Raw genomic sequence first — 72,089 nt, 5'->3', positions numbered from 1 at the left:
ATATATATGTTTATATATATATATGTATATATTTTCCCCCCTCTGAACTATTGAAGAGTAAATTGCAGACATCATGGTACTTTTCCTCAAAATACTTCAGCGTGCATCTCCTTCGCAAGGACTTTCTCTTTTTAATCATGGTACAAAGATAGAATTTGGGAATCTTAAGATCAATTCAATATTATTATCTAGTGTACAATTTGTTTTCAAAATGTGTCAGTTTTCCCTATACTATTCTTTATATCTAATTGACTTTTAAACACTTTAAAATTTTTTGAAATAATCACAAACTTATCAAAAAGCTGAAAGTCCAACACTATTCTATTCCTGAATCATTTGAGAGTAAGTTGCCAATCTGGTGCTCTAGTGCCCCACTCCTCCAGTATTCCAGTGTGTATTTCAATGAAGACTTTCTTTGCATAACCACAGAACAATCACCAAATGGAGGAGACTGGTACTGATAAATTACTATACTATTCCCTAGTCCTCAGTTTTGCCAATTGTCTCAATAACATTCCCAATGGAAAAATATCCAGTTCAGAATCATGTGTTACATTTACTTGTCATATCTCCTTAGTCTCTCTCTGCCTGAAAAAGTTTCTTGGACTTTCCTCGACTTCCATGACCTTGGTATTTTTGAAGATTGAAAGCTATTCATTTTTCAGGATGCCCTTCCAGATGGGTTTGCTTGATGTAGCTTCATGTTTGTCAGGGTTGTTGCTGATGTTGTTCATATTATTCTCATCGTTTCTCATCAGGTGGGACACAGTTTTGATATGTTTTATTGCTGATAATCTTCACTTGGATTACTTGCTGAATGTGGTGCCTTCCAGGCTGTTCCACTGAAAAATTACTCTTTCCTCCTTCATAATTAATGAGTGTTTTGAGGGGAGCTACTTTGAAACTATGTACATGTCTCATTCATCATGAGACATTCAATTTATTCATTCATGGACTTATGGTTTCCTGTTTTATTCAATGGGTTGTCATCCATCACCATCATTATTTATTTTAATTCTCAGAGTTTTCTGATTTGTCCTTACAAGCTGCTTCAAGCTTTGACATATGTCCCTATCATTCTTTGAGTCCTTTCTTGTTCTCTGGTGTAAAAAGATGTTCTAGGATCATCTTGTACTTTTTCCCCTGGCCCTGGGTTCAGACAGCCCTTTAAGCAGCCCTGGTTCCTTTTAAAGGAGAATGATTTTTAGGAGCCCAGATGTAGGCATAGGTGTGATCGTTGCTATGGCATGTTGCTGCTGCCAGTCTTAGGAAATGTGTGTGTGTGTGTGTGTGTGTGTGTGTGTGTGTGTGTGTGTACACATGCATTTGTATTTGATGTATATTTGATATATATGTATACACATATATACACACACAAATACCAGTTCATTAACACCCCCACACATATTCAAATATTAAAATACCTATTTACATCTCTATCTGTCAACTTACCTACCTACCTACCATCTATTGAAAAACACGAGTTCACAGTGATACCTCCAATTCTCACGCAATACAGCACCACCATAGGGTCATTCCAGTTTTCTTTCCGTATTTGTAACCCACTTCTCCAGCAGTAAAAAGTGAGAACCTGCACCCATGATCCTCATCTGTTTATTCTCTGATCACCCCCCGTATTAGCCAATTTCCCACCTCCGCTGCCATTTCCTCTCCCACACTGAGACCCCTCACCCTGCTGGGGCTTCGCACCTCACACCATGTCCCTCCTTTCTCCCCACCCCGTGGAAGCCCTTATTGCCCTGTTCACGGACTGACGCCTGCACCAGGCTCTACCCCAGGTGGATCCCCTGCTCCTTGCTGGGACCCAGACACTCGCGTGGGATCATCTCCCGGGATGGACCCCATCTTCATACTTCTCAAGGTCTGACGCCCGCCCCCCCCATCTTGAAATGAGCCTCCCATGTGGCCAGGCTCACACTGCTTGAGCTCAGACACTCCATACAGGCTGCCCCCCGGGGATACTCCCCTATCCCTGCTCAGGCTCTGACACCCCTCTCTGGGCCTTGGGGGCTGCTCCTACCCTGACACGGCTGCCTACTTGTTCTGCCAAAAAGGAAAGTGAGCACTTTCTACTCCTTGTAATTTAAAATTAAAGAAGAAAAATTAGGTGGAAAAGACTTCATTCACCCAGAATCCAGGATTTGGTGGTGGGGAGAGGGTATTCAAGGGCTGTTAAAGAAATGAATCACAGACTATTAAGTAACCTGGGGAAATAATTACTTAAAATTATGTACAAGTTTGAGTCACTGACACTTGCCAGAAAATTTCTTTATATTCGAGCAATGTTTCTAAGTTTATTATAACTGAAAAGGCTTCATCTCATTTATGAGGATGGAGAAAACACTGCACAGAGGGGTTTTGGAAACTCTTATTTGGGGCAGGAGGTATTTCACATCAGATTTCTTTAAGAAGGAAGTGTCACGTACTTAAAATTGGACGTGTGACCTACTACTTAGGCTAACAAGAAGCAGCTTAAAAATTTACCTTCAGACAATGCCTGTAGTGATAAAAGAATGGATTTTGTTATAGAACAGGTAAAAGTTGTGATCTGAAGAAATGTGACATATTGAAATGGGTAACCACAGAATGTGAAGATCTTCTATGGAGATTTTTGGAAGGAGACACATAGGAGTCAGGGATCCACTGGAGGCCTAAGAAACCCTCCGGTATTTTGTACCACTTCAGCTGACACCAGATCAGTGTTTATAAACGAAAAAGCTGATTTCTTTTAAATGCTGGAAGCCTCATATATCTATTATCCATTAGATTCTTTGCTGTATAGATAATGGATTTTGATAAAGACAATAATTATAAAACCAGAGTTACAGGACTTCCAAATTATTTGTTTTTAAGTTATGAAATATTATTAGTTGTGACATTATCAAATAATCACAATGAATGTTTTGATTATAAAGCATTCATGAGACCTCACTTTGATTCCAGTTACTGGGACCAGGGCTGCTGTGTATTACGCAGGACCTGGTTGTGTAATTCCAAGAACACCTTTCCCACAGACAGTGATGTGGAAGGTGCTCCAATGTGAGGCAATGGGGCGTCTCTGAAAGGGGTTCATTTCAGTTCCGCCATCACTTGTCTGCTTTGTGCCTACTCGCACAGCAGTGGGCCAGGGCTGGGGCCTGGAAATGGGGAGTAATGATTGCCGTTGGCTGTAGACCGTGTATATTAACATGCACTTTCTCCATTCAGTCTACAGCCCAAGCCCAGAGACTTTGAATAAATGTGGGCACAGCACTGCTGAATCTGTGTGTGAATACCCTGGCATTTCAAGCAATTTAGATTGCAGGAACTTTGTATATCAGTGAGAGGAATTAAAAAGGAAGCAGCTTTCTGCAGTGTCATGATGTTTTACTGAATTAGCAAAGTAGCATGACCTTCCCGCGAGTCTTTGGGATGCCAGGAGAATTCCATCTTTGCCCGCTAGTCCTCCGCCCTGCTGAGGCAGCATCTGCAGAACTACAGGGAGTACATTTTGAGCACGTTAAGAAGGAACTCTGTGAGATTAAATCCCTTTTTATCCATGAACAAAGGAAGGGAACACTTTCTGTAAAGCCAGTCTTAACCAGCAGAGGGATTTGAAACATTTGGCAAGATCGTGGCTTCAAAAGAGGCCCTGTTGAGTCTTGCTCCGTGGACGCCAGAGCCAGCCACAGGCCATGGCCACCCTAGCAGTGCAAACGGGCAGCGCCTTTGGTGGGCGCTTTCTTCATTTAGATGATTGCACTTTCCACTCTGATTAGCAGAATTAAGTACCAACATGTTGATCTGTTTAGTGACGCCTAGATATTGATAGTAGGACAGAAATAATAGTTAGCGGTTGCTGCGTGTTCATTACGAGCCATGTACTGCTTGGCGTGTGCTTTTCCCATGCACACCTGCTCTCTGGGACAGCGCATCGCGTCTGAGATGTCTTCAGTTGTAAAATCACAAGACAGAAGGTCATCGTATAGATCTGGAACCTATCTGGGACCTCCACCCTCAGGATAAGGGTAAATGAAAATAAATTCATCACCCAGAAGTGTGGAGAAAGAAGAGGTGCATGGCTCAGTCTTGGCACTGGGTATAGGGAGGGTGCAAAATTATCCTGCCAGCGGCACATGAGAATCCTCTGTGGCCTGACTTCACTTCCTTTTAGCCTGATAACAATTGTAAGACACCTCCTGATTTTAGAAATGTTAACACGGTGAAAGCTCTTGTCTTTCAATTAATGAAATAGGGTAGTTTTATCAGTTCCATTTTACAGATGGGGAAAATGAGGTGGAGAAGTGAAGCTACCATATTTTGCTGTGAATAATATGCACTTTTTTGCCCAAATTTGTGAGGGAAAAATAAGGATGCACATTATTCGTGGGTAGTGCTAATTCTGTACCTATATAAATGTTTTTAATTCTTTTCTTTAATCTTATGAGTTAAAAGTGTAACTCTAGAAATCAATAACAATACCCATTGTTACAATAGATGAACTGGAATACAATAATTGGTTTTATTGAACTTATGACAAACTTGCAATGACAAGCAATTCCTGGCCTTCTGTGAAGCATAAATATTGTGACTTTGTTACCGGTGCATAACGTTTCTTGTACCTTGGATGTATTCTTGTGTTTTGTAATTGTTACATAAAATTTCTTGTACCATATCTTAAAAAATAAATGCTAAAATTCCTTTATAATACAACAAACAAGTACCTAAATGTAAACAAACAAAAATTTGAATTAAAAAATTAAAATGAAGGATTTTTCCCCCCCTGAAAGTTTGGGCCAAAAATGTGGATGTGCATTATACTCAGGAGCGCATTACACACCGCAAAATATGGTACTTGTCTAAAATGATTAAGTAGGAGGGCTGGGATACAGAACCTGTGCTTTCAGCCCCTGAACCTGACCCCGTATGGAACATTAAGATAGTCTGGTATATAAGGAATGTGTGTGAGGAAATGTTTATGTATATTAGCTGTGTCAGGAAGGAGATTTTGTATATAAGGATAGGGAATCTGAATGGGTTTCTTAGGTATAAAAAAAAACCAAGAGTGTTCAGAAACTCAGTGTCTTATGTTTGGCCCTTCTCATCATGCTTTTGTCAGCAACATTTCCAAATAGTCTGGAGTCATATGTTTCCCTGAAAGGGGGCTTTTTCTTTGACGCTCTTGTGGCTGTTCCATTAGAAGTTAAAGCACACAGGGAGTGACATTTCCCTCCACCTTTTTTTGTCCCTCTTTAGCAGAGGACACGCTACACATTTCTTAGAGTGAAAATGTCCCCTCATGTGCACTGTGATTATGTGGACAATATCCATAGTGCTCAAAGCCCATGGCTGTGTCATATAGTCCAGGCTCTTCTCATAGAAGATGCTCAAAATTAAAATAACAGAATGGTCATTTTGGGAGATAAATGTTTTCTCCCCACGTTGTTTTTTAGACCCTAATTTTATTTCATTTCTCCTTTTATTTTCTTGCTGTGTTGTTAAATTGAAGGATAGTAAAAGTATATCACTTTGGGCTTGCTTTGGGTTGCTCTCATATTAATATTTAACTAACATTTTTCAACAAAATAATATGGTTATGGGACCGTGTGATGAAATTGGCCTATGTAGAGATTGGGATGCTTTTCAGTCATTAAGATTAATAGGATTATTACTTCTAGTTTTGATAAACAGAATTAATTAACTCCTGCTGAATAGCAGCTATTTCTGTAGTTTTCTTTTATACTTCTCAAAGAACAGTGTCCCACTGGTTTCACACATTGGTGTTATTCATGATATATTTCGACATTTACTTTATCAATAGAATTTTTTCAAAATATGGAGACCTATTAGTGTCTCTTTAATGTTTCCTAACATGTCTCTAATTTGGGGCATAAACTATCAATGGCTTTTAGTTTTCTTGCTTGCAGAGAGGCAAGTACCACTTAGCTGGGCACTTGGATATATACTGCCGACTAAGGCCCATCTCTGCTCTAAGATGTCTTATGTTCTAGGATGGAGACAGAAGTAAACAACTACCATTAATGTGATATACGCTAAAGTAGGGTTTACATAAAGTTATAGGTTGCTTGCAGGATAGAAAATGACCTTTAGTTCAAGTAGGGTTGATGGAGAAATTTTCTGAACACGGACATCACAGATGAATAGACATTTACCAAGTAGAGTGGAACCCAAATGTGCAAAATTGGGGAGAGTCTTTGTACGAATGTGTAGCCAGCTGGGGACACGATACATAGCTTGGAGGTGGCTGGTGGGTGCTGTGGATGGTGAAGGGAGATGGTGAATCTGCAAAGCAGCTGGGATCAGATTAACAGGAGCTCCATATCTGATACCAAATATGATAACAATTGTAATTTTAGGATACCTTTCCAGCCTTTTTTGAACATTTTCATTTTTATGAAAGGTTCACGCCTTATCTCTGTTTTGTAAGCTTTTAGATTTCATTGGTGCTCCTGCTTTGTGGTAAGAAACCCACACAGAGAGGAATTTTCTAGTGGCAGCTGTGTCCTGGGGCCAGCTGGGGTGGGCAAAGCTCATTAGGCTCATGTTTGAACGCATACACATGATTTAGTAGCTAGGAAATGTGCCCAGGGACTTGAAGGGCTAAGAAACTGAGGGATGGTTGCTGAAGTTTTCTGGCCGGGCTCCTGGGACATTTGCTGTGCTAGGAGATGGTAAAGAAAGTGCTAATGAAGGATGCCAGCGGAACCTTCCATTTCAGGCTGTCATCCCAGAGAAGGTCTGGAGAGTGTAATGAGGCGAACAATCAAGTTGTTACAGTCAGAAAAGGTTAAAGCAGCTTCAGGGATCACTATTTGTGCTTCTTGGGTCCTGGAATGTCATGCCAGTAATAAGCAATCCTCAATCCAGAGAAAAGAAGCAATTAGGTCCGTGCATTGGTGAAAGGCTGCCCAGCTTCAGAACGGATGTGAAGATGGTGAATTCTTTTCTTTTGAGGTTGAACTGAGCCACAGAGACTCAAGTCAGTGGTGAGTGATGGTCAGTCTGTCAGCAGCATTCACTGAGTTCCCACCATTTGCATACATGTATTAGATTTAAACAAGCCCTCAAACGTTTAAAGCACATACTGTATGGTGTCAGTGAGTAGCTGTCAGTCACTAGCCTAACTAAACTCTTCGACACTTTGGTTGAGATTTAGGTTTGGCACAGACCGTAAATTCCACAGAACAATCGGTTTGACTTGGTCAGTAGCCATGCAGCTATGAGGGGGAGGTAATGCCATGTCCACCATACCAGGAATTTCGTTCAGGTTGTTGAAATGTTTCTATGCCTCACCAGTGCTTTTGGTGCTCTTTGGATTCCACTTGCAATTTATTAGTGAACACCTCTTTTACACTAGGCTTGACCTTCCACACTGGAGAGATAGGGTTGAGAGCAGCTAGGTGTTCCTCTAGCATATTCCCATCTATTTTGCCTGCCGTAGAGTAATTTTGCCTGCCGTAGAGTGCTAAATGATACCCTAATAATCTTCCCACTAGGGAGAAACGCAGGAGAAATGTCTCAGGCATGTCTTCCACCCAGTCTGTGCAGGGCAGTAGTACCGTAAGGCATGGCAGAATCAGAATCCTTGTTGGGGTTGGAGCGTGAGCTACATGAGCACGTAAAACACCCTCCCTGGTGATTCTGATTCCCTCCTGCTCCTTCCCATACTCATTGCTCGTGTAGACTTTAAAGTATATACCATTCACCCTTGAATTACACAGGTTTGAACTGAGCAGGTCCACTTATATGTGGATTCTTTTCAAGACATAGGTACAGTACTGTAAATGTCTTTTCTTTATGACTTCTTAAAACATTTTCTTTCCTCTAGCTTATCTTCTTATAAAAATACAGTATGTAATACATGTAACATACAAAATATGTGTTAATCGACTATGTGATCGGTAAGGCTTCTGGTCAATAATTACGCTATTACTACTGTGTTTCCCTGAAAATAAGACCTAGCTGGATAATCAGTTCTAATTCGTCTTTTGGAGCAAAATTTAATGTAAGACCCGGTATTAAAATATTAATATTTATTATATTATATTATATTATATTATATTATATTATATTATATTATTATTATATTATATTAATTATATTATATTATTATATTAAAGACCTGGTCTTATATTATAGTAAAATAAGACTGGGTCTTATATTAATTTTTGCTCCAAAAGATGTGTTAGAGCTGATTGTCCGGCTAGGTCTTATTTTCAGAGAAACATGGTAGTTAAGTTTTTGGGGATTCAGAAGTTTTACCTGGATTTTCAGCTGTGTGTGTGTGTGAGGGGGGGGGTCAGTGCTCTACCCCTCACATTGTTTAAGGGTCAACTGTACTGTTAAAAATGATGAAAGAAGACAATTCAGGTGATACAAAACAAACTTTATTTAGCACTTTCATGTAGTGGACAGTCTCCATCCAGAATATTGCAAAATGGGGCAGAAAGTAGGAGGCTTTTATAGGCTAAAGGATAAAGAAGAAGGAAAAGAAAACATAGAAAATATCTCATTGGCTGGAGCCACCTAGCCTACCCTGTTTGGGGTGAAAAGAAACAAGGAAGTAAGTACAGAGCCCAGAACAGGTTTGGCGTTTGGGGCCTGACTGCCTGGATAGACTGCATTTCTGGTCAAGCAGAGCATTTACAGGGACACAAAAGTTACCTAAGTTTTGGTTTGCTGCCGCTGTACCCTGGGTGGGTACGGCTCCATCTTGGGCCTAGGAAGTTATGTCAAGCGTGTAAGTCGCCTTAGATTCTGTAGGTCAGGGATGGGTCCTGAGATTCTGCATCGCCGCCTTTCCTCTGGGAGATGCTGTTGGTTCTGGACTGCAGACCACACTCCAAGGGCACCCACTGTGTAGAAATATCCTAAGACAAGCACTTGATTACGCTACACACTTCAACCCAGTTCTTTTCCAGGGCTGTCAACTTTTATTGATAAAACATAATGTGTTAAAATAACAAGGAAAAAATACCATGGCAAGTTAGAAAGACGTAGCCTCACATAGGTACTTATGGTGCAGAACTGACCTTTCTGAGGAAATAAATCTTGGGAAGGAAACCGCAATGAAAGAGGCAAGTGGTATTTTGAATCAGTGTTGATACGTGAGTGCAGATGTAGCATGTTGCTGGGAGTGAGAATGGGCGAGTAGCATTTTTTTTGACTCTGGGGATGTGAATTATCTTCCAGGCCAGCAAACTTCAGGGTTTTCCTGGCTTTCTTGGCTAATATGGTTGACTGAAAGGGAAGCATAGAATTTGTAAGCTTTTAAATGGTAGCAGAAATTGTGAGAGTTGTAAGCTATTTACTAATATTTGTGTTACTCAGCAAGTTTATTATTTGATTCACCCATCCCAAGTTGACACCCATTGGGGAGGGGAGAGTAAAGTTTTTGCAGAAGTTAGTTTCCTAAAGATTTTTAAAAATGGATTTACCTTTGGGAATGTGAGGCCTAATTGTAAATAAACTTGCTACATTCACATCAGCAGTCCTGGATTAGTGAAGAGTTTTACCTGTGTGCCAAAAAACATCTTTGAAAAATGGCTGAAACTATGTAATCAGCAACTTTGAGTTTGACAGAGAAGTACACAGGAATCAGGACCTGTTTCTCTTTGTTCTTACACCCTATACTCAACTAAATGTCTCTCCCTCCTAAGGAAGTCTTTATTGTGTCTTCTAAATGTTTACAGATTGTTACCATGCTTGCACTTGGCACATTACCCATATTTTGTTCCTTTTCCCCTGTATTCCTCTTATTATTATATTATTTTTTTAATCAGAGATCAATACTTCTAGTCACTGTGATTCCTTTTTTTCCCCTTAGAAGTTACAGTAGCTAGCTGTCATGAAAATGAAGTACAAAAAAGTTTTAATATTGTTTGAATGAAATCTGGCACTAGCTGAAAAATACGTCCTTGTACAATGATTTCAACTTGGCTGGCTTCAACACTAGTGTCTACTGAGGGCTGGTACTTTTAGAACAGAATATAAACTCAACTCCCCAAAGACGTCTGAGAAAGGTCTCAAACCGAGAGCTGCATTAAAATATAGATCAGTCTGTGTGTAGTTGTATTCCTGTACCTTTGACAAACATTTCCTTTAGGAGTAGACATCACTGAACACCAGGGAACGCAGCAACAAAGCAGCAAAAATATTCTTCAGACTTCCAGGGCAAACACATGTTGTTGAACAAATATCACAGGAAAGAGAACACTTATCCAAAAAATATACTATTATCTGATTCTCCCACCTTCTAGAAGGGTAAGAACCTATTGCCGTAAATCAGTGAAGTTTGTGTCATTGTTTCACTCTACAGTGGTGTTTCTCAAAGTGTGATCCCCTAAGTGGAGTACTTGTTAAAAGTACAGGTCCCTGGGCCTAACCTCAGATCTGCTCAGTGAGAATCAGTGGATTCTGCATTTTCAGTGAGCATCCCTATTTAAACATTGTGCAACTGAAGTTTGAACACTAGTAAATTAGGTTGAAGGGAAAAGTCTTCTTGACGCTTTCCCTTGGGATGAGATAGGAAGCTCTAAGAATAAAAGGTAAAAATTAGATGGAAGGGACATCTGTCTGTCCTTCCCACTCTTGGTGGTATAGGGATAATAAAATCATGTATGACTTTTATTGATTCTCTGAAATTGCATTGTAGAAGAAGAGAGGTGATCTCTAGCTGACAGTACATTTAGCTTAATCAAAATCTTTGTAGTGTAGGCTAAAGGAGACACTCTAGAATCTCTGTATAATACCTTTCACGAAACCCAGTCCAGCCTAAATTTAGGTCCTGCGTACTACTACTTGCTTTCTGACTGTCACAGGTTGTTGCTGTTCGTAACTACTTTTGATGGAGCTCAAGACAGCGCTGTCTCTTCCTTCCTGGGCCTTACCACCACAGTTTAACTCCTGGGTCTCATCCTGGACTCACAAGAAGGCCTGTTTTAGCAGAAAAACAGTTGGTTGTTATGCCCCCACCATCAGGAGAGAAAATGGACTTAGTTATTCCTTTAGTACATAGACTTTTAAAGCAGAGGCCCATGGAGAAGGGCAGAGGGGGGACATGTGGTAGACCAAGATTAAAGCAAAGCTACCAACTACTTATCCCCGGAACAGTCACCTGTAGGCCCAAGACAAGTTCACTGTCCAGGTGTTCTCTGGGCTGAGACTCGCTGGCTCCACGCACCGTATCAGTCATGCCTCTTGGACTGCAGCTTGTCTACTCCTGGGCTCCGATCCAAAAGCCAAGTCTGAATTGACTTTCAGAGCGTCCTCCACACAATCCGAGTGTGTGTTCCAGCCAAGGACCAGTTTCTGGTGCTCTTACAGTGATTTCCAAGGCCCCCTGGAATCAGGCAGGAGCTTCATCCTCACTCCTCCACATCTCTGAAGGTGGCCACATCAAGAAGGGCTCACTCCTAACTGGCTTACTCTTTCCATCTGAGAGTGGTCTAGAAGCAGAGGCACCCTTTGTTGGCAGCTTTGTCTTTCATAGCAAAGTAAAATGTAGTGACTCTCAAATTAAAACAAAAAAGAGCAATGATTTATTACTATTCATTTCCTTCTCTGGAGTAAATACATAACCTAAATATTTTCAAAAATTTCAAGGTACTTATTTTCTTAGGTGAGATAATCAAATAGCATTCTTAAAGAAATCCCCTGTCCCATAGTTGCTTATGGTCTGTTAAGGGAGATAGCACTGTGAAGATTTGTGCTTGATGAATGGTACTGTCAGGAAATGACAAGTGTCCCAAGTGGGCAACTCCTCTGACAGAAGGATTAGGAAGGCTTCTCTTCCTCAGAGAGGTGCTTTGGGGTCCCTCAGTGGCCACAAGGTAGGGCTAAAAGCATACCAAGCAGTTACTAATTCCCACATTTCATTAACATGGAATTTCAGTGGGAAATAAAGGGGAATTAAAAATAGAATTTTAGCAGATCTTCCTCAAAAAAAATTTATTTCGATCAGAAGCCTCCTAGGTCTCTTTCTACTTTTCCAACATACCTGCTCTCTTCACTGTGAAGTTTACTTGCCTCAGTCTCTGTGTTACTTGTGTAGCAGTTGATGAAAGAATTTGGTAACGAAAGAGCCTTTTTCTTTCTATAAAATTAACATACAGGATTGAAGTAAGCGCATCTTTTTCTTCTATCCCTTCACACCTTTCTCCATTCTTGATGGTAATTGCCTAATGGCACCCATTCTTTATAAATCCCTCTGTGCCTTCTTAGCGGTTTCCCAGGTGGTTAGAAATGTTATTTGAAAGACAGAGATATAGACGCATGTTATGCAATTAATAGGCCTTCACTAAGTGGAACCAGTAGACCATTAAAACGAATCCATGCTGCCCTAGCTAGCTCTCCTCTCCATCTTTCTCTCTCCACCAATGACCTGGTCCGATGGCTTCAGAGACATGAAAATCCGTCTCTTCAGTCCCACTCTGTTTTAAGTGCCAAAGAATAACAGGGCCAGATAGTGATTTCCTGCTCTCAGCAACAAATGTGCAAATGCTTCCATCCCAAGTACGTCTCCTGTCGAGGCTGCTGAATCAGGAGTTGCACCAATTACAATAGAAAATGGAATAATTTGCCTATTCCAACCCAGAGAGAGGGGTTGCAATAAATAGCTTGGCTGTATAAATAATAAAGTAAAAACGGGCCTCAAAGCTGCTGGAATTTTTGTTTGCAGGAAATAGGATAACTCGAAGCAGTTTATGGTGCTGTTTCCCAGCCAGAGTCCAAGGGCTGTTTAGTTAGTAATGGCAATAACAGGACCGAGTTCATGTCAAGATGGAGTCACAAGTGCTAGCAGAAAGAGAGCAACAAATATTAAAAGATGTCAACTGCCAGCACGAGTTGATTGCAACTGGTGGCACAGGGAAAACGAGCATGCCAGGAGCATTAGCAGTGAGAGACCCAGCCATCGGAAAACCTCTGAGGCCAATAACAGCTCACATTCCCTGGATGTCTGAGATCCCTGCTGAGGAAGGAGAGAAAGAATAATTTATGAGCACTGGAGGCCTGATCTGTTGACACGTTATTATCTTTGTCAGTTGGAGTAATTACTGACCTGACAATATTATGGATATGCGTGCAGAGTAACACACATTCCTGGGATGATTGCAGGAAGTACAGTTTTCAGGTTGCCAAAGTGACCAGTCTACTCTTGCACATGTGCTGGAGCGGAAAGGGAAAAATGCTGAACTTTCTGGCCGAGGCGTTAAAATTCAAGGGAGATACGCTGCCCTGGAGGTTTCTCCAAAAAGGAATGCACTAGAAACTCTTCAACCTTCCCCAAGGTCTGATTGTGTTCTCAGAATAATATTATTGGTAACTTCCACTGATTGAGCACTTAGTGTGTTCAGGTGTGGAAGAAGATTCACATGCTTTATCTCATTCAGTGCTCACGGTGACCTTCTAAAGTCGACACTATTATTATCTGCATTTTATAGGAGGGTGAGGTAGGGCACAGGAAACTAAGTAACTAGCAAACAGTTGTAAAAGCGGAGTCAGGAATCAGACTCAATTTTACCTGATTTCAGAGCTTGAGCTTGAACTACTACGCTATAATGTCTCATGTAATAACAATAATAATAATAATTATAAAAATAATAAACAAATAACAGTTGTAGCATCCTCAGCTAATGTTTATTGAATACTTACTATGTGCTAAACATTGGGCTAAATATTTGAATAAATCAGGATAGGGGAACTATTGTAAAAAACAACCCCAAGTCTTTAGTATCTTAACACAGTTAACCCTTGCACAACAAGGGGTGCTGACCACCCCCCCATAGTAAAAAATCCATGTATACTTTTGGCTGCCAAAAACTTAACTACTAATAATTTAGTGTTGACTGGATGCCTTGCTGATAATATAAACAGTGAATACATATTTTATACATTATATGTATTATATACTCTCATCTTACTATCAAAATAGAGAAAACAAAACGTTAAGAAAAATCTTAAGGAAGACAAAATACCTTTACAGTACTGTACGTATTAAAAAAAACTCCATGTATAAGTGGACCCATGCAGTTCAACCTGTATTGTTCCTGGGTCAAGTGTACAAGTGTTTGGTTGTTTGTTACCGCATGTTATAGCCAATAGGGTAAGCAGAGTGGTGTGTGATGGTGCAGAGGGGCTCTGCTCCATGCAGTCATTCAGAGAACCAGGCTTCTTCCCAGTGAATGTTCAACATGTGGATTCCAAAGTTACTATAACAGGAAAGAGAGAGATCATGAGACAGGCACACTTGCTCCTAAGTGCCTTAGCCCAGAACTGATGCAATCCTTGGGCTCACATTCTATTGCTGATAGCTAGTTACGTGGCTCACCTAGATATAAGGTGGTTTCTAAGTGTGTTGCTACTGTGCCCAGGGAGAGTAAATCATTTGGTGAGTGCCCTACTTTATCTCTGATATGGCATTTTACATGCATTAGCTCATACTTCACACCAGCTTGATGAAGCTTTGTTTCCATGATACAGATGAGGAAACTGAGATACAGAGAGGTTATACTGTAAGACCACAAAGCCAGTAAATGTTAGAGGTGGGATTATGGGGGAAAATGATTGGTCTTGTCACATGACAAAAATAAAATTTTGTAAAAAAAAACAGACAAACCCTTTATTCTACCTCAGTGATCATTTAATGGAATTTTATCACCAGCATTTTCCACTACAGTCATTTCCTGTATCCAATAGTTCTCCAGTTCTACCTATTTCTTGCAGTGCCCTGAATGAACTTTGTTCTTTCTTAATCTCTGGGTCTTTGCGTGAGCTGTTGCTCTGTCTCCTGACTTGGGCTACTCTGATGCATCCTTCACATTTCAGCTTCGATGTCACTTCTCCAGAAACTCTCTTCTGATTTTCAAGCCTGACTTAGGGATTCTGCACTGAGCTCCCTTAGCATCCTGGGTTTCCCTTGTCAGAGCACTTGTTACACGGTTTTTAACGTTCAGTTAGTGGCTTGGTCTCCCTTGCCATAGGCTGAGTTTCACCAGGGCAGACATTTTGTTTATCTCATTTATCTCTGCATCCTAGCATCTAGGTGCCTGGTATGAGCTCAGAAATATTTGTTAAATGAAAGAATAAATAATTGATGCTTCCTATATTCTGAACCTATTCTTACACCTTCCATGGCTGTAGTCTTTTAGGTCACTGTTCCTTCTTCTATGTATCTAAGATCATATTTAAATGAACCTGAGGACTTAAATCTGGCAGGCACTATATTTAGCCTGGGGCAGATTTAAAGAAGAAAAATACCCTGTACCCTCAAGGAACTCCCAGTCTAGGGATGAATAGAGATACGCAACTCTGAATTATGATGTGATATGGTAAGTGGCACTGTAGAAATCCTGTGAGAACACAAAGGGATGATTTGGAAGGTGGGGGAAAGCTGCACAGAGAAGAGGACCTTTGAGGTAGACTTTTAAAAGTCTATCAGATGGAGACAGAGAGGAAGGTCATCCAATGAATAGCGCATCACATACGACAAGCCAGGAAGGTACAGAGATTTTCTTTTTGAAGTATATAAAAAGACAGCTCAATAGGCAAATGAGTTGAAGAGATTATTTCATGAAAAAAGATTAAAGAATGCCCAATAATACATGAAAAGATGTTCGGCATCACTAGATATGAGGATAATTAAAATTATAGTGGGATACCTCTAGGTACCCACTTGAATGGCTAAGATTAAAGAGACTTAAATTCCCAGTGCTGGCTGGCAAGGAAGTGGAGTGACCGGAACTGGTAGGAACATAAAATGGTATAATCATTTTAAAACACAGCGTGGGAGTTTCTTATAGGATTAAACATATCCTTTCCCTAAGACTCAGCCATTCCACTCCTAGATATCCACCCTGGAGAAATGAAAAAAATCTATCACAAAGATTTGTATACACATTTTCCTAGCAGATTTATTCATAATGGCCAAAACCCTCAAATAACCCCAAAGTCTCTCAATACGAAAAAGAATAAACATCTATGTAGTGAAATATTCCTACAGAATAAAAAAAGTTGACTTATATACCCAACAGCATGGATGACTCTCAAAAACATTCTGAGTGAAAGGAGCTGGACACAGAGATTACATCATACAACATTTTAGAATGGGCAGAACCAATTTACAGTGATAGAAAGGAGACCCACGGCTGCCTGGGACCAGAGGTTGGGAGTGAGTGACCTGATGGGCATGAGTGAAAATTTGGGAGTGATGGGAATATTCTATATCTTGACTGTGGTAGTAGTTACATGGCTACATGTATTTTCTGAAATATCAAATCGTATCCCAGGTAGCAGAAACAACAGAAGTTCATTACAGAGGTTATTCTTGACTTGAGTAAAAAGGACCTCTTATTGGTTTCAAAACACCCTGTGCTTTCCTGCATTAGGGTTTTTGATAATGCTGTTCCTTGTGCCAGGAATGCCCAGCCCCATCTCTGTTGAATGAGTTCTACCAACCTTACATTGCATCCCTTCAGTGATGTCAATCTATCTAATTAGATGGCCTTGAGCTGTCTTTCTCTGAGCCTCATAATTTTTGAAATCTTTCTTTCAAACCTTTTCTTCTTCTGCCGCATATTATAGCTGTTCATGCCCCTTACTGGTCCTGTTCTCCAGTGGTCTGTAAGCTGCCTGAGGGCAAGGGTTCTGTACCCCCATGAACATATTGCCTAACAGTGCATGTGAGAGTGGGTGTTTGTTATAGGTTTGCTGGCATAAATTAAATGCAATGAATTGGTGAATAGGTCTGATGGGAGAGATGTGTGAAATCGCTTGCTTCAAAAGAGACCTACTATTTTTCACTGTTGTCCATACCAGATGTTTGCAATGGAATCAGGAGGATCTGCCCTTGGATTAGATTTTAAAATTGAAACAGCTACATGTGAGGTAAGCCCAGAAGGATACGTGACAGCTTTACAGAGACATACGGCAGTTGGGTCATGAAATGAAAGCGTTGTCAATGTAAAACTATTATTTGTTCTGGGGAACTTCTAAAACAAAGGAAAAGTTATTTCACTTTCGTAAAACACAAAAGCTGATAGATGGTAATTATTTTCTGCTTGGCTGCAATCATGACTTCGTGACATAATATAGTATATTAATGACTGTGCTGTGTTAATTGGAGAAGCAGGTTTATTAAGAATATCTTTGAGATTTTAACACTGGTAAGGTATTTGAATTTATAACTTTAGGGAAAATGGCATGAAACATTATTTTTCAAAGCCATGGCTTTTCTCCTCAAATCTGAGTAGTGAGTTTAAAGCCTTATCCACAGAGAGAATCAACTAATTGATAGATTTTTTACACAATTTGTTCCAAGAAATGCTAAGATGCAAATGTTCTAATCCCTGGTTACCAAGGAGGGAAAACTAACCTTATTGTTCTCCGCAAAGGCCCTCTGGCCATTAGTCTCTTGGTTATAAGGTGGTGGAAAAGTGTTTCTGTGTACTAATTAGCTGTAGACACTGATATAAATTTTGGAACTTATGATTCTAGAACACAGACCTTTTTCTGGGTTTATTAGGCCTTTGCGTGGTTCTCAGTGTCTGTGTCTATTTCTCAGTTGTGTTTGGGGACATTATTACCTTATACTCCCGGGGAGCAGATAAGGGTAACAAGAGAGCACAGTTAATCGCAGCTTCCCTACCTTTTTTCAATTTTTTCTTCACTTATTATGTTCAGTCCTTCCCACTGGATACTGCTGAGAGTCCTGAGATAATCATCATGATGAAAATAGTCAACATTTATTGAGTGCTAAGCACATTACAAGTGATCTTATAAGATAGGGATTATTATTATCCCCATTTTACAGGTGAGCAAACTGAGACGTGGGTTAAGTAAACTCGCCCAAGGTTACACGTTAGTAAATGTTGGGATTTCAACCATAAATATTTCCTTATTTTGGGGTCACTTTTAAAAATGTAGTCTTTCACTGCTGTAATCTTCAGCCCCAAAATAATATGAGAATTGGCTGAATGTATTGTCATAAGTTAATCAAACGGTACTTATAGAAACACACTCTGATTGAATAGCTTTTTGCTCAGAATAGGAAAAGTGAATTCATATGTGGCCAGAGTGGGAAACATTGTTCTTTTCTGTCTTTGAAATAAAATTATAACCTTTTGAGGCTGCATATATTTATACAAATATAATCCCTACATTTGCCCTCCTAGTCTTTGGACTTGAAAATCTAGCTTTAACAAAAATCTGTTAATGCATGGTTAATGGACTCAATGGATGTACATCCCATCTTCAGAATATATAAGGTTATGATTTTACATATTTGTCATAAATGGCTGCAGCACTCATATATTATTGAAGTGCGCTTTTCTAATGGGGATAAATGTACCACACTGTGGACTCTCAAGATGGCAAGATACACAACTCATGCTCAGCGAAGCAGGGGGAAATACATTATCCCTCTGCCATGCTGTGACGCATATATTCCATTTGAGCTTCATGAGGGCCTTAAATCCAGAGAGAGATCAAAAGAAAATACAGACTTCCAGTGATGGCTTTTACAGCAGTTTCTGTTGGCTCAGTGCTATTTGCATGGAGTGCAAAAGGCTCAACTGCTTTAGAAGAGGAATTTTGTTAAAACATTATATTTCATAAGTTTGTTTTCTCCTGCAAGTTACATTTCCCTAAATTGCCTGAAAATCCAGGGAGATTTTTAATAAATTATAACTCAAGGGAAAGAGTTCTACTCCAGTTTAATAATATGGGGTATGGAAAAAAAATTTTAAGTTACTTACAAATTATCAAAATATCTTAAGTTCAAAATTTTGTTTTCTAATGGCATAATTTTAACCAAACTTGTTTCAAATAAGTTGTGTGTGTGTGTGTGTGTGTGTGTGTGTGTGTGTGTGTGTGTGTGTATGTGTATGTGTTACTGGCATATTTCCTTCCATCCTTTTTTGTGGTACACTTTACAAATGAAAATAAAGGTGCCCCAGGTTAATGAATAAATTTTATGGTTAGCTACTGTTCATTTTATTCAGAATAGCAAAAAAAAAAAAAGCGTAAATTGGGGGGTAACTTTACACCGGAGTTCTAATTTTAAATTTGTGTTTTTTGCATGCTGCATAGACCTTTGAAGCTAGTGGAATTGTCATGGGGCAGGGTGAGGGTTCCCGTGGCTCACAGGAAATATTCAGCAATCCCTGTTTGTTTACTCCACATACCAAACTAAGCCTGGTGTCAGAACTGTGTTGTTGAACCAGAGAGACCAAACATTATGATAGCCCACCTCTGTGGAAATATAAGTGTGAAAAGAGGTGTTAAAACTCTGGGTATCAACTCCCTTTGCGATACTAAACATATTTCAGGATGACATTAAACCAAAGGGTTGGAGCCAGAATTCCAGCTCCTATAGATCCTACTACTTTGACCTCTGAAACAGAGAGATGGCCTTGTAAATGAATATTTTACATTTGCTCAGGACACTTGACAGTAGTGTTAGTTTAAAGAAAAGAAAACTGAAACTGAAGGAGTCTGTGAGTCATGATTAAGTTCACTTAGCATGATAGAGATACAGTTCTCTCTCATATTGTTGAGGGCTGGAAATTTGTATTCCAGGGCTGTGGGGGTGCTACAAAGTTGTTAGGGACTCAGACCCCCTCTAGCACACTGCTTTGCCTTTCTTAGAATGGTTCAGATGATGAGGAAGGGATTAAAAAGCAGATGAGCTATCTGACATGTTTTTAAAGTAAGTGTTCAAGAACCTGCCTCATACAACTTTTCTTTACATCTCATTGGCCCACTTAATTGCACAGCCACACCTACCTGCAAAGGAAGTTGGAACATGTAGTCTTCATTCTGGGAGTTGTCTGCTCAACCAGCAATAAAGAGTTCTGTTACTAACCAAGAGGGAAGAAATGATACTGAGGTGGTAATTATTTATTCTCAAGGTAACCTCTTTTACAGTGAGATTAAATAATTGCTTAGGATCACACCATTTTCTAATGGCAGGAATTAGAAGTAGGTCTTCTGATGGTTCAGTGCTCTTTGAATCAAAAATGATTCAAGTTTAAATGGGGACAATTTATATAAAGAGGGAAATGAGACTAAAGGCCATTATGATTGGAAAGTTTGGTGTTAAGCATTTTTCCATTCATGCATTTTTGTCTATTATAACATGATTCCTATTCTATTTAGTTTTATTCTCTCTGGTTTAAAATAGAAAAAATAAATCTCTGAGACACTATTTCACACTTTCTCTTGCTCCCCTAGCGTTTGATACCTGTTGCTTTCACTTTGACCTGATGACCCTGTCTGTTATTTCACTGAGAGAATACAAACACATGAGAATTTCCGCCAGTTCCCACCATCACAAATCCACTGGGTCCATACAGGCGGCCTTCCCTTTTGTTACAATGGATGAACAGTCCTGTTTCGTTTGAAGCCCAACTACACTAGATCTGAGCCATTCTTGCCTACTCAAGGACTTTGCTACTGCCGTTATGTATTCTTTCTCCGGAATCATTTTCTCCTTATCTATATAATCATTTCTGCCAGCATGCAAAGATATTCTAAAATCTCCCTGGACAAAATCACCCACTCCAGACCAGATTTCACGTCCCCTTCCGGGTACTTCTTGCTCTCCCTGAAAGAGGGGCCTTATGTTTTATGTGCATTCCTTGCACATAAAACATGGCTCTTCATGTTCCTTCCACTCACACTTGCACCCCCAACATTCCACTGAGACCCTTCTTGTGGAGGCTCCCATTGATTTCCATCTTGCCAAATCCTGTGAGCATTTTGATTTTGGTCGTACTTGATCTGTCAGTAGCACTTGACCCAGTTGTTCACTTCCGCCTTCTGGAAACAGTTTTAACTTGGAGTGGGTAACTCTATTCTTCCTTTGTTTTCTTCCTATACATTTGCTGGGCCTTCCCATTCTTCTTTGATGGCTCTTTCTCTCCCTGGTGTAAAGATTTTGGGGCTCTCTAGGGCTCGCCCCAATGGCCGTTTTCTATACTTTTTTACATGCGCCCTCCGTAGGTGATCTCATTCACTATCATGGCTATAAATATCTTCTGTATCGAGGTGGTTCTGAATTTGTCTTCAGCTCTTTCCTTTTCCTCGGGCTCCAGACTTACATGTCTAACTCCATCCTCAACATCTCCTCTTGGATGTCTAAAAAGTGTTTTCAAATTAAAATCTTCAAAAGAGAACTCTTGATTCTCTTTTCCCCAACCATTCCTCCCTCTCGTTTTAATAAACAGCACCATTCACTAAGTAGTTTAGGAGGAGAAAAAAGGTATTATCCTTGGTGATTCTTTGTCCCATAAACTTCATGTTTAACATATTATAAAATCATCATCTCCAACCTTAAAATAGATCTAGAACTTAATCAGTTTTTCCATTGTTATTATTACTGTCATAGTCCAAGACCCCCATTTAGATTCCTGATTGATTTCTCTACTTCTAATCTTGCCCACTCTCATGTCAAGAGCTCCAGAAGTATCTGATTCAAATGTATAGCAGGTCATGGAAGTCACCTTCCTGTTCCAAATCCTCCAGTGAGTTTATTCATTCAGAATAAAAGCCTTGCTCCTGACCATGGTCTTCAGGGCTCCATTTCATTTGCCCTCTTCCAGTCCACACAGTCTCATCTCCTGCCACTCTCAGCTCTGCCATCTGGCTCTTCATGTTCCTTAAAAATACCAAGCTTGCCACCTACCACAGGGCCTTTGGACATGTTATTCCCTCCGCCTGGAAAGCTCTGCCCCCAGATGTCTGTAAGGACTGCTCCCCCTTTTATGCAAGTTTTCATCCTGATGTTACCTTCTCAGATATCAGGCCTACTGTGGGTATGCACTCCACCTTCACCTTGACCTCCTTACCCAGGTTTATTTTAACTTACAGCGCCATTACTACACCACACTGCATTTTACATACACAGGAATTCTTTGGTTTCCTTATTGTCTCTCTCCCTGATGGTGTTTAAGATCCATGAGGGCAGAGGCTTTGTCTTGCTTACTCTTTTATCCCCCATGTTTAGAAAAGCTCATAGTGATGTGTGTGTGTGTGTGTGTGTGTGTGTGTGCGTGTAAAATATGTGAATGAATGATTCCAAAGCTTTGGAGAGACTTCAGTCAACCGGTTAACTAAAGAAAAGTAAACATTTATTTCTCTTTTCATTTAATCTTTTCTGAGCTGCCTAAGCCTTATGCCCCTTTTCTTTCTGGAAGACCAAATCCATATGCAGTAAAATCAACAGCAGTTGGGAAGCAAAGATCAGTCTGATTCCCACTCTACAAGGTTTGCATCCCAAAGATGGCACTGTGGCCAGAAACAGATCTCTTAGAGGCTTAGCCCACGGTACACTTCAAACACTGAAAACCAGGGAGAATGATCTTCTGAATCAAGCAACTCACTAGAAAGTCCTGGTTGCAAAGGAACATCTTTCAAGCTCATCTTTCTAGTTCACAGAGGCGTCCATTCCATACTTGTTGAAATGTATTTGGTTTGGAGGTCATGCTCAGGATGCTAAGAATTGCATCAAGAACACCTGAGGGGGGAACAAAGTGGTTAAGCAGAAAAAGCCTCGGAGGACCAGGAGAATTTGTTTCTGGCACCCATTTAATGTCCGCGACAGCATTACCTCTGGCATCCATTCCCCCACATGTTTACTTTCCATTTATATGAAAAGCAACATGCATACTTTTCAGCCTCCAGCAACTCTTGACATGTTTTGACTAGATAACTTGAATGCCAGTGAATCACAGCCATTTTTAAGGGGGAGGTGAAAACAGCTGTTTAATACCTGCAATGCTATCCTGCCAGAGGGGAAAACATATTTCCTTAGTGTTATAAGTGTAATCCTGAGTGTTAGGGACTGTATTTCCTGTCTATTACGAATACCTTGACTGCAGATAAGGTGGACAGTATTCGATTAGATTTTAGCCAAATTTTATCAAACAATGTCAGTCATTCTGTGTTTCTAATTGGAAAAAAACATTAATTGGGTTCCTGTATGGTAAGCTTAAGGTGTGCAGCACTAGTGTTGGGATGTGATTTCTCTCATCCCATTATAGGCAAAAATGTAAAGATTATTAAGTTTGCTTTTGACAAAGGCCCAATTCAGTATTCAGACACCAGCTATCTGAATATCCTTATCACCTATGTATGGCTTGCTAATCAGTCCTGAGTTGGCTCTGGACCAATCCTTTCCCCCTCGTCTACTCCCTTCATGAAAACAAAAACCTAGTCATGGCTGGATGTTGAAAAGAGGCTCTGATTGAGGGGGAGCAGAGTTTGCCTCCCCAAATATGTCTTTTATGGGGTATTGATTATTTTAAAATGGTTATTTTTAAGAAAACAGAAGACTCACTAAGAACCTTTGATCTTTCCCCTCATCTGCCTAAAAGCATTCAGAAAAACCTCCACGAAGGGAGACCACATGAGCATAGTCTGGACTGAGTGTGGCAGATAAGGGAGGAATCTAGCAAAGTCTATTTGTTGGACTCCCCTCTGTGTAGCATTGTTTCTGGTGGGGGCGGCGGCGGCGGTGGTGGTGGTGGTGGTGGTGGTGGTGGTGGTGGTGGTGGTAAGAATTTGTTTACCACGTGTTTGCTTTTCCTCATCTACCTGTAGATTACCTGCTTTTGTTTGAAGTCCCACACCCCTGCCTGCCTCTTCTCAGTCTAGAAAAGCACATGAGCCTCAACTGGCCAATTGTCTTTGGGTCCTATATTCCTACGGAACCCTCATATGTACATATGTAATAAATTTGATTATTTTCTCTTGTTAATCTGTCTCATGTCAATTTGATTATTAGACCAGCCAGAGGAACTTAGGAGGGTAGAAAGAAAATTACTTTTCTCCCCCAGAAAACCAACTCAATGCAAATGTCAAGGAATCAAAAACAATTTAATATGTTGCTTGCATAGATATATTAGTAGGAATAGGGTGTCTAATGTAGAACTTTTAGGCAGTAGATATTTTGGGACTGGGATAGATAAAAAATCCCTCGAACCATTTTATTTCATAGAGATAGCTTCCTCCTCAGCGCACCAATTAGGTTGTCCCTGCTTTGGGAGTAATTTTATAAATCAGACCAGGTTCTGTTTGGCCCTTACCCTTCTAATTGGGCTCTAGCGCAGACCTCTACTACTGTTGTAGATTTGGTGCAGGCGCACTTGACTCCTTTGTGTTTATTTCTTTCAAATTTTACTTATAATATGGATATGTGTCTTTGGAAAGTCAGTGAAAAATGTTTTTTTTGTAAATTTGGCCAAAATCTCTGACTCAACCAGAAATAACTATTAGCTTAGAAATGTCTTATTGCTTTTTAGATGGAAACTGATCTTGGATAGAGCAGGTAACTCACCTGGAAGAACTTCAGTAAGATGTATGGAGCGTTCTCTAAAGAAACAAACCCATCTAAGCATAAATCTACTATTTTTAGTCTTGGATCTGAAATCCCTCTTTTTCTAACTCTTTGGCCACACTCTGTGTTAAAACAGCCAGCTCTTCAAATCATAGATCCTTAAGCGCATAGGGTCATTGATTATATTGGCTTTTATCCCAATACCGAAGGCTAGAAGGCTAGAAAGCTGGGTGTTTTATTTTGAGTTTCTCTACATGGCCAAGAGCAGGCTGATTTCTAACTGAACTAAAGCCCCTTTGTCATTTGTTTTTATGACAGTAGTAAGATCTGTGAACCCTCTGGAGGTTTTGGGATAAAAGAAAATATCATTTTTAACTTTCACTACATTTGCCACTTGGGAACGTGTATTGTTCATTTTCTCTTAAGAAATCACCCAAATAGATTAACTGCTCCATTTGGCTTTGGAGAAATGGAAAATACTGATGGGAAAGGTGCCAGTGACCACACAATACACTTGCAATTGCCAGTTAGCGGATCCCTTTGTAACCCTCTGTTCCACCTCACTGAGGCTGGTAATGTGAAAACCCAACTGATGCCCCCCACACTCAGCAGAGGGATTGCTGAGCTAGGGGCACCCTCCCCATTGCCTCACGCGGGTCCTTTTTCATGGCGATGTAACTTTTTAAGGGTGGAGAGTGCCACTGGGGGCTCCTCACGCTTCTTCATTCTCCGAGGCAGGCAATCAGAGGCCACGGCAGCGCCTGCTTTTGCCGTTTTTGCTGGAAAGAAATCAGACATTTGCTGTTACAGTACACCATGGACAATTGCTACTACTGAGTGGCCCAAACCATTGATACTCAAAGCATCCTTGATACTCACAGGTCTCTGGATCAGCAGAACCAGCATCAGTCAGAGGCCGATCAGAAATGCAGAATCGCAGGTTCCAACTCAGACCTAACGAATCAGTATCTGCATTTTAACAAGATCCCTTGGTGATTCTGTACACATAAGATTTAAGTTTGAGAAGCACAGCCCTACATTCCTTCATTTAGTTACCTTCCGCTTCCAGAGAAGACTCTCACAGGAAAAGCCACAGGCACTGCATTTGATGTATTCCTTAGCCCTTGTGTTCTGTGGCTGGATAGTACACTTCCTTCTCTGCCTTCTGTCCTGGTTTGATGATGTAAAACTTTCAATTTCATGCTTAGGTGTCCTTTCATACTTAATAGTTGATCTTTGGGAAAAGAAATCAATATTTGCCCACATGTCATTCTCTTTTGGGCCTGTTTCAAAAGAAGAAAAGGATTGACAAATATTCTTAGGATATTCGTCGCAGCCTTTATAAAGCTGCAAATCTCGCAGGTCATCTGTGATGACTACTAAAGTGTACAAACACTGTTTGAAAAGGCATTGCAAAAATTCTTACCTAAGGCATGCCTCTTTATTCCTTCACTGAAGCAGCAACACAAAGACTGCCAGGGCAAATCTTCAAAAGGGGCAGTTCTCTGTAGAAAGAGGCTCAGAGGGATTTGCAACAAAGGACTTCTCAAGATCAACAGCAGCTGCTGACACTAGAGTGGGTCGGAGGATTGAAGAAAATGATTACAACAAAATTAAGACACATGGCATTAGTGCAGAGGTCCTGTGGGGCCTGCAGTGGGGCCCTATGGGAAGAGAGGAATAAGCCAGCAGCTTTCTGGAGATTGGGAGAGGAAGCTGTTGAAGCTGATGAAGTGAAGTGGTGCTTCTTTCTTGTATTCTTGAAAGTAATTACGATTTTCCCCCCGTGGATATCGGTAAACACAGACAGTCTGTAATGCAGCCTCATATGTCGCTACAAAGTTTTAAAATAGTTGTTATAGCGGTTATGTTATACTCAAGTAAATATAGTTCCTTGTATTCAACTGTGTTTTGCAGGTTCCCAGTTCAATTAATATAATTTACATATGCAGGCCCAGACACTGGCTGTTCTAGCAAACAAAGTGACAATACAAGATGTACGTATGTAAGACTGGGTTTCATAATGCTCATATCAGTGTGACAACATTCTCTACTCTCAATTTGGAAAAGAATTTGTTATTGAATTCTTCAAAGATATTTGGAAAACCAAAACCAACATCAGGCTCCCTGTCAAGATATGGCATCTTGGAATAGGAACGTAGGTGAAAGCAGATTTCCCATAGAAAACATTAGGGCCTCAACATATGGTCACACACATTGTGCCCTGTACAACTCCAGGGGGCGACATTGCACGGCCTCCATAAATGTCATTCCACAGTTACAAAATGCGGCAGCTGTGACTATTGTCATGTGCCTAATATACTCCTCATAAACTTTAGTTTTATTCATTTTTGGTAATATTTTTAAAACGTCTCTAATTAGCCTAGAGCCATGTAAAGTTTATAGAGTAGCTCCGAAAATGCTCTTTACATATCCGGCCATTTGACGTATCAAAGGAATCCGACAAAGATAAAAGCTAGAGCTATTTCTTTTTTTATGGGGAAATGTGCTGGAATGCTGTATTGGAACCCCTTTCTCAGAATTATGATTGAATACATGAGTTCAAATGGCATTTATAATAAAACGTTTTACCAGTGTCACTCACTATCCTATGATGGTTGGGAGTGCAGGCTCTGGAGTCCACAGCTGAGACAGAAAACCCCTCTTCTCCTAACTAGCTCCTGGATCTTCTCCACTTTCCTCATTTGAAGCATGGGGATGATCATAGTACCCACATACTTCCTACAGTTGCTATGAAGATTATATAAGATGGTACACAAAACCATTAAGAAAACACCTGGCATCAAGTAAATAGTTAGGAACCTGTGTTTTAATCTCATCTTCTTACATCTTTACATTAGTTAGTACCTTTTTCTAACTTCTCTGGGAAGTTTTGAAGCTAGCCAATTTAGCAATACTGTAGAAATACCAAGAGGAGAAAAGGAGCACTTGAAGCTGCATGGTTGCTTTTATAGATAGGGGATGCTATGAGGGAAAATTGTACTTCTTGCTCTATTTACCCTTGTGTGTCAAGAGTCTGAATTAGAAAGGAATGGGATGAATGTCACTGAACGGAATCTGGGCATTTGTTGGGTCAGTTGTTAAAACTCCTGCCTTCTCACTTCTTTCCTCGATGACAAGGTGAGCGGGGCTGTGATAGTGCTGTCACGAAATATGTCTAGTCCTTTGCTCATGGAAGAATCGCACTTTCCTGCCCACGTACACTGGGGCAATCCATGGGCTTGCTTTAGCTAATGAAGTGGGAGAGGAACTGATGTTTGTGACTTTTATGAAGAATCTATAATGTTGAATGCTTGATTAATAAAAGCTTTGCTCCCTCCTGCTTTCATGATTGTTTAAGAATGAGCTCCGTATACATTTTAGGACTTTATGTTCTATTTCTGTGAAAAATGTCCTTGGTAGTTTGATAGGAATTGCGTTGAATCTGTATATTGCTTTAGGCAGTATGGACATTTTAACTATATTAATTCTTAACCATGAGCATGGTGTGTGTTTCCATTTATTTGTTATCTTCTTTAATTTCTCTCTTCAGTGTCTTATAATTTTCTGAGTACAGGTCTTTTACTTCTTTGGTAAATGGGACTGTTGAAAGACAAATGCCATATGATCTCACCTATATGTGGAATCTAAAAAATAGCATTAATGAACAGGTTAATCAGAAACAGTCTCAGAGATACAGAGAAAAAACTGAGGGCTGCTAGATGGGAGGGGGTTGGGGATGGGGGAGAGGGTGAGGGGATTAGAAAGCACAATTGGTAACCACAAGATTGCCACAGGGATACGAAGGACAATTTGGGGAGTATAATCAGTAATGTTGTAAAGATTTTGTAAGGTATCCGATGGACACTTGTCTTATTAGGGAGACCACTTCATGGATGGTGTAGGTGCCTGACCGCTGCGGTGTGCACCTGAAGCTGAAGCTGAATACAATTTCTCTGTTAAAACAAATTTGATTAGGAAAATAAACATAAATAATATGAGAAATTAATGTTTTCAAAAACCAAAATCATGAAAAAGAAGATAGGAATTTGATATATCAGAAGTTAAATTCTGTATTCTATGGGACATTTAAAATCTCTACATTCACTGACTATATCAACTTTGATGTATTTTATAGGAATTTGTTCTTAAATTCTAATATCGGTTTAAAATTTATTTTTAATTATTCTATTACCTTAATATGAAGGATTAGATAAATTTTTACTCTCACCAAATTACACAGTTTTGGCCACCTGTTAGAAATGACACTAGCTTATTTATTCAGGAACCCACATAGAGTGTTTTCTATGTCCCTGCATTATAATATGCTTTTTAAATGAATCACTTCATTTAATCACGTGTTTTCATTTTAGAGATGAAGAAACTGAGTCTCAGAGACGTTAAGGGAATCACTGAAAAGCACTATTGAGGAATGGTTTGTGTGGGCTCCCTGAAAAAAGGTACAGTCTGTTTGAGGTCTCCCTAGCCTACCTGTGTGATTAAGAGGGTAGGAAGGAAAGGAGAAAAGTGACACCAACAAGTCCCCATTCTCTCATCCCTTGACTCTGGGTAGAATACTAATGCATCTGGCCTTCCTTACCCTTTGGATGGAACTGTATTATGGCAGATGTTATGATGATGGCTCCTTGGACCTCATTCAGAGGCTCAGACCCCTGACTTGCCCACTCCAGAGAGGGCAAGACCTGAAATGTTGGGTCCCAGGACATCCGTCTAATGGAAGGCTCTTTTGCTAATCACGGCAGCACCGCGTGTGTGGCTGACTTGGTAGAGAGACTTCCTTAATTTCAACTTACATATAAACCAGCCTTTTTATTACATAATACTTTCACACTTCTAAATGCATTTCATTAAAGTTGGACTTTCTTGTATCAGGTGACAAAAATTCAAGCGGTTGCATAGTGAAACTATGTGCCAGATACTAATTCCCTTTCAGCAGCATTATCGTTTTGTATGGTTGTTTGTCCAGTTATTTGAATATTTGATTGCCCTGTATTTGATGGTTTAAGAAAACATTTGAAAATGGAAACCTGAACATGTTAAACATAATAGCAAAGCAGCGACGGAAATTCTTTGGTCTGCTGCAAGTGACAAATTTTTATGTCAGAGACTTGGTGGCCTCAAGATGGTTTCTGTGTATCAACTTAGAAAGATAAGAAAAAATAAAGAAGATGTATTTCATAAATGTAATGGTACTCTTAAAGAAGTCATGTTTTTGGTATCTATGAAAATGTGCTACGATCCAGGAGTAGGGGCTCAGTGAACATGTGGAGAACACACGCATGAGGAATGACTGTGTTGACTGGAAACAAATAACTCTCCAGAAAAATCTACCGAAAGAACGGTTTATTTGGAAAAGAAAAAGAAACAAAGCCACCAAGAAGTGTGTATACACACTTGTTAGCCGGTCCCAACCGGCTGCTCAGGTGGAAAAAAACAAAAAGGGGGCCAACAGCAACATGGCTTCCCCCTTTATTTGTTTCCCTCCCCCGGAAGTTATCACAAAGTTCAGCAGGAAGTCAAGACTAGAGAGTTAACAAGGGGCCCAGCTCCACCAATAGTCCTCCCAGCTCTATGGTTAAGCATCTTAAGATGCCAGTTCACTTTTATCAATTGTTTTACATAATGGCACTCGTTTTATGTGCCTTTGTATACACCCACGCCTCCTTATGTTTGTTTAGAAAAATATCCCTCAGCCTTAAAATTATTCTTTGCTTATTTTGTTCATTTTTCTACTCTGTGCTTTCAGGCCCAATTATGGTTATTAAGAATTTATTGAACTTACAAAATGCATTCCGTGTTTGATGGCTGTGTTGTACCATCTTTAAATCCACTTTTTCCTGCAGCCTTTTGGGTCCTTGTATAAAATTCACCCTGATGTGTGGGCGTGTGTGTATTTTTTAAACAGTTCCCTGAGGTTTAGGTTCTAAATCTTTCTCAGAGTATTGTTATATCTGTTGACTCCGACTGAGAGTTTCCTGGGTGAGTTCAGAGAGCATCCTGTCAGCTGGCTTTTGATTTTCAATAAAATCCAAGTTCTCACAGTTAGTTTTCTTCCTGTCCCAGGGTTGGTGGGTCGTTATAATTTCAGTGGCCATTACTGCCAGGCAGCTTCTGCAATGCAATGTTATTGAGCAACCTTGCAAAAACGAGGTCTTGTCACTTGCTCTAAGTTCTTTATCACTCTGGTTTCTCAGGAACATTGCATTTCGTAGAAGAGCAGAAAATTTGAAAAGCACACCAAAACTAGCTTCTCTGTGTCTGTGCAGATGGGGAAAGGTTACACAGGCCACATTCGAAAAGAACAATACAGCCCACACATTGAAATCTCATTGGCTTTCTATTAATTTTCTTGGAACTGTGAAGCAGCTGAAGAAAAATATGAAAATAAGATTCTTGGGTTTGAACCAGGGAGTTTAGACTCCAGAGCTTCATGAATCATTTTTGAGATTCTATAGTATTGAACAGGCTACCTGAGATTGCTGGAATTGGATGAGAAAATATTCTATGTTAGGGAACCATAGATTCTGAAGTTCAGCCTGATTTCCCTCATTTTCACTCCCTTTATGGGACATAATCCTGTAGAACTACAGGAATCTTAAAGACACACTTTGTGGACAATCCGTCTTTCTCTTTTCCCCCATGCCTCTTTTTATCTGTGTTTCCCCCTTTTTGCTTCCCTTTTGCATTCAAGGCAGAACGTGTATGGCACCTATTTTGCAAAAAAGATCATTGCACTGTCTATTTTGTTTTAACATTCAAATGCTCAACTTGAATTCCTCTCTCTTTAGACATTGTACAAGAATGGTATGCATTGGAGTTTTAAGATATAATTTCTTTTCTCCTCTCTCCACTCCCTGTCTCCAGCAGCCGTGTAAAATAGCTCATTGCCTTGCATTTCTCAAGCATTCAAGTGTTTATAGAGTCTAACGATCCTGATCTCTCACTTCTTTTTTGTAAGAAGAAAATGATAGCTGAAGATGGCACCATTCCCAGGGAAGCTGCATGAAAAGTGGCCGACAGGCTGATGCCAGGGTGTGGGAACAGCCATAGGTATGTGCGATTCAAGTTGTGCCATCAACTCAACTGCCACGTTGGACAGTATACGTACTGTTCAGCTTCATTTTCTAGGAAAAAAGATATTTGAAAGATGTATTCAAATATTTCCTTCATCAGTCTCCTTTTGAAATTTAGCATAATAGCACACAGCGGTCCTATAGCAAAGGGAAAAAAAAGTAATGCCAAATGAATGAAACAGCTGGGGTCAAACAGGAAGGGAGGGCTGCTATAGCAGGGTCTCTGTCCCTGAAGAAACAAAGCCAGATATGAATGATAATTAGTAACTTCTTTTTAAATACACATTAATCCACAAAATTAAGCCCTTAAGAAGTAGTGCTGTGGCAAGAAAAACTGGTTACAATCTTACAAGACCCTTCTAGCACTAGACTTGTATTTCTTTAGTTACGTGCTTGTATGAGCTATATCCACACTGGGATTCCTGGATGGGAAAATCCCAATGACTATAGCTGGATGTGAAAAGGGTCAGTCCAAGCTCAGCATGAGTGGGGTGCAGTGGCTAGATAGACCCATGGATTTGTTCAGGATTAGAGATTGTAAGTGGGGATACAAATAGACATGGGGAATGTGTAATTGGGGTCCTGCTCTTAGGGAGAGGGAAGTCAGGCCATAGGAACTGACAAAATGTATGTGATAATGAGGGTAATTATATGCCAGGCCCAGTTCTAAGCACTTTACATGACTTAGCTCATAAATCCTCATACAGCTCTGGGATGTGACTATTGTTCCCACTTTAGATGAAGAAATGGAGGTATGGAGGGTTTAAGTATCTTGCCTGAGGTCACACAGGAAATAAGAGCTGGGGCTAAGGTTTGAACCTGTTCTCTTAAGTCCTACACTGTCCTTCAAGTAGGCAAATAGCTTCAAGGAGCCCTAGTCTGCACTCCAGAGAGTGATGGCCTAAGAGGCTTGTGGTGGAGGTGTATGTGTGAGGGCAGCTAGGAAGCATTTGGAGACGAGGAACAGCTTACAGTTTAAACACACTTATTGACTCAGTCACTGCAAGTTCAAAGTTACTGTGGTCATCAGGGCCGAGTCCTGGTCCATTGCCCTGTGATTCTTTGCGCTTTGCCCTCCTCTGATTGATGGCTGGTAGAGATGTGGCTGCAGCAGAACTGGATCCCACATCAGCATAGAACACTGGCCAGAGGAAGAGAGCTGTTCTCTGGTGCTGCCCAGGGGAACAAGGAAGAACTTCCTCTGATGCTTAGAGCAAACCTCTGCCTGCACCCCAGGACTCTGGACCCGGTCCCGTGCCCATTGTTGATCTAGTCACCTCCAAGGGGCATGGATTGCATGGGGACTGTGAGGAGCTGGGGTGGCGCCAACCTTTCCTGAGCTGCAGGAAGTTGGGGGGATGACTGGATACCTAGATCAAATTGCAGATCTCTGAGGGAAAGGAAAAGGAGGAGAAGCGGGGTGCCCGCCCACAATGGCTGCTCCAGAGAGGCTGCATGTTGGTCTGGGAGCTACTGATTATCACATAAACCCAGGGGCTCACTTCTGAGAACTGGTAAGTATGGGGAGAACTGGATTCAAAACTCAGTTACCTGGTTTGATATATAGTTCTAGAATGGAGCGATGCATGTAAACAAGGTGAATTAGATGCTGCGCGTACCATCCTGGGATTTCTAATGTCTCTTCTGCTGGGGAAAACTGGTTTGAGGCCGTGATCATGGTGCGTCACTGGTGGGCCTTTCTGTGATGGGTAGAGCAAAGCTGATCATTAAAAATGAGGCTGAACATTTAGTGTGTCAAGCTGACAGGCCCGCTTTACCTTGGATTCTATATGTAATGCTCTCTTCTATTTATTGTATTTCTCAAAATTTATCATTGATTCCTTAGGCTTTATGTAGGGAGTGAAATTTTCCTGACTGACTGATTTTTAGGGTTTTTCCTAAACACAGCTGCGAAGTTGGTAAAATGTTTCCTTGGTCCCCAATGTCATGCTTCAGGCAGTAGTGGCAAATACAGTGTCCCCCACTGCCACTCCTGCCTCCAACTGCCATGGCAGACATCGGTCATTTATCACGGCCCTCTTTCCTGCTGAGCATGGTTGCAGCTAGAAATTATTCTCCATTCAGTGCTCAAGGCAGTCACTGCAGAGCTGGCACAAGAAGTCAAAATTATTTTGCATTCTTGCTCTGGGAACTCTGTCTCTGAGAGGCAGCATGAGAGAGCAAAGGAACATTGTAGTTCCTCAAGTAACTCGGCTTTGAATCAGGCATATTTGGAGTCAGACAGTCTTGGGTTTGAATCCAGGCTTTGTCACCAACTAACTTGGCAAGTTAACTTACTTCTCTGAGCCTATTTCCTGTTTGTAAAGTAAGACAGATGATACTATCAATAATTTCCTAGGCTATTGGGTGATATTAAATGAGATGGAATATGTACCATTCTTATTAGATTGCATGGTTCTCTAAACTTTGCCTTTCTATCAAAACCTAAACCAAGGTGACAGTATGATCAACTTATTCTCAGTAACATGCAAAAATATTTTTGTACTTTAACAGGAAAGTCCCTTTAATGAAACGAAATAATTGTTGTGGTGTTTCATGTTATGTTTAGGGGTCGACTGTTTTGAGTTGAGGCTTTATTTGCTCAAGCCACTCAGACCATCATTGGTTCTACCTAAAGACACAGCTCGATTTCAGTTTCTGAAATGTCAAATTTGGCGGAGACTAGTGTTTTAGGGAATTACAGAGGGAAGAGAATCCATAATCTTTGCCCTTGAGGAAGTCAAACCAGAGGAACACAGTGACAAATAAACATACCATAGAATACAAATAACTAAAGCCTGGAAATATACCCACATATGCTAAATTATAGCTCCACAAATGTATTCACTTCTAAAATATCTGCATAGGCAGGCAGATCAATGGAGTAGAATAGAATCTTAAGTAGGTCCAAATACTTCAGGTAATCTAGTGTATGATAAAGGTGGCATTTGAAATCAGTGAAGAAAGATAGATTAGTTAATAAATGGCATTGAGACAATGTTTTAGCAATTTAGGAAAAAGTTGGACCTCTATGCTTGAAAGAAAATATGCAAAACTGTAAAAGTTTTATAAGGTATTGTGGAAAAAATTTTTAAAGTAATCTTGGAATTAATAAGATCTTCTCAAGTAAGAAACAACCTAAGTAGACATTTTAAAACAAGAGTGATAGGCATACATTTTGCAGTAAATTTTTTTTGAAAGAAATCTGTCCATGTCCAATTATATATCAAAGGTTGTACTAATCTTTACCACACGTGCACTGTATATGCACCTATATCGTCAAAATATATACAGAGGGTACCAAACAAAATGTATACACATTTTAAGAAAGGAAAAAATCTATTAAAATTGTAATACTCAATATATACCGATAACAAAAGATGAATCCAAGTCACATTTGACTTCTGCAATTACAAGAGGTGCTCAAAGTGGTTACCATCAGCATCCAGACACTCTGATTATGGCTAAGTACTGCTTGAGCAACGTTGACCAAAGTGTCCACTTGTATGCATTTTTTTGGCACCCCTGGTATATACAGGGTTCTTATATGTCAACAAGAGAAATACAAACAGATCTCACAAAATAGACAAAGGATATGAAAAAGGAGTTCAGAGACAAAAATACTGTGAGCACATGAAAAATCTTCCGTCTCATTCACAATTAAAGAAATACAAATTCAGACCATGAGGCAATTTTCACCTATCAGGTTGATGATAGTTATAAAATTTGGAAATTCACAGTGGATGATGGTGTGAGGGTTCAGGCATATACACAGTGCAGGAATAGTGAAAATTAGTGTAACCTCTTTTGTAATGCTACTGGACAACATTATTAAGATTTAAAATATGCCAATCTTGTAAGTCCCCCCTCCAGGAATTGTCCTCTGGTTTTATTTTCACATCTATGCAGAGAGGTCTGGACAGAAATATTTCATTGCAGTATTATTTATCGTAGAAAAAAAACCATAAGAAGAGGAAACCTGTATATCCACAACAAGAGACTAATTAAAATATTTTCACGCAGCCAATAATGAATTGTTATATAGCCATTAAAAAATGTATTTTCATGTGCTGATTTGGACAGATCTTTAAGATATATTATTAAGTTAAAAGGAAGGTACTTAAGAGTGTTTATAGACATGTATTTATTTGCATGGAAAAGTTCTGGCAAGTCATGCAAGAAACTGTTGACTGTGGTCTCCTGTGGGGCATAAGTCTGAAGGACTAGGCTGGGAAGGAGACTCATTTTTCTTTGGACACTTTTATATACTGTTTGAATTTGTGACCGAAAGCATGTGCTATACTCATAAAAAATGGGTGGGGTGATGGACACATAGAATGTTAAGCAAAACCAATTTCACAGGAATTTTTCCAGCTAATTTCTTCTGTCCATACTACAATTCCTATCCCGCTCATATCACCAAATCAAAAATAAGAACAAATTCTCATCAGAAGACGAGAAGTGGAAGCATTTCTGGAAGATGGGAAGCAGATGGATTCAAACAGATACACAAAATAACACCTGAAGGAAGAGACTCATGTGCCAGTTGAAACTATAGGCGTATGGCAGTTCTCTCCGCTCACAGCAGCTGAGAGCAGGGGGAAGGGGCCTTGGAACCCCAAGCCTGTAGCATCAGTTGGAACAGCTGGGCTGCTTGCCTCTTCCTGAGCCTTGCTTTTTCTAGAATGGGTCACAGAGTTCTGTGCCCACAGCAGATGATGTCACTGTGTGGGTTGGGTCTGCAGTGGCAGAGCAGTATCCTCTCTAGTTACCAAGACCAGGAGGGCCTGGGCTTCATCTGCACAGAAAAGAATCTATCACTAGGTTCCCCCTACCGCCCATCCCCATAACTCACCATTCCTCCACAGTAACCTTGAGCAGGCTGGAATGGAAAGGTGTTCACACAGGAAGACTCACCACCCATTTGGAGACAAGCATCCCTATAAAAGTGAGACCTAATCCAGTGAGCAGAAGAGCTAATATCCAAAGAAAAAGAGTTAATATAGCAAACAGGAGATCTTAAAATAGGTGTAATTAGGATCTTCAGGGATGTGCAGTGGGATATTAAGGATATTGTAATCATGACCCGTGAAGCATATTTAATTAAAGTTTGTGTATTGAAGTAAAGCCATATGGTAAATTTTCATTACTTAGTATGATGAGTGGTTAATTTTTCCATGAATTCAACGAGTACGTTGAATGCACCCCGTGTAAGGCACCGAGTTGCTAAGTCTATCATTGGCACACTATCTATGCTCTTTGGGAAGTGTTTTCTCATTTGCTGCTCAGCACATCCCTGCAAGGTGAGCTGGGTAAGACAATTTTTATTCTATCTCATTTATTCAACCTTTATTCTATCTCAGTCAGGCGATTGTTAAACATTTTTCTTACAATGAAACAATCAGTGACAAAGCTGAGAGTCACATGAAGGATTTTAAATTTCAAATACACAGTACTTCTAACCTACCTGGTTTTGTAAGAAACACAGTGCTTATCGTCCTTTATGAAGTGAAACAGTCACTGTGACTTTTTCTGAAGTCAGAACACAAAGAGCACCGAGAAGAGGCACCTGTGAAAATTATTGTTTTGTTTTTTACTTGTGGTTTTTAATGTCACCAAGTACAAGCTTCCTAAAGGCAGCCTCTGTGTACACGTAACAGTTTGGATTTATGGTCTCAGGAAATAACAGTAAAAAACATAGTGACCTGCTTTTTAAAAAAGTTTTGTAGGTTGTCTGTTTGAGCCTGAAAGACGTAGGTCGTGAGGGTGACCACAAATTTACCAAGAAATTTAAGTTTTTTTGTTTGTTGTAATTTCAGCTGAAACTCTGCTTATCCCTTGATTTTGATAGTGATGGCGTGAAGTATGGCTAAGGAAAAGTTCCCAACCCGCTCATGTCTTGCTTCAGTACTTATTTTAAGACTGAAACTCAAATTTGCAAGGACCCTGGGGTAGCTCTCTCACCTGATCACAGCTGTCCTTATGCCCATGGACATCTGCCAGAAATAAAAATGTCTCCTCACATTCTGTTTGGATTCCGAGAGCTTGTAAATACACCCAGCCTCCACAGGTGAGGCAGCACAATGGTTGAGCGTGGTGCCGTTGAACGGTAAAGTACCATGAAGAGTGTCTGAAAGTTGAAATTAACTTTTTTATTAGCATGACACAACTGTGGGCTGTTTCATCTTGTCAGCAGCGCATTTCTGGTTCCCGCACTCGCCTTTTCATAGACCTCACATTGGTTCATCTCCAGCTATTCCTGCCGTCCTAGCAGGCACTGTCCTGCTCCTTGTCAGCTTTTTCTAGTCCTACCGTTTCTTTATGTGGCTTTTTGATGTTTCAAAAGAAGCGTGGAATGTGATAGAGCTTTCATTTTCAAATATGCTTTTAGTGGCTTTGATGTGTATCAGAGCAATAGACTGGAAAGATTGGGAGAAGGAGAAATGGGGACCAGCGCTCCCAAGGGCTTACTGAATAACCTCAGTTGTGCTGTTTTCCTATGTGTGTCAAGAATGTGGGTTAAACAATGTCTTCACTTCTCCAGACTTTGCTAGCCATCTGCTAGTTTTGTTGCCTAGACACCTGACAAAATGCAGACCTCCAGTGGTCAGACTCGCACCAGATCTGAAGTGGAATAATCCTTGATGTAGCAGTGTGCGCGTCCTTTTTTAGTTCTCCTTTCTGAATAATTAGGGTTAGATACGAAGTGCATGCCGTGTCTTCTGTGTACCTTGTCTCCATTTGGCCACCCAAAGAGGCATCTCGCTTTTGCCTGTGAGTATGTAAAGCCATGACCTCTTGAAAGAACGAACCTGAAACAGCTGAGAATGTGTAAATATTTGCTCTGTTATGTAGTTTTGATTTCTGGAACATCATGTTTCAAGTCGCAGTGGAAATAAAAAACCTTTTTATGGCATTCAGTAATAGTACATTTTGTTCTCAAAAGATTTGATGAGCTTAGATGAGTTACAAGGTCTCGTAAGGATTAAGATAGAATGGCAACAAGAAAACAATAAAAATTTGACCTAAATTGTAAATATTTCTGATTTTAAAATATTTCAAGTATTTGACTTTTCTGTCAAATTTAGCAGGTTGGGAAAGAGAAGTATTGGACTCTGCCACGTCAAAGTTAATGACCAGTGAAAAAGTTCTTCCCTAAAGGATAGAAAGATGTCTGAATTAATACCATTGAACCTCTTTATTTGAATAACTAATCTCACACAATAAATCCACCAAAAAGTCAACTTCTCAATTAAAACTAGAGGCAAAATCAATGGGCCAAAATTACTGCAAGAATACGGAGTTTTGAGTATTGAGTATTGGTATTTAGATTTGAACCATCCCTTCGTTAGGTTTCCCCAAATTTATTGAATATTCTTGTCAACTTGAAACCAATGGTTTAGTTACCTCTTAGGAATCTTAGAGGAATATGTGTCAGACAATAAAAGTGAAAGCACAGTCTAATTACCTAAGAAAAATATATTGTATGTATTCAAATCACTGTTCTGTTCTCCAGGCATTCTGAGGGAGAATATGATAGAGTTGCGACGGGTGCCATGCGGTTCTTTTAATCCTTGATGGAACTCTTCTATGTTAATTTGGTGAATATGCGGTATTAAAAATGACATAGATTTAGTAAACATAGCTTGGGAGTGTTCTAGCACCTACTGTGAGTTAGATAGCACAGATTTGATGGTGAAGAATACAGCCCTTCAGAATATAACAGCACTGGAGACCCTGGTCATTTTGTGGGATTTCACGAGGAAGGGATGGTAAGGATTTGTAGTTCTGGGTTTCTCAGGGCAAGGAGCCCTCCCTTACCTAGATGGCATTTCCCTTCCTGATTAAGGCAACCCAATGAAACATCTTCTGAGTAATTGGTTGTATTCTTGACTACAAGGAATAGATCTAGTTGTATAGAGATTTTTATTAGATGTTTGTAAGAGTTATCTTTAAATTCTGTTTAATGTTTTCAGAACTGAGTTTCACATTTATGGCATATTGTACAGAAGATATAATCGACTTTAGTTCAGCTTCAACATTTTATAACTGGATGTCTGGCTGTTCACCTTGTAGAGTTAGTGACACAGAATATGAAATAAAATACCTTAACTGTGGAGAGGAATATCAATTGCAAATGATGTTCTGCTCTAAAAAATATGGAGGCAATTATGCATTTGGGCTTTCGGTTCAGACGAGTCCATGTTTAACAAGTGAGCTGGCCTGTTTTCCCTAAGTGCTTCTAGGCATTCTCCTTTGAGTAAAGCACGCAATTAGGAATGTAAGAGAGTATAAGGACAGTGGATAAAACCCAGAGGTCAAATATTTAAAACAGAATTAGCTAATTTAAAAATGGTCCAATAAATTCCATTCAGAATGCTGCCCTTGAGATGTGGCTTATTCCATACACTTTGAATATTTCAGATTACATGTTGAGAAGTGACATTGCCTTTCTTTGCTAAAGCCAATGTGCATTTCAGTCACGCAGCAAGTTTGAAGAATGAACTTAGTATTTTGAGGGATTCCTGTTTATATTTTTGTATCTTCAAAAAATTATATGTATTCTCATTGTAGATGATTCAAACATTAGAGGACACAAAGTGAAATGCTATCCCCCCTCCTGTCTTCCATCTCTCCTATATTCTTTCCTTGAGGTAACTCCTATAACTAGTGTTACATATGCTTACATCCTTTTTACCATACACTGATATGTATTCATACACATCATGCTATGTGCATACTTACTCATACAAACAAACCTATAGTTAAAATACATGAGATTAAAAGTATTCTGTTTTGTAACTTGCAACTTGCTTTTTTCACTTAATATTGTGCCATAGTTTTCTATATTGGTCCCTTTAGGTTCACCTCATTCTTTTTAAAGTCTGTCTAGTACTCCATAGCATGAACGTACGATAATTTACTCCATTTTTGGTGATCATTAGGATTGCTTCCATTTTTTTCCTTTTTTAGCTATTTGAAACAAAATAAATTTGACAAAATAAATATGAACGTGCATACATCTTTGTACATTTAAAAGAGAATGTCTTTGAGATAGATTCCTAGAAATGGAATTGCTGGGTCAAAGGACATGCACACTTTAAGACTAACAAAATTTTCTGGGGTAGAAATTCAACTGGCATGTGTTGGGAAGAGGGTATTGGCAGGCAATTATCAACTGTGTGTAGCTGCATCTGTTGTGGTGAGCTGAGGCCTGTGCCACACTGGATGTGAAATACTTAGAATTTTATCCCTGAAATTGCCTTTCAAGATTTCGTCAATTTATGCTCTTCCCAAAAGTGTGCAAAAATGCTCGTCTTTTGTCTTCCTCACCCATAGTTAATGTATCTTTCTAACTGTGGCCAATCTGAGATATGAAAAATGAAAAATGGGGAGTCACTGCTCAATGAGTACAAAGCTTCAGTTTTGCAAGATGAGTAAGTTCTAGAGATCTGCTGTGCAACACTGCCTATAAGTAACGATACTACTATATTTGCACTTAAAAAATTAAGGGGGAAGATCTCCTATTAAGGATTCTTACCACAGTAAAAACATCATATTGTATTTTAAAATTTTATAGGTCTCTGATTACCACTGAGGTAGTGTCCTTTCAGAAGTTTATTGGTCATTTTTGGTTCTTCTGGGAATTGTGTGTTCATTTGCTGTGTTTTTTTTTACTGGGTTGTTGACTTTCGTTAATTGATGGCCAAGTCATTTTTATATTGTAGATATTAAGCCTTTGTAGAATATGCTATAGATATTTTCTATCAGTCACTTGTCTCCAACTTTTTTTTGGAGTCTTTTATTATAAAAATACTTTCAATTTTTAAAACCACTTTATTGGGATATGATTGACATACAAAAACTGAACATATTTAATGTATTCAACTTGATGAGTTTGAAGATAAGTATACACCTGTAAAACCATCACCACAATTTATGGCATACACATATCTATCACCTTCAAAAGCTTTACATGCCTTCTTTATTATTTTTATTATTAGTGATAAGAACACAACAGAAGATATATCCTCTTAGAAAATTTTTAATTATACAATACAGTATTGTTGACTGCAGGCATTCTGCTGTCCAGCTGATCTCTCGGATTTATTTATCTTGCATAACTGAAACTTAGTACCTTTGACTAATAACCTTCCTGTTTCCCCCTGCTCCCAGCCCCTGGCAACCACCATTTGACTCTCTCATTCTATGAGTTTGACAGTGTTAGATTCCTCATATAAGTGGTATCATGTATTTTGGTTTTTGGTGTCTGGCTTATTTCACATTAGCCTAATGCTTTCCAGGTTCATCCATGTTGTCTCACACAGCAGAATTTCCTTCCTTCTTAAGGCTGAATCATATTCTATTGTATGTATATACTGCATTTTCATTATCCATTTGTTCATTGATGGACATTTAGGTTACTTTGATACCTTGGTTTTGTGAGTAATGCTGCAGTGAACATGGGGGTGCATATATCTCTTCAGGATCCTGATTTCAATTCTTTTGGATAAATACCCAGAAGTGGGATTGCTGCATCATATGGTAGTTCTAGTTTTAATTTTTTGAGGACCCTCCATACTGTTTTCCATGGTGGCTGTACCAATATACATTCCCACCAACAGTGTATGGGCGTTCCTTTTCCTCCAAATCCATGTATGTACTTGTTTCCTTTCCTTTTGTTTCCTTTCATTTCTTCTCCTCTCCTCTCCTCTCCTCTCCTCTCCTCTCCTCTCCTCTCCTCTCCTCTCCTCTCCTCTCCTCTCCTCTCCTCTCCTCTCCTCTCCTCTCCTCTCCTCTCCTCTCCTCTCCTTTTTCCTTTTTCTTTTCCTCTTTCTTTTTTTCCTTTTCTTTCTTTCTTTCTTTTGATGATACCATTCTGATGTGATGCACACCTTTTCATGTACCTGTTGGCCATTTGTATGTCTTGTTTGGAAACATGTCAATTCAGGTTCTTTGCCCATGTTTTAATTTTTTTTTTTTTTAATATTGAGTTGTACCTGCTCCCTACAATGTATGAGAGTTCCTGTTGCTCCACATCCTTGCCAGCATTAGGTGTTGTCAGTGTTTTCAATTTTGGCCATTCTAGTAGGAGTGCAGTGGTATCTCATTTTAATTTGTGTTTTTCTGATGACATGTGATGTGTAGCATCTTTTCATGTGTGTTTTTTCCATCTGCATATTTTCTTTGGTGAGGAGTCTTTTAAAGTCTTTGGCCCATTTTTAATAGGGTTGTTCATTTTCTTATTGTTGATTTTTAAGAGTTCTTTGTATATTTTAGCTAACAGTCCTTTGTCAGATATCTTTTGGAAATATTTTTTTCCAGTCTGTGGCTAGTTTTCTAATCCTCTTGACATTGTCTTTTGCCGAGTAGAAATTTTAATTTTAATAAAGTCTAGCTTATTAATTCTTTCATGGATTGTGTCTTTGGTGCTGTATCTAAAAAGGCATCATTATACCCAACGTCATCTGTATTTCCTCCTATGTTATCTTCTAGAGTTTTATAGTTTAGAATTTTACATTTAGGTCTTTGATCCATTTGAGTTATTTTTGTGAAGGATGTAAGGTCTGTATCTAGATTCTTTCTTTCCCACCACCACTTGTAGCTGTCCTGTTGTTCTAGCATCATTTCTTGAAGCAACTATCTTTGCTCCATTTTATTGCCTTTACTTTTTTTGTCAGAGATCTGTTGATTATATTTATAGAGGTCTGTTAATATTCTTTTCAGATTCTTTGTTTCTCTCTATAATCAGTGTTGAGTCAGAGGTGATGTGCTCCCAGAATCTATATGTCAACTTGTTTTGTAGGGGAAAAGCAAGTAATAAGCAGCTCAGCAATAATTCTCTCTACCTGAATGCAGGCACCCAAAAGACAGTGAGGAAATGTCCAATGTCATTTATCTTATAATCTCACAAGCTAATAAACACTGAGTTGGCCTGTTCCTCTTCTGTTTTCTCCCTGTTTATATACGCTTGGTGATGTTGACTCTGACGTGGATCAGCCTTAAATCATATCCCAGTGAAGCTGGAGGGAATTGGCTGCTGTCTTAGGAAAGGTCTGTCAAAGTGGGATTATTTTTTATTTTATCTGAATATTTAAAAAGTTAGTATAAATACACATACTCAGTTATTAGGTTTGAACATTAAATACCTTTCTTCCATCCTTTTTGTTTTATTATATTTGTTGTTATATAGTAAAAACTAAATTTTGGCTTGAGTAGTTCTGAGAAAAGGACTTTTGCCTTAAAATCTGTGCTGGTGATCCACAGTTCACAAGTATTTAGATGCAAATAAGACCAGAGTTAATAAATCATGAATACCCTTTGGGAGCATTTTTCCACTGACTTCACATTCAATTACAAGTTCCTTAGAGATTTGTGTCATGTCATGTATCTCTAACACATGGTTCAAATCCCGGTATATATTTGATGCTCAGTAAGTATTTAAATGTCTAAAAGAATAAAAGAAACAATAAATGAAAGAATTTCCTCAGAGACATAAAATATAACAGGTTCATCCTCAAGTATTGGTGAAGTCATTACTTTGTGTCAAGAGGAAGGGTTACCATCTGTGTTATTTTATTGTAATTTCATGTTATTGATAAAGGAACTGAAATTCAGAGGTTTAAATGATGTTGTATTACAGGGCAGAGCTGAGATTTAAACCCAATGCATTTATTTTATTTATTAAATTTATTGGAGTGATATTGGTTAGTTAAATTATATAGGCTTCAAGTGTACATTTCTATAATATATCACCATGAATTTGACCTCCTTTTCCCTCTTCTACCACCCCCCCTTTCCTTACCCTCTGGTAACCACTAAACTATTGTCTGTGTCTATGAGTTTTGTTTGTTTGTCTTGTTCGTTTGTTGCTTTCAGTTTTATATCCCACATGTGAGTGAAGTCATATAGTTCTTTATTTTTTCTGTCTGACTTATTTTGTTTAGGATGATATTCTCAAGATCCATCTATGTTGTCACAAATGTCACTCATCTTTTCTTATGGCAGAATAGTAGTCCATTGTGTATATATACCACATCTTCTTTATCCTTTCATCTATTGAAGGACATATTGTTTGTTTCCATGTCTTGGACACTGTAAATAATGCAGCAATAAACATCGCGGCACATATATCTTTATGGATAAATGTTTTCAAATTTTGGGGGCAGATTCCCAGAAGAGGGATTGCTGGGTCATATGATAATTCTATTCTTAATTTTTTGAGGAACCTCCATACTGTTTTCCATAGTGACTGCATGCACCAATATGCATTCCCACCAACGGTGTATGAGGGTTCTGTTTTCTCCACAGCCTCTCCAACACTTATTACCATGTTTCCCCGAAAATAAAACCAGGTCTTGTATTAATTTTTTGCTCCAAAAGATGTATTAGGGCTTATGTTCAGGGAATGTTACCCTGAAAAATCATGCTAGGGCTTATTTTCTGGTTAGGTCTTATTTTCGGGGAAACATGGTATCTGTCTCATTGATGATAGCCATTCTATCATCATATGTGAGGTGGTATCTCATTTGGTTTTGATTTGCATTTCCCTAATAGCTAGTAAAGTTGAGCATTTTTTCATATATCTGTTGGCCGTTTGTATGTCTTCTTGGGAGAAGTGTGTTGAGGTCCTCTGCCCATTTTTTAATTGGATTGTTTGTTTTTTTGTTGTTGAGTTGATGAGTTCTTTGTATATTTTGGATATTATCCCCTATCGGAGATGTTGTTTCCAAGTATCTTCTCCCATTCAGTTGGTTGCCTCTTTGTTTTGTTGATCGTTTCTTTTACTGTGTAAAGGCTTTTTAGTTTGATATAGTCTCATTCATTTATTTTTGTTTTTATTTCCCTTGCGTTTGAGGTCAAATTCATAAAATCTTCTTTGAATCCAAGGCTCATAAGTTTAGTACCTATGATTTCTTCTGTGCAATTTATTGTTTCGGGTCTTATGTTTAAGTCATTGAACCATTTTGAGTCACTTTTGGTGTATAGTTGACGAATAGTAGTTTAGTTTCATTCTTTTGCATGTGGCTTTCCTATTTTCCCAGCACCATTTATCAAAGAGGCTTTCTTTTCTCCATTGTATGTTTTTGACTCATTTATCGAATATTATCTGTCCATGTATATGTGGGTTTATTTCTCGGTTCTCAATTCTATTCCATTGGACTGTGTTTTTCTGTTTTTCTGCCAATACCATGCAGTTTTTATTATTGTTGCTTTGTAGTAAAACTGAAGTCAGGGAGTGTGATACCTCCAGCCTTGTTCTTTTTTCTTTGGATTGCTTTGGTTATTTAGGATCTTTTGTGATTCCATACAAATCTGATGATTTTTTGTTCTATTTCTTGAAAAAATGACATTGGGATTTTGCTGGGATTGCATTAAATCTGTATATTGCTTTGAGTAATAGGGCCATTTTAACTATATTGATTTTTCCAATCTTTGAACAAGAAATATCTTTTCATTTCTTTGTGTCTTATTCAATTTCTTTTAAGAATGTCTTATAGTTTTCAGTGTATAGGTTCTTCACATTCTTTGTTAAGCTTATTCCTGTTTTTTTTTTTTTTAATTCTTTTCGTTGCAATTGCAAAAGAAATTAGTTTTTTTTTTTTCATTTTTTCCCCTTGAATTTCATTTTTAGTATATAGGAATGCAATGGATTTTTGTACATTGATTTTGTGCCCTGCAACTTGACTGTATTTGTTTATTGTTTCTAATAATTTTTTGGTTGAGTCTTTAGGTTTTCTATATAAAGAATCATGTCATCTACAGAAAGTGGTAATGTAACTTCTTCATTAATTTAACTTCTTCAATTTGGTTGCCTTTTATTTCTTTCTCTTGCCTAATTGCTCTGGCTAGAACTTCCAACACTATGTTGAATAATAGTGGTGACTGGGGCTTCCCTGTATTGTTCCTGATTTTAGAAGCTTTCAGTTTCTCACCATTAAATATGACATGATATTACATATATGGTCTTTATTATGTCGAGGTACTTGCCTTTTATACCCATTTTATTAAGTGTTTTAATCATAAATGGATGTTGTATCTTGTCAAATGCTTTTCCCACATATATTGATATAATCATAATATTTTTGTCTTTTATGTGGTGTATCACATTGATAAATTTGCATATATCGAACCATCATTGTGCCCCTGGAATGAACCCCAATTGATCGTGATGTGTAATCTTTTCAATGTATTGTCATGTTAGATTTGGTAGAACTTTGTTTAGAATTCTTGCATCTGTATTCATTAGAGATATTGGTCTGTCATTTTCCTTTTGTAATATCCTTACAAGATTTTGGTATCAGGGTAATGTTGCCTTCAAAAAATGAGTTGGGAAGTATTGTCTCTTCTTTAATTTTTTTGGAAGAGTTTGAGGAGGACATGTATTAACTCCTCTTTGAATGTTTGGTAAAATTTACTAATGAAGACAGCTTGCCCTGGACTTTTGCTTTTGGGGAGGTTTTAGATGATTGTTTTGATTTCCTTACTTTTGATCAGTCTATTTAGATTTTTCAGTTCTTTGTGATTCAATTTACGAAGGCTAATATTTCTAAAAACTTGTTGAATTTGGTGGCTTGTAGACCTTCATTGTATTTTCATCTGATCCTTTGTATTTTTGTGGTATCTGTGGTAACTTCTCCTTTTTTCATTTCTGATTATATTTACTTGTGTCTTTTCTCTTTTTACCTCAGTGAGTCTACTCAAGGGTTTGTCAATTTTATCAATCTTTTCAAAGAACCAGCTCCTTGTTGCATTAATTTTATTTCTATTGTCTTTTTGTTCTCTTTTTCATTTAGTTCTGCTCTAATTTTTATCATTTCCTTCCATCTGCTGACTTTGGTTTTCATTTGTTCTTTTTCTAGTTCTTTAAGGTATAATGTTAGGTTGTTTATTTGGGATTTTTCTTGGTTCTTGAGATAGGACTGTCATGATCTAAATTTCCCTCTTAATACTGCTTTAGCTGCATTCCAGTAATTTTGATACGACGTATTTTAATTCTCATTTGTTTGTATGTATCTTTTGATCTCTTCTTTTATTTCTTCTTTGATCCAGTCATCCTTTAATAGCATGCTGTTTAATCTCCATGTATTTGTGCTTTTTCCCACTTTCTTTTTGCAGTTGATCTACAAATTCAAGCCTTGTGGTCAGACAAATGTGCTAGGTATGATTTCAATCTTCTTAAATTTGCTGAGGCTAGTTTTGTGTTGCAACATATGGTCTATCCTTGAGAATGTGCCGTGTACACTAGAAAATAATGTATAGCCTGATGTTCTAGGATGAAGAACTCTGTAAGTGTCAAATATGTCCATTTGTTCTAATGTGTCATTTAAGGCTGATACATCCTTACTGATATTCTGTTTGGATGATCTACCCATAGCTGTCAATGGCATATTTAGGTCCCCTACTATAATTGCGTTTTTCTCTTTCTCCTTTTAGTTCTGTTAATAGTTGCTTTGTGTATTTTGGTGCTCGGTGATTAGGGGCATATATATTGATAAGTGTTATGTCTTGTTGTATTGTCCCCTTTATCATTATGAAACATCCATCTCTTTCTCTTGTTACCTTTTTTATCTGGAAGTCTGTTCATCAGATATGCTAAGTATGGCTATGCCCACTTTTCTTTGGATACCATTTCCTTGGAGTGTCATTTTCCACTCTTTCGCTTTCAGTCTATATTTGTCCTTATAGCCGAGATTTGTCTCTTGCAGGCAGCATATGCTTGGATTTGTGTTTTGATGCAATCTGTTACTCTGTGTCTTTTTTTTTTTTGGTGAGTTCAGTCCATTTATATTTAGGGTGATTATTGATATATGAGGATTTCCTATAGCCATTTAATCTTTGATTTTCTGGTAGCTTGGTGTCTCAATTGTTATTTTGCCTTTTTGTTTCTGTCTGTTATTTTAGTTTGATTTCCCTCTCTGGTTCCTCTTTTTTTATGTTAATGTGTTTCAGTTCTGGATTTTTATTTTTTTTTGAGTGCTTACCATTAACATTATATAAAAGAAAGTTTCATATATATAGTAGTCTCTTTTCTTCAGCATGCTTCTTAAATCCAATGCATTTCTCACAGCTACTGTAAATCTGTTAATAGAAATTCAGATTTGCCCCTTTAGATGGGGAGGTGGTGAGGAGGCAAATTACAACTGAGCCACCACTAAAATAGAATAATCTTGACATGTTTGATTTAAGTAGGACCTTGACAGGAACATAAGTGTTACTTTTAGCCCAATAATCTAAGTACCAGTGAGAGCCTTTTAATGGTCCTCTCACCTCTTTTTTTCCATATCTTTCTTCCCTCCATAGCTGTTTATTACATTCCTGTGTTAATACTCTCAACGATATGTTAACTGAATTTTCCTCAGTACTTAATTCCCTGTGCCTTACTTACTTTATTACTTAAAGAAAGAGAGAGTACAATTTCTAGTAAGCTTATAGCTATCAGAATAGACCCACAGAGCAATAAAATAGAAAGATAATTGGTAATAGTGGGAGGGGAATATAAATGATCTTTGAAAACAAAACTGAATTATAACATTCATTCACTCCTGATTACCAAGAAATTAGAAACTGGATATTCCATTTCTAATTCTGTGCATCCTACACAGAATGAGTTTGAAATCCACTATTGCTCTTTAATTTTACAAAACCATTGTTCTTCTCTCATCTGTATTCCCAGAATTGATTTTCTTGGTTATTTTCCTCTCATAGTTAAAGGACTTTTACATTCAACTTCAAAGGCTTTTGATTTGGGATTTGTCTCAGAGAAATCTGAGCAGGAGGGATACCCACAACTTAGTCTCTCAAGGCAAAACAGAGGTGAGAGGTTTATGAGAAGAAAAAATGATTATGGAAATTATGTTGATACAGACTTCTATTTTTTTATACAAGTAACCTTTCCCATGGCTCAAGTTTCATGGTTCAGCATTTTTAGATGTAAATATTTTTTCCTGACCATGGCATAAATAAGTTTCGAATAGCACAGAGGAATATTTGGCTTTAAAATAAGTGACCTCTCATTTAAAGGGCTGCCTGAAAAATGCAGTGAAAGGGAGAGTTGGAGTGTGAGAAGTGGTGGTTATCATTTATCAGGCTCTCCTGGGTCCCCATTGGAGCATACGAGCTTGACTGTCTCTGCACTTGCTACATTAATCACTTTCTCTTTTAAATTCAGGAGCATCAAGCTTGGTGTACAGGGTCAAAGACAAGGTAACGTAACGAGAAAGTCAATTATGGTAAATAAGCCTCTGATAGTAAATTAGAGGTAGTTCCATGATGATTTTGGCATCAGCCATTATAAGCAGCCTGCTTTCAATTTTTATCACTATGAATAACTATATTTATAGTCTCTATTGGTGAAAATCCAGGCTTGCTAAGGTAATAAGGTATACAGTTCTTGTTCCACTTGGATTTATTTGAAATGCAAATGTGCAGAATCTCTGGAGATAGCAAATACTGTGTTTATATGGGAGGGATTGCTTGCCTAAAGGTGATAATCTGATTTTTCTGCTTGTACCTCGGGTCTGTCAATTGTATACAGATTTTGGTTCTCTCCAAAAGGGTATATAGTAGAGTCTGTACACATTTCCTTCTTTCAAAGTTCTGTTTATCCTTAGAACACAAGAAAGAACGGAAACTTAATTTTGTACAAATGAGTCTAATATCAGGAAGTCAGAGCAGGTCATTGTTTCTAAAATTTTTCAGATAAGGACTCTTAACGTCAACAAATTCACCATCCTTTTACTCATGATCGAAAGCTGCTACGCAGTAACATGCAGTAACATATTCAATGCATGTCAATGTCATTTTCAAGATTTCCATACGCTGGTACAATAGTAGCACACATTTGTGTAAAACAGATTTAATCTATGAGCAGTGCGACTTGACATAGCATATTCCCCACGGTCACCACGTCCAGCCCCATGGCTGCAATTTCTCTGAAGCACAGGACGCTCACTCCTGCTCAGGGTCCTTGCACTTGCTCTTCCTCTCCTTGGAATACCCCCTTCTCCCAGATCTTCACCAGGCTGGCTCTTCCTTGTTAGTCTAGATTCAGCTTAAATGTTTCCTACACAAAGAACCCTTTCTATGGCCACTCAATCCGAAACAGGCTTCTTCCCACCCTGCCTTCTTCCAATCACTCTGTTACATTACCTGCCCTGTTGTTGCCATAGCCCTTATTACAATTGAGCGTTACATTATTTATTGGTTGTATCACCTGTTCTTTGTGAGAGCAGAGACTTTGCCAGGCCTGTTGCCTGCAATAGCCAGAGGTGCTCCTGATAAATAGTCATTAAATGTTTGTTGAATGAAAGACAGAATATACAGCAGTTCGCAGAAATTCTCTCTCTCCCCAAGGAGGCCAGTTAGACTTTCTTACGTGGCAATCTTAGGGCATCAAAAGGGCAAGAGAGAAAGCTGCAAGGCATCTTAAAGTTGAGACTCTGGGTTCATATATCACTTCTGCTGTATTCCATTGGTTACAGCAAGTCACAGGACAGGGTCAGGCACCTCAAAGGGAGGGAGAATTGTTTCACCTTGAGAAAAAGAGTGGCAAAGTCACTTTATAGAGAGACATATGCTTCCAGGATTGAGAAGAATTTATGCAGCCAGTTTTGAAAACCATCTACCAGAGAGATTGACCCTAATCTATCAATGTGTCTACAGATAACAATACTTAGAATTCATTTTTGGGTTTAAGAATAAGGTCTACTGAGAATGACCCGTCTAAAAGAACAATGATAACATTTACTATATGTATATATACTGGACATATTTTATGGTATAATGGAATGTACAAGATAAACAGTAGTTTCTGTTCTTGTCTCCCATTCCTCTTGACTAAGAAACAGAACCAGTATAGTCCTGTTTGGAGGCTCTTCTCTATGTCCTACATGCTTCTTTTACAAAGGTGAGCTGTCCATCGGACTTCCATTTCAGAACCCTGCTACTGCAAGATGATCTTTACTTACACACTTGTTTAAGATTCCATCTTTGAGTATGCAAAGCAATCTCATACGGCATGGGTCTGGATTGTTAAAATCTAACCTGAGAGGCCTGCGTCTCTGTTCTCTGCCAGGGTCAGATTTTTGTATTCTGGCACAGCTTGCTTTCTTCATGTCATAAAAATAGAAGTGGTTTAAAAAGACTCTGTGGTGTGAAGGATCTTTTTCTGCTTGGAATCTGAACTGCAAATAAATCCTACATTTGCCCAGGGCTATGATAGTTCTAGTGTGTCTCTGATATAATGCTTTGGGCTGCAAGTAACAGAGTACCTGATTCAGATTGGCTCAGACAATATAGAAACGCATCATCTCCTGTAGCCTCAGGTTTGCTTCATTTAAGAGCTCTGTGGTGGGCTCAGGTTCTGTAGCTCACGGTGTTACCTAGAATCTGTTGCTTTTTTTCTAGCAGGAGAAAGAGAGAGAAAAAGCTTCTCCCCAATGACAGACATCTTCCATTCAGTCAGTTAAGCCATCTTAGGTCAAGTGTCCATCCCAGGGCTTTAACACCTCCCCGGAATGCCCTAATCTGATTGGCTGAGGCTGATTACAAATTACCCCTGGAGTCAGGAATGTCACCTACCCAGGCATCATAAGTGGGAAGGGGATTTCTGAATAAAATTTGTGTTCTGATGAGAGGGTAGAATGGGGAAAGGATGCTCAGTAGGTAACCAAAAGTGTCTTGCATGATGGGTGACTCTAGTAAACACCCTCTGAGAAACAGTAGCCCTGGGTAATGCTGTAACTGTGGAAACTAAAACTAAAATAGTTAAAAATAATAATTAATGGGAAAATTCCAAAGTTTCAAAATATACTTTAAAAAACCAAAACCTGATATTCCTGGATTTTACGTATTTGCTATGAACAATGTTGCAACATATGTCCGCCTCCCCTCCGTTCTGCTCTGTATTACGTGTACAGACACAAATGTGCATACGTGACCTAGTATGTGCTTAGATCCCTGAACAGTACAACATGATTCAGCTCCATTTCAGAGGAGAAGCCCTGATTTGTTCTCAAGTGTTTCTCTTCCCCAAGAAGGCCATCGTTGGCATCTACCTGAGACCACCGGATAAGAGTGTGTGGGGATGGAGATGCAGTGAAAGGGAGAATCTGGAGGTGGGTTATTCTTTCTCATCTTCACCACTTCCTCTTTGTCCTCCAGGGGAACTCGAGGGTGAGTTCCCAGAGAGTAGTGTCCATCTGATGAGCACCTGGTTGATGAGCACCGTATGATGAGGACAGTACCTGGCACAAAATAAAGGCTCTGCGAATTGTTATTGAATCAATTCCTGCACACCCTCTCCGGGGTAGCACTGAAGTGAGGGCAGCTGTAGGGAGAAGGGGGTCTCTCACCATCTGTGAGCAGGGATGAGAGAGAGAAAGGGAAGTGCCACCTGCTCAGCTGGTTGTTTGCAAGGTCAGGGCTGCTTGGACAGCGTCTCCTCAAGTTGTTGGCTTCTTATTTAATAAGCAGAAATAAATCAACCAGTTACTACTTCAGAGAACAAAACGTCCCTAGCTAATGTTTAATGATGGGGTTTTAAGGAGAAATTTAATTAGGGTTCATGAATTGTGTTCTGTTTCACGTAGCTTTTAGCTTTTCCTCAGGAAAATGTATTAGACGTGGAGTGACTATAAAGCACCCTGTGTGTTTTGTTTGAAGATGCTGGTGTGCATGGCTGCCCTTTGATGCTAGTGCTGTGGAGTTTAGATATAAACATTTGGATAAGAGCTAAATCCCCAGCATCTCACAACCCTTTGATGCTGCTTCACTGAGGGAATGAGAGCCCTTGGTTCGGGGCAGGGTGGTAAGGAGGGCAGCTGCTTCACTTTGCCTGAGTTACTCTGTCAGGTGCTAGGGTCATTTTTTTTTCTTTTTTCTTTTGGGAGTCTATTGATTATTGTGTCCCATGAAGTCAATACCCCAATACCCAGACCACCATAAAGGAGATACGGCCTTTTGGGATTGTTAACAGTGACCACACAGAGCTCGGGGTGTGTGTCTGCCCCAAGAGCACAACTATGACCTGTGAGAATGACGGCAGCTCTCCTTTTCTGAGTAAAGGTGGTTACCATCAGGTCTGTCTGCACCAGGGTCTGTATGTGCATTTCCAAGTAATTTTTACAAAAAGGCTATGAGGTACGTGTTTATTTTATTTCTCCCTTTGCCCTCCTGCAGTCTGTTATTCCCACGACAGCCAGAGGGATCCTGTTCAAATATAAGTCAGACTGTGTCACTCATCTGCCCAGAAGCTTCCGGTCTCTTCCAAAGTACAAGCCGAAGTCCTTGCTGTGACCTACAAGTCCTGTCACTTGTCACCTCCCCTTTACCTCTCTGACTCCATCCTCCCTCCATTCTTCTTGCTTCATAAACTACCCTGGGTCCTGTGTCATTTTTTCGAAACTCTTACCTTAGGGTCTTCGTACTTGTGTCCCTTCTGTGTGGAATGGTTGCTTCCAAGACAGCCATGTGGGTAGCAGCCCATTTCCTGCAGGTCTCTACTGGAAAGCTGCCTTCTCGCCAAGGACTTCCTGGCACTCCTATCTGCAATGTCACCACCCTCCCCGACATCTTATATCTTTCTTCCAGCTTTAGATTTTTGGTTTGTTTTGGTATCTATTTTGCCTACTTGCTTTATTAGTTGTCCTTCCCCAAGAGATTGTAAGCCCTGCAAAGGTCAGGATTTTTCGCTGATTTCTCTCCCCCCGCCTCCCCACAACCTTATACCCAGCAACTCGACCAGGGCCTGGACCACGTGAGGCATACAGTAAATATGTTTACTGAATGATGAATGACTTCATTCTTTCAGTCATCACATATATATTCTGCATTTGCTAAGAGCCAGGCAGTATGCAGGACACTTGTAAAACAAAAATGAATCAGAGAGACAAGGTCTCTAACCTCAGAATACACAATCAAGAGAGAAAAGAAGCAATAAAGCAAGTGCCCTTTTTATGCATGTGGACTCTAAATCTCACGGAAATTAGTGAAATTCCCCAATGTCCACTGTTCTTAAGTGGCACAGCTGGGATGAATACCCAGGAATTTAAAATGACATTGTCAGCCCTCTTTCCTTTAATGTCATGCTGGGAGTGACACAGATACTTAAACACACACACATTACTAATTGCACATGTTCGTGTGTTTTGACAATGTCCTTCATTGAGTTGCTATTTGCATCTATTGGGATTGTTCTCTAAAGTGTTAGGATTATCATTAGATGAAGCTCATCAATCATTATTATTGTGGATAAGCTTCATTGGATCTGCCCTTCAGGAGCATCAAAATAAGAATAACAACTGTTTCATCTCACTTGTTCTAAATAAAGAAAAAATCCTTTAGCTTATTATATGGACAGGACAATGTGAAAATAAAATTCTGCTAAATGGGGCACCTTATCTCATGATTCACACTAAGAATTCTTGCTTAAAAGATTAGGTTGCCCCTTACATTTCAGCTTTATATAGTAATTATCAGTTTTTAAGTTTGATGTTTTTGATCAGAATAGATTTGAAGTGGGGCTTTGCTGTCTTTAATGAGCAATAACAAAAGATGGTGTCGGACAAAGTTCTGCCAGCTTCATGCTGGACCTTGTAGGATGCAAAAAGGCTTGGCTGTAGTAAGGTTCTTATGCTTTTTGTACCTTGTGAGTTTGGGTGAAAATGCATGTGAATAGAACATGGTTCTCTTTCTCTTTCTTTTCTTTAATCCTTTCAACTTCATTTTTCGTGAGGAGAGATCTTTCAGTGTATAAATGCCATCAGCGTTAGCAGGACATAACCTTGTTTTATTTTTTGTAAATGTTAGTGTGAGGAGGAGTCACTGGACTCCTCTCTGGCTGGAACTGGGAAGAGATGAAAGGACTAGCTGCAGGATACGGCCAGGACCCCGGTGGAAAAGATGAGTGGGAGCACGGGAACCAAAAGAAAGGGACTTCCCACTGACCCTCCCAGTTATCCTGAGCCGTATATGCAGCATCCTATGTCAAAGCCATTACATACATGATACGTATGATTACCCTGTTCTTGGGCTCCCATTAAAGACATGGTTATCACATGATAGGAAAGTTATGTGCATTTTGCAAAAATCTGAAAGACAAATGCTTTAGTAGAAAGAGGATAATATTAAATATGAAGTGAAGCCGTGAAGAAATGCTCATTTGGTATGATGTTCCCCAAATCATGGAAGTTCAATGGGAAGTATAGGAAGGTTATAAAGATTTCTAGGTAGACTAAAGTGTTCATCCCAGACTTCTTCGTCGTCGTTAGCACTAGCGTTGAAATTACAAATGTCTGAATGAACTCAGTGTTGTGTAAGGTGTGCACAGAGTGTAAAACTCAGGAGCCATGAAACCACCCTTGCTTTCATGGTGCTATACTGTTATGGGACAGCCAAGGTCACCTCTTTCTAGATACAGGAAAGCATAGTGGCATATTTTAGTCTCTTCTAAAATTAGTCTGTTTGCGAGTATATTGCTTTTGGAATGAAAGTCTCTCAAAGTCTTATGAACAAGAGAACATAATTTCTCATTATGTAATCTTACAAGTTCAAAGAAAACACCACATTTTTAAAGCTATATTTTTCAAAGAAATAAGGCGTTCCAAATCATTGTTTAAATTTTCAATTCTGTCTATAGAGAATAGATAATCAGGCTTATTGCAAATGTTTGAAAATACAAATAAATGGGTTCTGAAAGGAAGGTCATATTTTTCACACCTAGTTCAGTTTCCCTGAAATTAGGTCTTTTCTGTCCATGTGCAGTTTTGTTAGATACTCTGGTTTAATGAGACCATGATAGCTGAATTCTGTATAAGTAAGTTGTTTCTGTACTACTTCATGTTAGTTAGATTAGCCTATATATTTTTCTATTACTTTATTGAGAATAAATGTAACCTAATACGTAAAAATAAGATACCTAAATGGTATTTGCAAAATTCTCAACAGAATTGAGGTTATAACCACTTGGAGAATCTGGAAATCATTCATGCTAAAAGTTATTCCATGCACATGTTTTCTGGAGTAGTCTGAGTATGCCCAACATTTTCACCACGGTGAACTCATCTAAGTATTTTCAGTACCTCATATGAAGTCTGCAGTAGTCCTGCTCGTAAGACAGCTGCTGATGGCCACAGAACAACCTGGACAGTAAAATCACGAGTGGTGCTTGGATTTAACTGTCTTATTGGCCTTGACAGGTGCTAGTAACTGTATTACTTTATATAGAGATTATTCTATACCTGAACAGGACGGAACAGGGAGACCCATTTCACTTGTTGGAAGCTCCATTTGGCAGACTCTGCTGGTGAGAATGCTTTCAACATTCTTCCCCATAACACCCAGATGGGGCCAAACGTAGGCACCCTCTGACTCTCTGATGAGTAAGGTCATGAAACAGATGAAAAATAAAAAAGCATCTGGAAGTGGTATGATCCCTGCCAAATGTTCACACTAGAGAAAAATAGTAACTCATGTAATGTCTGTGTATTCTTCCCTTGAGATTCAAGAATGAAAGAAAATGCTCTGTGGCTCCTGAGTTTTACATAATGATATACATCCAATGGCAGGATAGACACTCATTCCGGAACCAACTGCAGAGCACATGTCTAGATAAAAGAGAGTTTTGACAAACGAGTGAGTATCCATGAGAAAGCTCTATTTTGGAAAGACAATATACGTCCTAAGGGTGGGTGTTTTGATATGGAAATGTCACCTCTGTCTGTACAAGGGATTTCTATTTCATCTAGCCTCTAAAGCTTTTCTTAGGAAATTTGTATAAATGTCTGTCACTCCACTTATAGATGTGTTTGCTGAGGAAAGAAGTTCATCAACAGCTGAGTGACTTGAAATGCCAAAGCCTCCTTATTTAATTTCTGAGTGATGAATAGCACTTTCAAAACTGTAGAGACTGCTTTGTATACTTTCTATTCATGAGAAGATTTGAGAAGAGCCTTGCTTTACTGGAGGCACACAAGATTTGAAACCAGAAAACCTAAACAGAAATTCTGTTTTTGCCATTGTCTGGTAAATTGTTGAGCCTGTGTTTTACGGTCTCCCTACTAGATGTAATAATAACTCTTCCTGAAGAGGGCTTGGCTACTGTAATACACTATCACAGTGATATTCAGTCCCACTCATTCCTCTTCTATCTACTTTTTAAAAAAATGTCTTGCTACCTTTTGGATCGCACTGTGAGATAGCAAAGCACATTTTTTTTTTTTTTTGCAAAGTGCTTTATAGTTATGGTTGTCTTAATATGTGTGTCTGGTGGGTAAATGTATTAGTCAAATATTGCCATAGTGATGCTACAAATGTAGAAAACAACCATAAAATGTCAGTGGCATAAAACCAAAATCATGTTTCTTATCCATGTGGTCAGCTTGTGTGTAGGTGATCAATGCTGGGTGGAGCTGGATTCATGCTGAGGGCTGAGTCCTGGTTTGTTGTATGTATTTCTCCTTCTCTGGACCATCAGCTTCCCGAGGCATGTTATTCTCATGGCCAAGACAGGAACACAAGAGTGCACGATCATATGCCTCTCCTCCCATACTTGCATCACATTTTCTAACCTCCCACTGGCTAAAGTAAGTCACATGGCCAAGCCCGAACAAGGTATGCAGACATACATGGTACATTATAGGTGTGATGTGTACTATTAGTTCAGGGATGGAAGAATGGGGACCAATAATTCAATCCTTTGAATAAGGTCTTTAGGTGACTTGCTTCCTCTTTAAAGAGGATGAAAATGCAATCAAGAATGCAAACTTTTTAAAATCGACAATAGATCTAGGTATAAAAATGGGCTACAAGTATCACTTTTTTCTTTTCTTTTCTTTTTTTTGCTAAAAGTTCTGGACAACTCTTTTCCCCAGACAGGCTGGAATTTATACATGAAACTTTAATATCTTGACTGTTTGTGGATCTATTGATCTTTGTTTTGACACAACTTTCCTTGGTGCTTTATCTTTAAATTTGTGTAGCAAGGGGAATAGAAAATATATGAGTATCTGGATAGTGGTAAATATTCAGCTTTATCAACGTCCTTTAGTTTTTGGGAGTCTCATCCCCATTTGCTCAGTGGTAACACTAACCACAGAAAAAGTTGCTGTAATCTAGATATCTGAAATGGATCCTTCATGGATGACTCATATTCTTGGGATCAGAGTCACAGAATGACAGTGTGGAAGGAAATTTACAGAATGCCCAAGTCCAGCAGCACTGATTTTGTTAATGGCATGCTGGGTTCAGAGATATGAATGGCCTGTGCAAAGTAACACAAGTGGTATGGCTAGTGAATTTTTGGGATGAATATCTGTGGCATACATTTTGCTGCAGCAGCAACAGAAATGAGGTAGACAGATATCAAGTTATTTAAGATTAGGTTAATATTAAGGAATTTGTTTCCTTTCCAGTTTCAGATTTGGCTTTGAGCACTTTTAATTCCAGGGGAGAAGGGCCAGGCAGCTGCTGGAATTCTAGTTTGTATGACTAGAATTCTAGTTTGTTGACTCCACCACATTCTTTGCCGAGAGTGGGGAAAAAATATACACAGAGAATGAGAGACGGGCTGAGAGAAGAAAATCAAGTACTTTCTAATTCTCCCTACTCTCCATCTAGGCCAATGATTAATGATTGAATCATTCATGTTTTAAATTATTCATGACTCTAGCCCTTGGTGGCCGACGTAAGCCAATTGAAATCCAAGCCAGCTCCTCCCTTTTCTTTCCTGAAATTTCTCGTGAATTTTTATTCATTTTCTAACATTTCAGAATCATTTTGTTAACTTCAAAACAACTCCTTTGGAATTTTATTGTAATTACACACTGCTTGTTGATGAATCTGGGGAGAGTTCAGGTATTTACATTATGGAATCTTTTAATCTAGGAAGATGGTACTTATTTTCATTTATTTAAAACTTAAAAAAAATGAGGAAAATTTTATAGTTTCTAGTGCAATTTTTATTAACTACATTTCCCCCCATAATTCATTTGTTTAAATTGTGGGTATTTTGAACTGATTTGAGGCAGTGACTTTTCGTTGATGCCCAGAATGCATTCTTCTCTTTATCCTTACTAGAACTGTTGATTTTTTTTCAGTTGGAAACATGCTCATCTTGCATAAAGACATTTCTCTACCTGCCTGGCCATTGGGTGTAACCATGTAAGGAAGTTGTGGCCAATGGCATATGAGCAGAAGTATCATCTATGACTTCCGGAAGCCATTCTATAAGGGAAGGTCTATGTCCTTTGCTTCTTTCTTCTCCTTTCTGGCTGGAAGGCAGTGATTGCAGGATCCAGGAGCCACCAGAATATTCCTTAGGAATGATGGGGTAGAAAGCCAGAAGCAGCTGGCTCCCTAATGATTTTTGTAGAACAGCATCCCCCTCCACTGTCTTTACGTGAGGGAATAATCTGTGCATATTTAAGCCTCTATTTACTACAGTTGTGTTATCATTTACGCAAACTTAAAGCTAACGGCTACTGTGTTTTTGCTTTTCTTTGTTGTTCAGGTTAAATTAATTTTATTGTTTTATAGGTTGAGAGCGAAAGCCACATGCAAATGAAATAATTCTCTTCTTTGCAGCAAGTCCACCTCATTAGCTAGAAATTTCAGAATAGTGCTACACAAGAATGACAAAACAGGCAATCCTCTCTTATTTTTAACTTTAATGGGAATGCTGTTACATTTTTACTAGTAACTATGGTGTTGGCTGTGGAGATTCTTCATATTTAAAATGGGGATAATGATACATGTTTATTTTATAGAGTTGTGGCTATGCCACAGTTTGCCTGGCATATAGTATACAGTCAACAAATGTTTTCAGTGTTACTTTTTAAAATAATTAATCACTTTACTGCCATACAGGAAAATAAACAAGGCATTCGATAACACATCTCTTTGGTGCCACTGTGCTGAAGTAAGCTAGGTCTAATGGATCATTCAATAACTTTTTATGTCTTAGCATTAGGGCCAAAAGTTAGAAAAGAAATGGACTTTTCTATTACAAAGAGAAGTGATAGATATTGAAATTTTGAAAAGAAATGATAATTTCAAAGTAGGGCTAGATACAATGGAATGTGACACTTAGAAATGCATGTTTGGAAAATATGCTATGGCATGTTTTATGAAGTTGATTGATGGATGGTCAATTCACTTCAATTATCAACCACAGTGTGATATCGCCATACATGTAATTTAGTCATCAAGAAGTATCTCCTTTGAATTTTCTGCTCTTCTTCCTCCCACCACTGTTTTCAGAATATGTCCTTTGTGGGTTTATATGCCCTTTCATTTTTTCACAGCCCACTTGTGCCAGAAACATTGTCTGTTCTTGGTGAAATCAATTCTGTGTATTAATATTTTCTGTGGAGAAAAGGGTGGGACTTGATGTCAAAAAATTCTTTCACTGTACCTCAAAAAATGTCCTTTTTAAAAAAGGGATTCTATAGAAGAGATTCTCCTTTTAAAATTAGTCCATTTTGCAATTTGTTCCAAAAACGGTCTGTGGGGCAATGAATTAAATCTGTTCACTTAAATACCTTTTGAATGTTATCCATTGCTCTCGCCTCTGAAATAACTGAAACTTATGCTCTGGTAGTTTGATGTATAATATATTGGCTATAGTTTACATTTAGTAACTCTATTTGTTGTTTTGCTTTACTTAATGAGAAAAATACCTTAATTTAAAAACATTTTATATACAAGCCTTTTATTACATACCTACAAAAGTGAAATTTGAGATAATTATCTGGAAATTTAAAACAATAAGTTAACCCTCCAAGTGGATTGTTTTATGTTGGCTATGTGGATTTCTCTCTCTTCCTCTATTTTCTGAATAATTACTTTAATACTGTTCCTCAAGTAATTGCCTCAAAACAATTGGTTTATGATAAGATTTATCTAACATCAACATTTACTGAACATCTATTAAGCACTGTGCACCCTGATATGTGCTGATAATAATAATATAGTGACATTTGTATAGCTTTTTATAGACTTCCTTCTTTTACGTAATTTGATCATCATAAAAACTATTTGATATGAGAAATAAAGTATCACATTTGAGGAAACAGGCATGGAGAACCAAAGCATTTCATATGTCACACACCAAATAAGTCCTAGGACTCTAATTTGAACCCAGAATTTTTTACTATAAATTTTGGACAATTTCCTCTAACTTTTACTTCCCTTTGTCATCTGATTTCAAGCCTGCTCTTTGAAAATAATATGTAATAGCTAACAATGAATGTTAATTGTGTGCCGGATGCTGTTCTAAGTGCATTAGCTATATTAGTTCATTCAGTCTTTATTACCTCTCTTGGTGCTAAGAGTTATTGGCCTTGAGTAAGCTAAGGTTGAGTAATTTGCCCAATGTTAACATAGCTAAGTACTTAGTGGGGCTGGGATTTGAATCCCATCTCTTCACCATTTAGGGGACTGTGCCTCTTCTTTAGAGAGACAGTCCTTTCTCTCCTTATTAATGTTAATTTGCCAATTGGCTCACTCCCTGTAGAAGGTTAACTTCCCTTAGAAACAAAGTCTGTTTGAGTTTACTTATATCTGGAGAAAACTGGAAGTGGCCCATTTTCTCTAGTTTTTAAGTTCTGAGAAGAGACTATGTACTGATTTTTCAGAGATGTAATAAGTTTTCATGCACAAATGTAGATGTTCACAGAATTGTTTGGTTCTTCAAGCCAATCTGTTCTTTTCTGCTGTGTTAATAGAAGTAAGCGGTTGGGACTGAATTGTACAGTCCACTTATGCCAGAAGCATTGTGTAGAAGCATTGTGTAGATTCAGCCCACATCCAACTGTTCTTGTGTTCACTTTTATTGCTTTCCTTGGAAGTGCCTCCAGTGTTTTACAACTATTACACACTGTGACTCTGGAACTGACCAGAGCTTTCTAGGTAAGAGTCTGTTCAGTATCATGATTCCTCTGAGCTTACAGCAAAATTACATTAGGCCTTTTGTTTTCCTTTCTTCATTCTGTTTCTCTATCATAACACAAGGCCATATATCAACTGTTGTCTGTTCTTTTCTCCGGGCTTTTTTTTTTTTTTTTTTTTTTTTTTTTTTGTCATTAGTGCAGCAGGATATTATTTTGCTATTTTCATCTTTTCAGGACAACTTCCAAATTTAGAACCACTTTAAAATATATGTCCTGATTACCTTTTGCTTACATCATAAAGAAATGTAACTTGAAGCAGTAACTATGATTGGCTTATTAGTATAGCTCCTTTCTTATTTGGTTTGTGCCAGTAAATTATTTTATTCGTTTCTAAACAATTTGAATAACTCAGTACTTTTTGTTAATTGACCATGTATCTTGTACATGGCATGTTGCTATGAGGACAATAAATGAATAAAGTGACAGAGTCTCTCTGTCACTTACTATCTGTGTGACTTGATCCTCAGTTTAGTCAAATGCTAAATGGCATTAAGCCTATTTCATAACATTGTTATGGGCATTAAGTGAGATTAACTTGTGAAATCAGCTGGCACATACACATAGGAAGCTTGAAAAAAATACCTGCTATTATTTGCAAGTCAACTCTGTGACAGGTACTTTATCTGTACAATTATCCTTTGCAATAATAGTTGAAGTTAATTCTCTCCGTGCTTTCACAGATAATATGCCTAAGGTTAACTACCTCACCCAAGGTCACTTAGCTAGTGAGTAGCTGGGTTAGGATTTGCACCTCTGACTCTCCAATGCTAAAGCATGTGTAGGTTCACTGTATTGGTTGACCATACCATTTAATGAGTGGCATAAAAGTCTGTTACATAACATAGGAAAGGATAAGTGCCATAATCTAAATATAAATATAGTACTACTTGGGTAAGAGAAGAATGAGATTGTTCAGTTAGTGGTTCATGGAAGGACTTGTGACATTTTCTCTGGGCCTGAATGAAGGGAAAAAAATGGACTTGAGTTGAGGGAAGATGCATTCCCAGCACAAGAGCCAATGTTAGTAGTTATGAAGTGATAGATTATTTATGGGCAACAGCTTCTGATGTTTTTTGACTAGAGTTTAAAAGAGTACAGTAGTTCTCTCCCTCCCCCCACCTTGTCCACAGTTTTGCTTTCCACAGTTTCAGTTACCTGCGATCAACTGTGGTCCCAAAATATTAATTGCAAAATTCCAGAAATAAGAAACTTGTAAGTTTTAATTGCACACCATTCTGAGTGATATGACATCTCGTGTCATCCTGTTCTGTGCTGCCCGGGATGTGAATCCTTCCTTTGTCTAACGTCTCCATGCTGTAGACCTCCATGCCCACTAGTCATTTAGTAGCTGTCTCGGTTATCAGATCGTGTCTCAGGATTGCAGTGCTTGTGTTCAAGTCACCCTGACTTGACTTCATAACGGCCCCAAAGTGTGAGAGTAGTGATGCTGGCAATTTGGATATGCCAAAGAGAAGCTGTAGATTGTATGTATATATAGGGGAAAAACATAGTATATATAGGGTTTGGTAATACCCATGGTTTCAGGGATCCACTGCAGGTCTTGGAAATATCCTCCTCAGATAAGGGGGGGAACTGCTGTAATGGGACATGAAATTGCAAGGGTGGGGTGGGGCTAGACGAAGGAGGATTTGAATGTCAGATGAAGTACTCTGAATTTACCCAACAGGTGATGGGAAATCACAGGACGTTCCTGAGAGCTGAGCAAAATGAATTTGGCAATGCTCTAAGATTAATGGTGGCAAATGTAAAATGGGTTAAAGCTAGGGAGAGACTGGCGATGAGGAAATTTGTTGGGGTGCCATTTCAGTACTACAATTTAGAGGCAAGTAATTATCTGAATTTAGGTATTGACATTGGGATGGAGGAGGGAAGGGAAATAAAATATAGATGTATGTCACATTAGGGAGAGTTCATTGGATTTGACAAGCAAATGTCTGACAAAGAAGGAGTCAAGGAAGTTTAGTAATTGCTTGGGTGTGTGATGGTTTCATTAGAAATGAAATGGGGAACATTTGCTTTTAGACAGATGGAGTTTGAAGACATGTTGGGTTTTACCATCAAATGTGGATATGAGGTGCAGCATTCTTTTGGAAACAGAACTAGAATTTAGGCAGATATCACAGTTAGTAATGAGAACTGAAGCAGAGTCAGTGATGAGATTGGATGAGATTTCAGAAGTAAAATTGTGTAAGCAGAAAAGAACGGGAACCAACTGAGATCTCAGAGTACTATTTATAATTATGAAAAGTAGTTCAATAAAATACTTGTTGGGTGTGTAGTATGTACCTGGATTTTACATATATTGTATCAATTTTCAAAGAAACTGAGAAGTGGTCACCGTTTTTCCACATAAAGACAGAACTAGAGGAGGAATGATTAGGATTATCTCCCAGAAAATAATTTATTCACAATGAAAATACTTATTGAGTACCTAAGACTCTGGGTACTACACTAGATGCCAAAAAGACCACGATGGGCAAACAGACTGGTTTCTTCTCTCATGGAACTTTGTGTTTTTATTTACTCCATCTATAATTTTTTATGTAATTGCTGAAATCAATTCAGCAAACCTTTAAGGAGATGTTAGGATTAGAAGGAATAGTAAGGAACCGGTCTTCAAGGAGCTAAAATTGGGAGAGGATTGGAAATTAGGCTCAGAAAAGTTTAGTAGCCCATGCTTTACATGACCCAGTAACAATCATTTGACTACCTGGTAAAACTATAATAGTATGTGGTTGCCACAGTTTCATCTTAAGACCAAATCACTTCAACCCATCTATAGCTCGTAAAACTTTAGGAAAATGTGGTATGAAGTGCCATATTTAAAATAAACTATAATCTAGTTAAAGTTTTTAAAAACTATGTGACAACACCATCTTGCTGAGAACGTGGAAAACTGGAACACTCCTACATTATTGGTGGCCGTGTAAAGCAGTACTATCTCTTTGGAAAAAGTCCTGAAAGTTCTTTTCTTAAAATTAAACATACATTTATGTATAAACCAGCAATTTCACTCCTAGAAATCTACCCAGAAAAAGAAAAAAATCAAAGACTGATATAAGAATGGAAAAGAGTAGTTTAGGACTGTTTCTAGTACAATTATTAGAAGATTAGAAATAGAGTATTAGAATAGTATCTGAACTAGCCATCAGGCGAAGATTGGATATTATAAAAATACAATGAATACTACTCAGGAATGTACAGGAATGCACTTCTAATACATAAAGCAAACATTTTGCTGAGTGAAAGAAGCCTTACACAGGAGCGACTACTCTGTTATTCCACCTCTATAAAGTTCTATGTTAAGGAAAACTAATCTATGGCGAAAAAGTCAGAACAGTGGTTGCCTCTGTGCATATAGAGTGGAGATTGGGAAGAGGAACGAGGGAACTTGGTGGGGTGATGTGGGTGGTTTTGTTTACTTGGGTATATGCATTTCTCACAACTTGTCAAATGATAAACTTAAGATTTGTGTATTTTACAGAACATAACATTTTAACTTGAAAAAGAAAAACCAAAATAAAACAATTGTATCAAAAAGTTTTAGGGTGATGAGTAATGGTATCTATTCCTTACTTTGAAATGCATCAGAAAATAAGCTGGATTAATGGATTCATAGGTAGGTAGATAGCTAGGTAGGCAAGGCAATTCTAAAAAAAAAAGTAAGCAGTTATAGATGGTAAGAACATAGGTGAATACCACACAATTCTTTCAACTTTACTATGGGTTTGAAAATTTTCTTAGTAAAATGTTGGAGGGAAAACAGACTATATATAAAGTAGTGTAACTGTGTTGTATACCGACATTCCCTCAGCACATTCAATGCTTACCATAAGCCAGGCCTTATCTCATGGGTACTTCCTGAAAAACTAGAATGTTCTAATGGATAGACTGGCAGTTTGTTTTCATCCCATTTGAGCTATGGAAAGAATCATGTTCTACCTCAGTAAATGTCATGGATGGATGGATAAATTAAGCCAGATGGTAGTAGTTAGGGAGATAAATGATGGAGGATATTTAAACAGGATAGAGATGCTAGGGATAAAGCCCTGAAACTTGTAATCTTACTGAAATCTTTGTTTCTATGGATGGCTTTGTATTGTATTTATTTGTGTCCTATGTTTCAGGAATGAAGACAAAGTTGTCCAAATGAATTTCATACTTAATAACTGATTCTTTGACTGGCCAATGTAAAAAAACAACAAAACATATATATGTATACATACATATTTGAATATTTGAACTATGGAGAAATCTTGACCTTTGCTAATACTTAGCTTTCATATTTGCAAATCTCATTTCCATAAAACAAAGCAACATCCATTAAAAAAATAATTTTACATTAAAGCATCTTCCATTAAGTACAAAAGAACACAAATCAGTGATCTTTGTGTTTAATCTGATTCACTTGAGATCCCACTAAAAGTAAATATAAACAATTTAAAAAAATGGAATAAGATGACATCTTTCAGAACTGAGGGATATGTCAAGTATATTTAGAAATATGCAAAGTTTTGCAAACCAGATAGTATTTTTGATTTAAACTTTGTGGTTGATTTTCACAGTATTTTATTAATTCAATGGAATAATAAATTTGTCTTTATATACTACATAAATTATAAATTATTCAATATCTGGAAATAGGTAAATTTGGGTTTTGATGATAGAATGTGTTTACATTTTCAATTTATATTAACATTTCACCTTCCTTCCCAATCAGCTTTAAATGTATTTCATTATTCTGACCCTTATCTATGGACTCTGATTGATTTAGCATCTTAAATCTTGCTAAAGATGGAGAGGCTTTATTAGAGAAATATCTGAGTACTGACTTGAGGGTCACTGAGCTCTATATTTGTTCCTAATTAGACATGTAATCTTGCACAAAGCGCTGAACAACTCCGGGCTACATTTTCTTTATTTGAAATTGAGGAGTTTGGACAAACTGACTTTAGTGTGTTCTATTATGTTTTTAACTTTGTCATAGAGTCTAGGCAAGAGTAATTAAGTTTGTTATAGAATACAAGTTTAAAGTAATTGTGCTTATTTACCCTATTGTTTTCTGTCTTTTTTTTTAAACGTGAATTTTTCAGGTGCATAATTGGAAAAGGGAAGAAAAGGGTAAATTCCATTTAATTCACATGAGTTTAGGTAATGGCTATGTAAAAATGTGTGTATATGTAAATAGTCTTATGTAGCAGATACAATAAGAACAACTAATATTTATTCACTGCTAACTGTATTCCTCACTATTCTTGGGGTTTTTATATTAGTTTATTTAATCCTAACAATTTTATGAAGTATATACTATTGTTATTGGCATTTTGTAGATTGGAAATCTAAGTCAAACATATGTAAAGTAAGTTTCCCAAGATCACACAGCTAATATTTAATTCAGATGGTCTGTGTTCAGAGCTTGACTCTTAATTGTGCTGACCTGCCTCTCTAATGACTACTATGATCTGTGTTTATAACAATGTCTGTCTATCAATCCATCAATCCTTCACATAATATGATAATAGAAGTTTAGGTTTTCATGATACAAGAAGTTCAAGTTAAAGCAAATTTTTAAATCATAAGAACTTTTACTTTTAAAATGCTCCGCATTTTAAAAACTGTTTTTGTTAAATTTGAATAGATATGAAGAATTTATAATGTATGTGCAGGCCACCCACTAGAATGACTGAAATAAAGACTGATAACGCCAATGTTAGTGAGAATGTCAGCACTTAGAACTCTCCTACACTGGTAGTAGGAGTATCAATCGTTACAACCACTTCCAAAAACTCTGTCCCAGTATCTGCTAAAGCTGAACCCATATTTATCCTGAGAACCAGCAATCTGACGCTCAGGTATTTTCCTGACAGAAATACATACTTGTGTATGAACAGAAACATCTATAGCAGCTCTATTTATTAAAGCCAAACACTGGCAATAATACGTATGTTCATCAACAACAGATAGGGTACATAAATTCTAGTATTCTTAGATTATTCAGAAATATGAATTAACAAACAGGAATGATAAGTAACAACATGGTTGTATCTCGCAGGCATATGGTGCAAAAGAAACCAGACACCAGGGCATAATTCCATTCATGTGAAGTTAAATAATACACAACACTATTCATAGTCAGGATAAGTGTTTACCTTTGGAGGGTGATGACTGGAGGAGAACACAAGGAAGCTTTCGGGTTCTTGTAAATTTCTGTATTCCCGTGGTGCTGGTAACATATCGTGTTTCCCTGAAAATAAGACCTAACTGGAAAATAAGCCCTAGCATGATTTTTCAGGATGACGTCCCCTGAACATAAGCCCTAATGCGTCTTTTGGAGCAAAACTTAATATAAGACTCAGTCTTATTTTCGGGGAAACAATGATTAGATGTGTTCACTTAGTAATAATTCATTAAGTTGTTTACTTAATATTTAGGCATTTTTCCATATCTATGTTATAGTTTAATAGAAAGCTTTCATTCCAATAATATTTGTAAGGCTTAAAGAACACCAGTATAGTGGACTCTCATGGACCCACTACTCATTGTAAGAATACCATTAGCTTTGAGGCCCTTTCTCCCACTATTTTTAGCTTTTCTTAGCCCTCAGATAAAATTTTCTTGAATTGGCATTTATTATTCCCTTTCTTAATAGTTCTATTGCATATAATATAAAAATCATTTATTTAAACACTTTATGCTTGCTACTCTCTAGATTTGTAATCTTGTACGAAGCAGTTATCATGTTCAGGTTTTAGTTTCCTTGTTTGAAATTGAGGAATTTGGACAAATGACACCCTTTTTTGTCATTTTCTTGACATTGTATCTCTTATTTATTCAATTTAGATATTAAATAGGTGCTTACTTATTTTGTGCATAGCACCATGCATTGGGCTAAGGAAGATGTGAAAACAGTACACAGTGGTTCTCCCCCCAGTACCTCAGTGTATTGTGAGGCAGTAAGGTAAACATCTGTAACATGGATGAGAAACAGCACTTTTCATTTTCTCATCTGCAAAAGGGAGGAATTAATCTGGGTGATCTCTGTAAACTTTTCCAGCTTTAAAATTTGATCATCGAGTGTGTAGTTAAGGGCTAAAAGTTTGTGACACAGAGCTTAATTATGTAATTATATAAAGTACGTGATGAAACCATTAGAGAGATTTTTAGGAACGAAATAATTCTTAAGACTCATTCTTAAGGATGCATAGTATTTTGGAACAGGGACAAAAATTATGTATGTAAGAGCATTGAGACCCTGTACCTCACTCCACACTCACATAATACATGATGTCAATCTAAGTAAGCTGAGAATCAGAGATATATATAATAAAAAATGACCTATTAAGATTCGCTATCAGGGGAATGACAGGCAAATTCAAATTAGAGAGGATTAGGAGGAAATGTGAAGAATTATGGGCTGAATTTGGAAAATGCTTTTGGTTGGAAGCTGGGAGCAAGGGAGAGAAAGAATTGGGTAATATTGGAAGTAGTAGAACTAGACAAAGGGTTTTATCATGTTTTGCAAGGTATTGAGCATCTTTGATTTTGCCTCTGCCATCCTGCCCCTTGTTGGAAGATGATAAAAGCTGAAATTGCTTTCGTTTTCATTTCATACAGTTTTCTGTCATTTGTAGTTTATGAGAGATTGGGCAAAATGAGGCCTCAGTTGTATGTGGGTTATAGTGTTCTAACAGTTAAAATAAGATGAGGGCATTTTGGGAAGTGAGAGCAATTTTCGAAAAGAAGAAGAGATGGGAGTCCTAAATTACCCTAATTAGAAAATGATTAGACTTTCCTAGCAAAAGTTGATATATTATATTTGGAACATTTGGGAAATGAAGTTGTTCAGGTATATTCATTGCAGGCTCTGATGAACCAGGATGATTAGGTTAAGACACTAACTTCTACCATAGTCACAAACTCTGATGGTCTCCCTTATATTTATCACTATCGTCTTATAATGTGATGGATGTTTCATTTATTTCTGCGATGCATACTAAATTTTGCAGCAGTATGTGGGATACACTATGAGAGGGAGAGTTCAAGCATGTTGAACAATTTAAAAAGTTAGTTCTGAAAGCATGGTGTTTGTGCTAGCATGTGGACAGTATGGATATAAGGTGAAAATGGAGGAGAAAATTTCCAAGGAAGAATGAAGAGACTGGATGGTTAATAGTGAATGAAGGAAAGGAAGAGTCAATGACAGCTCCCAGATTTGAGCATGCGGGGAGCAGGAGAATCATGTTTTATTAACAGATTAGTATTAAATTCTTTTAAAATTGAACTTTATTTCATTTGTTCCTTTAACATGTTTATTGCAGGTTTCTGTGGTTTAGAATCATGCATTCATTGGAACATGATGGTGAACAATAACAACAAAACATGGTCTCTTCCTCATGGTTCTTACCATTTAATTGGGGATTTAGACATCAACTCCCATAATCAGTACCAAATGTATAATTCCAAATGACAAGTCATATGAAAGAATGGTATTTGGTTCTATAAGAACATTTAATGCAGAGATCAGACTTGGTCTGGTTTAAGGAGGACTTTCCTCAGGACATTGTATTTTTCCCCAGATTTGAAAAATGAATAGAAAACAGTTCAATGAAGGTGGCGTCGGGGGGAGAGGGGCTGGGTTGGTTTCATCAAAAGACGAATGTCATGTGTTTGGAAGGTTGGAAGGAGCAAGACCATGCAGAGCTTTACGGCTGTAATAAGGATTCTGGTTTTCATCCTAAAGGCTCTGGGAATCCAAAGAGAGGTTTACACAGAGGTGTAATTTGATAGCCTTTTGGAAAGGCCACTCTGGTTCCCGTACAGAGACTGGATTACAGAACCTGGGTGAAAGGTAGCAGGTGGGAGGAGTGGATGTGGGAGTACAGGAAAGATGGTGTTACTGTTGTCGTCTGGGCTAGAGGGGATGGTGCCTGGAACTAGGGTACAGAGAGGTGGAGGTCGCCAGTGGGAGATTATAGAATGAGAAAAGAAGAAGGCCTAAGGATGAGCCTTAAAGATCTAATATTTAAGGCTGGTGAAATCAGAAAGATCTTTCTGTTATTTAATTACCCCCACTGACATATAGATGGTGTTATAGTCTCTGAACCTCACTTTTCCTTTTGGTTTTCTTTCTTACTTTCATTAAAAAAAGTATATATATATATATATATATATATATATATATATATATATACACACACACACTAAGTATATATATACTTATATATATATATACTTTATATATATATTAAATATATAACTATATATATTTTATTTTATATACTTTATATATATATACATATACACACACACACACACACAAACACACACATATATGTGTGTGTGTGTATATATATATATATATATATATATATATATATATATATGTATATATATAAAGCCTTTATTATTTGTGGGTTGACCCACTGGGAGACAGGAGATGCCACTCAAATCTGTCTCCCCTTTCCAGAATTTGAGGCAAGTTTCCTTTTCCTGTTTTATTCGCCCCCCTTTTTTGATTAAATTTATTGGGGTGACAATGGTTAGTAAAATTATATAGGTTTCAAGTGAACATTTCTGTAATACATCATGTATGTATTGCATTTTGTATTCATTATGGGTAGGGGGAAAAAGAGGGAAAAAGGAATCAAATATTTGGTGATGGAAGGAGAA

The sequence above is a fragment of the Rhinolophus hipposideros genome, assembly GCF_964194185.1.
Source record: "Rhinolophus hipposideros genome assembly, chromosome: 16".
NCBI classification, from domain to species: Eukaryota; Metazoa; Chordata; class Mammalia; order Chiroptera; family Rhinolophidae; genus Rhinolophus; species Rhinolophus hipposideros.
This window is presented reverse-complemented; position numbering follows the sequence as displayed.